Source organism: Dermacentor variabilis, chromosome 5, assembly GCF_050947875.1.
Source record: "Dermacentor variabilis isolate Ectoservices chromosome 5, ASM5094787v1, whole genome shotgun sequence".
In the NCBI taxonomy this organism is placed as follows: Eukaryota; Metazoa; Arthropoda; class Arachnida; order Ixodida; family Ixodidae; genus Dermacentor; species Dermacentor variabilis.
The window spans coordinates 153,311,485-153,383,573 of NC_134572.1; the positions used below are offsets into that span (position 1 = coordinate 153,311,485).

Sequence of the window (72,089 nt, forward strand, 5' to 3'; positions counted from 1 at the left end):
CCAGAAACCTAACTTAGGCTTAATTACGTGAAGCTTATTACTCGTTTCTGCATCCCACAAGCGTTGCAAGTGGCTTCGCAGTTTGTTTCTGAGGAAAGGCTTCATGTCTGTGGCAGGGACTGCAGCAGAACGAGTCACCTGCGATGCCATTGATTTGGCCATCTCGCCAGCAAGCACATTTCCCTCGTTTCCTCTATGGCCAGGAACCCAGCATATTACTACATGTCTATGTGATGAGTAGATGTTACATAATTGTGTGTAGAGTTCATTGAAGACAGGATTTGTATGCTTTTGTAAAGAAATGAGTGCTTTTACAAGACTTAACGAGTCTGTAAATATAATTGCTCTGTCATGTTTCAGCGTCTTTATGTTTTACTGCAGACAGTACTGCATAGGCTTCTGCAGTGAAGATACTTGTTAGGGGGTTCAACACGTAAGATTCACAAAGAGAGGGACCAACAGCAGCGTAGGATACGCCAGCATGGGATTTGGATGCGCCTGTGTAAAATTCGTAGCAGGAGTACTTCGATTGAAACTCTCGGAAATGCATAGCAATTTCAAGCTCAGGAGCGTGCTTCGAGACCTCTACAAAGGATGTGTCGCATTTTATCTCCTGCCACTCCCAGGGCGGTAATAGATTAGCAGGAGCCATTAGGCGATGTTCGAGTATCGGGATATCCATTTCTTCGCTAAGTTCTCTTACACGCAGTGACAAAGGAAGCCTCATGGATGGTCTGTTACGGAAAAGTGTTGCTCACGTCAAGTCGTTTACTGTCCTGAAACACGGATGTTCCTTGTTAGAGCGCACTTTACGAAAGTAGGTGAAGCTGATGTATGTTCTCTGAAAATGGAGTAACCACTCATCTGACTCTACGTATAGGCTTTCGACAGGGCTTGTTCTAAAGGCGCCAGTGGCCAGGCGGATACCCAGGTGGTGGACGGGGTCTAACAATTTTAGCGCGCTCGGGGCCCAGAGTGGTAAACCACGGCACCGAAGTCCAGTCGTGATCGAACTAGGCTCCTGTATAGATTCAGTAAACATTTTCTGTCGCTACCCCATGTTGTGTGGGATAGGATTTTAAGTAAGTTCGTTGTTTTAAGACATTTTGCTTTAAGATATTTTATGGGTGGGACGAATGGAAGCCTGGAGTCAAGAATAACACCTAAGAATTTGTGTTCCTTGTTTACGGGTATTCGTTGCCCATGTATTTCAACAGTGGGATCTGCAGCAAGCCCTTTCTTCCTGGTGAAAAGAACGCAAGAGCTTTTGTTGGGGTTCACTTTGAACCCGTTTTCGTCTGCCCACATGGAGACTTTGTTCAAGCACTGTTGTACCTGCTTCTCACAGACTGTTAGGTTGCAGGATTTGAAACCTACTTGTATGTCGTGTACGTAGACGGAATAAAAAATAGATGGGGGTAATGTTGTACGAAGCGACTTCATTTTAACTACAAAGAGCGTGCAGCTCAGTACGCCTCCCTGAGGTACCCCAGTTTCCTGTGTGAATACATGCGACAGCGCATTACCTATTTTCACGCGGAATGTACGGTTGTGCAGGTAGCTTTCTTTGATGTTTAACATAGTGCCGCGGATGCCCAGAGTCGATAGGTCACGCAGGATACCGTAACGTCAAGTTGTATCGTACGCCTTTTCCATGTCGAGAAACACCGATAAGAAGGACTGTTATGCATGAAGGCGTCGCGAATGTTTGCTTCCATGCGCACTAGATGGTCGGTTGTTGATCGTCCTTGTCTAAAACCACACTGATATGGATCAAGAAAATCATTTATTTCAAGGAAGTGTAAAAGTCGGCGGTTTATCATTTTTTCAAAAAGTTTGCATATACAACTCGTGAGGGCAATTGGGTGGTAACTTGTTACTAATGTGGGGTCTTTGCCCTGTTTAAGAATGGGAACGACCAGGGCTTCTTTCCATGCGGTAGGGAGGTATCCGGCAGCCCCTATTGCGTTGAAAAGTGCTAGCAGAGTAATTTGAGTATCATTTGGGAGGTGTTTAATAGTGTCGTACATGATTCTGTCTGGTCCAGGTGCGGAGCTCTGACATGCAGTTAGGGACGCTCTCAACTCGGCGATGTTAAAAGGCGCGTTGAAAGGTTCGTTCTGTCTGCATTTGCGGCCGATAGCCTTGCGTTCTGCTACTTGTTTGTGTTTTAGAAACGCCTTGGATTAATGATTAGAACTGGAAACGTGTTGGAAGTGTTCGCCAAGGGCGTCAGCTTGATCTTCCAAGCGGTTTGCTTCACTGTTTACTAGGGGTATCGGAGGAATTTCTTGCCCCTTAAGCCTTTTCAGCCCATCCCATACTTTATATTCGTGAGTATATGAATTTATACCCGAGAGAAACCTCTGTCAGCTTGACCGCTTTGCCAGTCGTCGTGTCCTTCTTCCCTGCGATTTAATTTGTTTAAATTCCAGAAGATTATCCGCTGTAGGACTTTCACGCATTTTGCTCCAGGCTTTATTTTGTGTCTTTCGCGCCTCTCTACAATCGTCATTCCACCAGGGGACCCGTCTTTTGGATGAAGTGCCTCTTGTTTGAGGAATGAACTTTTCAGCGGCGTCAATGATAAAAGCGGTGAAGTATGAAACAGCATGATCTATAGTAAAATTATCGATATAATCCCGTGATATGTGGGTGGATTCCTTAAAACGCTCCCCGTTAGCTGAGGCCAGTTTCCAGCGAGGGAAGTGTGGATGCAAGTCATGTTTGTTTACGAAGTTCAGCGTTACTGGGAAGTGATCACTTCCGAATGGGTTTTTAATTACATGCCATTCTAAATCAGGAAAGATGGAAGGGGATCCGATCGCCAGGTCTATTGATGAGTACGAGTTATGATGTGGAATATAATACGTTGCTTCTTTCTTATTAAAGAGACAGGCACCGGTGGTTAAAAGCAAATTTTCAATAAGTCGACCTCTCGCGTCGCATCGCGAGTCTCCCCACGTTGTGTTATGTGCGTTAAAATCTCCCACGAGTATGTAAGGCTCGGGGAGCTGTTCAATAAGGTTATTAAAGTCTGTTTTTTCGAGACACTTGTTTGGCGGTATACAAATGGTACACACTGTTACTAATTTATGAAATAGAATAGCCCGAACTGACACTGCCTCGAGCGGCGTCTTAAGGGCGACGGCTCGGCAAACGACAGATCTGTGGGCTACTATTGCTACACCGCCAGAGGCGGTAGCCTCGTCGCGGTCATTCCGAAAGATAGAGTAATTACGAAGGAAATTAGTGTTTGTAGGTTTCAGATGTGTGTCTTGAACACACAGCAACCTTGGATTATGTTTGTGTAACATTTCGTTAATGTCGTCGAGGTTACGTAGAAGTCCTCGTAGATTCCACTGTAGTAGTTGTGTTTCCATTATGATAAATGTGTTGGGCGCTGTGTGTTTAAAAGATAAGGATTAGCTCACGGGCCATTTTCAGGCGCCGTGACGGGAAGTTTGTCTCTTTTGGAGCGATCGAGAGTGCCTCGTCGCTCCTTAGGCGCTGGTGGCGCCATCTTGCTGGTAGTTGTGTCCATCGCCTCTTGCGAGGCTCTGGACAAGCGCCCTTCCGAGCGCTTTGTTTGGCGTGAAGGCCTGGGCACGTTGGACGAGGCCTTTGAGGTCACCTGCCCAGAGGTAGATGGCCCCTTCTGCTGGGTTGGTGTAGCAGCGCTATCTGCAGCCGCTGGTGGGGGGGGGGCGGATGGCGTTGCTGCCGCCTCACTGGGTGAGTCGGACAGCCGCCAGAGACCGTTGTGGCGCTGCCCCCTGACGCGCCACTTCGGCAAATGTGTTCCTAGGCAGGTATGCCACCCGCCTAAGTGCCTCCTTGAACGATATATTTTCTTTCACTTTGATCATGACAATTTCTTTTTCTTTTTTCCAGGATGGGCATGACCACGAGTATGCGGCGCGCTCCCCTTCACAATTTACACAATGGAGAGTGTTCTTACAAGCTTCAGAAGTATGTTCATGGGCACTGCACTTCGCCCAGGTTTGACGGCCTCGGCAGCTCTGCGAACTGTGGCCGAAACGTTGGCATTTGAAACATCTGAGCGGATTGGGCACATATAGCCTAATACGGAGGTTGATGTACCCTGCCTCGATTGGCTCGGGCAGGATACTTGATCGGAAGGTGATTATCAAGTGCTTGGTTTGGATTTCTTCGCCATCTCGCCTCATCTTAATTCTTTTGACATTGATTACATTCTGTTCACTGAAGCCCTCCAAGAGTTCAGCCTCAGTGAGCTCCAGCAAGTCATCGTCCGACACAACGCCGCGGGTGGCGTTCATAGTACGGTGCGGGGTTACTGTTAGTTGGTTATCCCCAAATGACACAAGCTTAGGCAGTTTCTCGTATTGCTTCTCATCGCGGAGCTCCAGGAGGAGATCACCGCTTGCCATCCTGGTCGCCTTATAACTGGCTCCAAAAACATCAGTCAAAGTCTTCGATACAAGGAAAGGTGAAATGGTGCGCACTGGTTTGCCTGGTTTTTCCGAGTGAACTACATGAAAACGTGGGAAGTTGTGGACTTGGCGTCCGAAAAACTGAAAAATTTCATCGGTGCGCCCTCTTTTCTGAGGGCGATCAGGGAGTTGAGGAAAGGAGGTATCCATAAAGATATGTGATATTTCGGCAGTAACGCCAGCCACCCACCGTGGAGTCCTACAAGGGGACGCTTCAGGACCTGTGAAACACGGCCTGCAAACGCCAGCTGTACATTACCACTATAACCAAATATGAAATAACCTAGGTTGGCTATTCACGCAAGGTTAACCCTTGCTGCCTGGAAAAAAATGGAAGTAAAGGGGAAGCGAGAAAAAGACAGGAAAGGTGGAAAGTAAGGGAAAGAGGAAGGTAGTAGGGAGAGAGACACAGGAAAAGGCAACTACTGATTTCCCCCGGATGGGTCAGTCCGAGGGTGCCGTCTACGTGAAGCAGAGGCCAAAGAGGTGCGTTGCCTCCACCGGGGGGCCTTAAAGATCCGAACACCCAGCTTCGGCTCAACCTCCAGGATCCCCCTTTCCCCGGGCACGGCTAAGCCGCGCACGGTTAGACGCGGTAGGGTCCAACACCCATGTGCTCGGGTACGTGGTGTCGCAACACACCAAACGCCTGCTGACGCAGACGCCCCTGCGGGGGGAAACATTTCAGTCACAGTGCTAGCTGCCTGCTTATCACGTTCTTCGTGAGAGCAGCTAAAGACTTGTGAGCGAATTTATTTTCTACACAAGAGAGTGCCCTCAACGTCGCCCATTTCAGCACCCGCCAAGTATAGCAACTCTTCTGTACGGCCTACTAGATGCACTCACCAACTAAATATTGTACGCTTTACGTCCTACCTGTAGTGTCACAACTTTTTTCATTTAGCCGTTGAATTATGGAATGAACTGGAAGGTACTTTGCGTAACCTACCACTTCATAGCCTTGCCATTCTTTTATCTAAACACCGTACAATTTAGAATATTGTACATCCGATTTGTTGTATCCTGCATTACAGTTGCATTACCTCTTTGTACCTGCATGATACATCTTGCATAAAGACAGCTGTATCTGTATATTAAAATAAAGAAATTAGATAAACACTGCTTTCCGGGTTGATGGAAGTCACACGTCGCCCTAGTTTAACTTTAAACTATATTTGCGAATATTATGTATAAAAACTACACAAGTTGGTGGCATCGTAAGTTATTAGCCCTTTGATGTTTTCTTCAATATAACAGCACTTTTACTTGCATGGCAGCACAAGTGCTGGAAATGTGCACTGAAACATAGATTCATTTGACTTACTTGACCGCGTTCACCCGCACACCATACGGAGCGTTCTCTGAAAGAAAGGGAACTCTATACATGAAGAGTATTGTGGTGTGTAGTAAATTTTCTATAGGTTAAAGTTCAGATCTTTTCAAATATAGAAATTACTGACCACATACGCATACAAGAAAAGAGAAACCCACAACATTAAAAATGGCACCAGTGTTTTTAGCCTATAAAAGCGCTGTATCATAGTTATTTCTTGGTCGTGACAATAGTATTCAAAAAGAACAACGACCCTATTTTCTGGCATCATCGAGATTAAGCAGTGTAGCGAATGAAAAGCTAAGAAATGCGATAGAAATGCATAAAGAGAAGATGAATCCCATTCTCTTTGAGAACAAGGGCTAGAATTCGGAATTAAAGCTCACGGGCAAATTTAGGCAAACAAAGAATCTGACAAAAAATTGAAACGCGTAGTCACAAACCTATTAGCGCGAGCAGTTTTACATGACTATATCATCTTGTGATGCTGGCACGTAATAGCGATAAAGTAAGCCCTGTTGGAAAAACTAACACTTGTAAATTAAAGACGGTTTTACAAGAAATCGTGTTCTGAGGTAAGTGGGATGTACGGCTCAATTACGCAGCTTTCTATGTTCTTTTTTAATAAAGAACACTCTCAGAGCAAGTCCTGAAGAAGTGCTACCGCTCCTGCTTAGAATGACTGTCCCCCGAAGCCACCCTCACAATCACACGCAGTAGTATGGGCTACTCCATGTGCTCCGTTATCCTCTCTCTTGCTTCCTTTTCGTGCGGGCTCCTCTAAGCCTGCAGCGTTGGTTGCAGCGTTAGGTTTCAACGATATACGTTGCACCGTTAGACATGCTGATGAAATAAACTGCACCTCTGGTGCACTTACCTAAAGGCTTTTCCTGCATCGTGCGTCAATATGGTCTGATTTTACGGCAAATTCAAGGGCACAGTTGAAATTCAACGGTACAGCCTGTTGCGGTACAGAAAACTAGAGGCACGCCGTGACGGTTAGCGGCATTTTCAAGGTTGTGTGACATCAGTGTACATGTGGCATTGCCTCCGGCCTCAAGTTAGGTCTTCAAAGCATCTGCCCTTAGCCTTCATGTACCACGCTTGACATTTTAACGCAATAGCGTTAAGGGCCCCATGTAGCAGAGAATTTGGCGTCGGCGTCCAGTGTCGACCGTCTTTTGGCGAAAGATCATTCCGAACCACGCGTGCCCAACCACGGAGGACCTCTGTATAGCGCAGGTACGTTAATGAACTAATTCAATTTCTCAATGTAAGTTGCGACAGAAAAATCGTAAAGTGCTACTTACACACGACATACAGACATGATAGCGTCAGACTGTAATTTGGACCTACAAGAAAACATTGTTACTTTGTGGATACATGTGTTAGTGCTGTAATAATTTTCAATTCAAGAAAACATAATTCTGTTACGCAGAAACTGAAGCAAAAACTCCTTTTCCAGCGTTTTTACCACTTATAAAGCGGCGCGCCCAGTTCGTTGCAACACTTCCAGATGGCGCTCGCCTCCACGCATCCGCGGCCCACAGCAGAGGCCGCGTTTCTACCAGAAACGTCGCCTTCGCGTATAGCAATCTCTGCAAGTGTGTCAAGGTAAACATTGCGTTTACATAAGCTGCAGTTGCCGGGAAGCGTGGCATGCAGTCAGCGATCTTTGAATGCTATCACGTTCAACACTTAATGGCGAAGCTTAAGCGTCAAGCAAATTTTTGCAGTAGTGTCCTGGCTAAAAAATTTTAGAACAAAAAAAAGAATACAGCCAGCTGCCAAAATCCAGCCTAGGTGGCTAGTAAAATTAGACTGCATTTGTTTTGAGCACAATTTGTAAGCAGCCGATATTAAAGAAATGGAATTTATTGCTCTTTTCTCTACTTTATAATAGGCGGAACCACAGTGCCGTACTTGCATAAATGCGCGAGGCTGATACAAGGAGATGACATGACGGTCACCAAAATAAATAAATAAATATAAGAACTGCAGACCAGTGGTGTCAGGTAGCTCATGCGTAGAAGGAAGGCTCTTATCTTTATTGTAAAAAAACTTCCAAGATCATTCGAGGGGATGTAAGGTCACTCTTGTTAAGAAAAACCCTAAATAAATTATCAGCCTACCTAAAAAACATTCAGTTTCCCCCGCCCCCTCATTTAAGCATCCTCCAAAGACTCATCAATGAAATTCACGCGAAATAGGAGGAATACATGAGACAATACAAAAACCTCGATGCTGCAGAAAATGCTGCTTGTCAAAAAGAGAAAAAGTGAAACTTCAATAATATTTAAACAAAGCTGAAAAGTACGGCACTTGCAGGCTTACAGAATTCAGAATGCCAGTCTGCTGTTACTTTCTATAGACTGCTTTGAGAAAACCGAAACATTTCGAGGCCGCTTAAGCTTTGCCTTTATCAGTGGTACGCGATCGTCACAACTACAGCTCGGATGATCGGATGCCGGCAAACACTGTAGAGAAACGGCAGTGAGGTGACCAGGCGTGAAGAACGGCGACAGTTTCAAACTGCGGACGAAAAAAATTCACTAACGATTACGATGCTCCCTAACTTGAATTTCGAGCGCAGTGGTTCAGGTGCTTTTAAATTCGCGATATATTGTGGCAAGGAATTTCATTCCGAAGAATAGGGTGCTCTCGGTGGTGGCGTTGATCCTCTGCTCGGGCAGCTCGTTTAGCAGCAGCGGCAAACGAAGCATTTCCGACGATTGCATCGCTCACTGTGCAGAAAGAAAGCGTGAGCTACGCGAGGCTCGCGTGCAGCGCATTCTCAAGCGAAGGCGGCACCGCAAGCGAAGTAGCGCATGCGCAGTGGTCCCGTAGCCCATGCCAGCGTTTTTTTTTTTGCGCTCGCCGCATGCCTGATGGCCGCCAGCACTCTGCTTTCCAGCACACCCTTTCGCCAAGCCCTCTTCCACTTTCCGCCTCATGGTTCGGCTGCGCCGTTCTGCCGGCTTTCCTCCACGCGCCTCTTCGCTCTGGCCGCTTTCTTCTCCCCAGGCCGCGCGCCGCGTTCGCTCTAATATTTCGGTTGCAAGTGGTGCCGACGTTCGACGGAGAAGCGGGCGCTGCGCTCTAAAACAGACCGCAATGTCGTGCCGTCAAAGGTAGGTGCATTTGGGAAGGCTCCGTGGAACTGATGTCTTGCGCGAGTCAATGCTGGCTGAGCGTTGCTGAGTTAGGAAGACGGTGCTTGAGCAGATAATTCATGCAACTCCAGGCAGGCCACGCGCGCAGCTAGGCCAGCGATGCATGCCTTCGTGGAAGACACCTGCCGAACCAATCTTGTCTTGACGGAGAGAAGTCACTGGTCAAGCTGGTCTTCAAAAGCGGCAAGGAGAGCAGACCGGTCAGCAGCCGCTCGAGCGGCTGAAGCCTTCAAGAAGCCAGCCGAGGATGATAGAAAGATTGGGCAAGGGTAATGTTCGAAGAACTCGTACCAGAATATCGGGCCTGCCAATGCAGCAATGGTTGAGTAGCGGGGTATACCGATGATGTCGCGTAGTAGTTCTGACGAAGGTGGTGGCGTAGGTTGCGGTGTGATTTTGACCACGGGTGTCGTATTGGCGGCTGTCCTGCTGCGGGTCAGTAAGAGCGCTGCGGGTCGCTGTCATCAAATATAACAAGACTGGGGCGCCCTTAACGTGTTCCGAGAGACACAAGGACACAGCAAGTCCCGGTCTGTCTCTTTGTCTACAGCCCACTGCTCGTCTAAGCATCTTCTTGCGCGCCCCCTCCTCTTTTTTAACTTTCGGCGCTCTTCGTCACTGCTACATTATGCACAGTCTCAGCTAACCTTAGATCGAGTTTAAAAATATGCGAATGCCATGTAGCTGGATAGAACCAAGGTAATGTTTGTTGCTGTCGCTTGTAGATACTCATATTACTTTTTCCTTTTAAATAACTACATAATTAGTCCAAATTAAAAAATGAACTTGAAAAATATTAAATTTACATGAGAGGTGCCAATGACGAAATTTTAGAGCAACGTGAAAAACTCCTGACATAGCTTTTTGTTGAACAAGACGTGCTATATAAAAGTGTTTTTTTCGATCGTGAAAATTGGGAGGAGGCTTAAGCTTCGTCTTTCAAAAATACCTGATTGCTTCTGACGCTTTCCGGTAGCTGCAGCCTATATGTAACCATAATGTTTACCGGGAAATGCTTGGGGCGACGGATTTGCACGCAGGCAGGCTTTCTGGTAGAAACGCGACCTCTTGCTTGGGCTGTGATGCGGCGCAGGCGAGCGCCATCTGGAAGTGTTTCATGAAACGGACGAGATGCTCCGTGGGCTCCAAGATACTCACGCGGCGGTGCGCGCAAATGGCGGACGCCGTCACCGGTCTATGAATGGTAGAAATTCTCGAAAAGAGGTTTGAGTTTTCGCGTAACAGAATTATGTTTTCTCGTATATTCAAATTACACGCCAAGAGCTACCATGCATATAGGGTGTGTGTAAGTCGTACTTTCTACGTATTTCAGCTTGATAAATACAATGAGTTCAGTAGCTTCCTTTCGCCACAAGCAGGGCCTGGATATGGGTGGTATTTTTGCCAGAACAACGTCCGACGCTGGACGCCGAAGCCGATGTCGGATTTTCTGCGACAAGGGGCCTTAGCGTTGTCGGTTTAATACACGCAAAGTACCTCGAGCGGCCAGGCTTGCCTACCGTGGTAAGTTGCCCAAGTACAGAACGTGCAACGCCGATACTCAGAGTGCGTCATGCCGCCAATTGACAAAAACACGAAGCAAAAAGAAAAATACGCCGATCGCACCGTCAGCGTGATGTGGTCCTTTGTCTCCGGTACAGGGGACGCACAGAAAGAAAAGTGGTTTGCGGAGGCTAGCAGAGGCTGGAGAGAGGGTCTACTGCTTCAATATTGGGTTTTATGGCGCAAAGGGAGAGCGTCTACTATGGAAGTTCATCTCGCGTCCTGGTATGGTGGCAAAGCGACATTTCAATGTCTATTATTTCCTCTAATTTTCAATGAGTCTACAAAATTTGTGCGGTCAGACACTCCTTAGACAGCGGCTAACAATATTTGGTGTATAATGAAGACTTGTAATTCAGTCTAGTGAGCACTGAAAAATAAATTACAACTTAAAGTGAATAAAGGTGCAAATTATTTTGCATCGAGGAGGTCTTGAGGAGTTTAAAAGAAAAACACCCAGGCGTCTCGCTTACTAACAAGAACACGCCGATTTCACATGATAATGAACATGACTCGAACAATTGTCACCTATATGTGTGCCCGTTTGATGTTCGGCTGCCTTTTCACGTTAGTGATGCCGGCGTATATCCCTACGCTCTGGGCTGCGCAACACCCGGGAAGCAACGACGATATCAGACCACGTGCGACAGCACTTGCATTGCGTCCCATCTAGACGAAGGCAGTTACGTTGTTTGCAGAAACTATGACATACTTCATCCATTGTACACTTGCCACGATAACCTTCCAATATTTTCTCAGGTAGCTTGTGTTTAAAGGCGCAACTTAAACTGACAATAACTGATGCTCACCAAACGCCGCGCATCGTGTCAGGTGATCCAGGGCTGCTTTCGTCACGCTGTACGGCGTCGCGTTGCTTACCTGTCAGAAAATAAATATCAGAAAGCTCTTAATCTTCACGAACACTGAAGATTAACGAAAACCACATGGCCGGGTTTGAAGCTCCCTGTATATTGTATTTGTAATAAATTAGAAAAAATACATATTGACACAACTATATTTGGCAGAACCATAATTCAGCGGGTATGCGCCAGTGGGGACGACGCTGAAGTAGCGCGGGTTTTTAGGTGAAGCGGGGAAAACGAAGAAGACGTTGTTGTTGTTCCCTTGGACGACTGATAAACTGCGTTTCTTGGCGGTGCTGCTACGCCTACTCGTCGGTCCCCCGTCGTTACACTGGTGGAGGTGCGGGGTATTCTTCATGCTTGGCACCCCTTCGCGGAGCCGACGTTCGAGCCCGGAATCACCATCGCGCATCGAAACACCGGTCCACCGGTTCAGTCGTCGCCTGCTAGTCTTAGCGCCCGAGTCCAGTCCCCTGCAAGAAACTTCGAGAAATCGTTTGCCTCCTACAAATAACATGGCAACCGCAGCTCCATCGCAAGTGACACTACAGAATCCTATGGTCCCGGAGAGCTTTCATGGTGATGCCTTTGAAGACGTCCAAGATTGACTAGACCAGTTCGAGCGCGTCGCCCAGTATAACCATAAGACCAGCTCGGCGGACAAGCTCTCGAGTGTCTATTTCTATTTGAAGGACAATGCTCGTACGTGGTACGTATACCGGGAGAGGAGCTTTGCCACGTGGGACGACTTCCGCGCACAGCTGCTGGATACCTTTTCAAGCACCGACAGGTGGGAAAACGCGCAGCGTCTCCTTGAAATCCGCGTTCAAAAGCCCAATGAGAGTGTTGCTATGTTCTCAGAAGACATGGCCCGTCTTTTCCGTAGGGCAGACCCAGACATGCCAGAGGAAAGAAAGCTGCGATATCTCTTGCGAGGAGTGAAGGAGCAACTGTTTGCAGGCCTTGTGAGAAATGCACCGACAATAGTGGCACAGTTCACAAAAGAGGCTACAGCCATTGAACGGGCCCTGCATCAACGATACCGCCCGCATGACATGAGCAACTCGGCGGCGAACACTTCCGTACTGGCTGCGAGTAACGACACGTCTCTGCGTGGAGTTGTCCGAGAAGTGGTGTGAGAAGAGCTTCGGCAGTTCGGCTTTGTGGTTACGCCTACGGAACCGACGCCAGCGTTATCTTTTGTTGCTGATGTATTCCGGGAGGAAGTCCGGCAAGCTTTTTCAGCGCCAGACTGCGGGAACGTACCGCGGCGCCTCACTTATGCGGAGGCTGTTCGCCGTCCACTCAACGCAACTTCAACGCCGTTGACACCCATAACTACAACACCACCTACGCCACAAAGAGAGCCGACATCGTCACCTTCGTCGATTCTACCGACCCCGCTGATCTTGCCAACACAAACAACGCCGTATTTTCGACATGTGCACGCCACTCCTTGGCTCCATGGAGAGTTACCGCCGAACTATCAACGTCGGAAAACTGATTTGTGGCGCACCGTCGACCGTCGACCAGTGGGCTATCATTGTGATGAAGCTGGACACGTCTATAGAGTTTTCCACAAATGGAACTATCGCGCCGCTCAACACCCAAGCTTTCCTGCCAACTATGCTTATTCTCCGTACGACGGTCGACGCGCTTACAACGCCGTTGACACCCATAACTACAACACCACCTACGCCACAAACAGAGCCGACATCGTCACCTTCGTCGATTCTACCGACCCCGCTGATCTTGCCAACACAAACAACGCCGTATTTTCGACATGTGCACGCCACTCCTTGGCTCCATGGAGAGTTACCGCCGAACTATCAACGTCGGAAAACTGATTTGTGGCGCACCGTCGACCGTCGACCAGTGTGCTATCATTGTGATGAAGCTGGACACGTCTATAGAGTTTTCCACAAATGGAACTATCGCGCCGCTCAACACCCAAGCTTTCCTGCCAACTATGCTTATTCTCCGTACGACGGTCGACGCGCTTACAACGACGCTTCTGTGAACAGTCACCCACCAAATACAACGACGCCCCGACCACGTTCTCCTTCTCCCTCTCCGGCGCGCTACAATTCGCCGACTCGTCGCAGTTTTGCCGACTTCACTAGAAGCAGATCGCCTAGCCCTCGACGGGGAAACTAGCCGCAGCGACCTCCGGGGGTGAGGTTGCCAATACTCTAACTTTTCCACATCCCCCGTTATCGACGAACGACGACGTGAAGACTACATTGACGAAAAAGACGCCCAGCACAACGACGAATACGACGGATAGAAGTACGAAAGACGTAACTGACATCGTCAGTGCCGAGCTCATCGTTTGTATTGACGGCCACGAAATAGCCGCTCTGGTTGACACTGGCTCCCATTTTTCAATCCTAAGTTTACAGGTCGCTGACAAACTGAGGAAGGTGAAGACACCAGGGCACGGGCCCAACATAAGAACCACCGGAGGTCAGTTGATGACACCTGTCGGGAAATGCACGGCCCGACTCTTGATCGCCGGTTCAACCTTTGTCGCCACCCTCGTCATCCTTACTGAGTGTTGCAAAAAACTTATATTGGGCATGGATTTCCTACGGGAGTACGGCGCCGTGATTAACATCCGTGACAGAAGCGTCACATTTGCCACGAGTTCAGATAATGTCACCCATGAGAAGCCACAACAACCTCGCTTACGTATTGCCGCGGACGACGTCATACTTTTGCCGCGGAGTTGCTCTCTCGTACAGGTGCGCTGTGACAACCTGAAAAAAGGGACTGGAGTAGCTGAACACATCAGTGCGCTAGCACTGAATTGTGGTGTCTGCATTGCCAGAGCACTTATGAATGTAATCGACGGTAGCGCCGAACTCTTGCTGACGAATTTTAGTAAGGAGCGCCGACACACCATTAGAGGCACTGCTGTCGCGTATTTCGACGAAGTGACAGAAATACAAGACTGCCACATAGCGCAGGAGTCGGCCTCTATAATCCACACAGCTGCGCCTATTGTAGACGTTAACTTGACGTTAACGGCCGTTGAGCGGAACCATCTTCTTGAACTCATCAATCAGTACCAGGGCTGTTTCTCCTATGCGTCAAGAGTTGGTCAAACGCCACTTACCAAACACCGCATCATTACTGATGTCGACGCCAGACCCATCCGACAAAACCCTTATCGTGTGGCTCCAAAAGAACCCGAAGCAATACAAAAACAAGCGAAGACGATGCTGGAAGATGGCGTTATTTGACCATCTAATAGTCCGTGGGCATCACCTGTAGTTTTAGTGAAGAAGAAGGATGGTAGCCTGTGCTTCTGCGTCGACTATCGGAAGCTGAATCAGGTCACCAAGAAGGACATTTATCCACTGCCACGTATTGATGATTCCTTGAATAGGTTGCGAAACTCGTGCTACTTTTCCTCAATGGACTTGAAAATCGGTTATTGGCAGATCGAAGTGGATGAGAGAGACCGTGAGAAAACAGCCTTTGTGATGCCTGACGGACTTTATGAATTTCAGGTACTTCCTTTCGGTTTGTGTTCGGCGCCAGCAACATTTCAGCGTCTAATGGACACTGTGCTCTCCGGACTCAAATGGCAAACATGCCTGGTGTACTTGGATGACGTGATTGTCTTTTCGGCAACGTTCAACGAACATTTACGAAGGCTGAAAACTGTTTTTGAAGCGATACGCTCTGCCGGTCTCACTTTGAAGCCTGAGAAGTGCCATTTTGGTTTTCATGAGCTCCAGTTCCTCGGTCACGTCGTCAGTAGCCAAGGAGTCCGACCTGATCCGGATAAAATTGCCGCCGTCACTAATTTCCCGATTCCATCAGACAAAAAAGCCGTGCGACGTTTTCTGGGACTTTGTGCATATTACCGGCAATTTATTGCGAATTTCTCGCGTATCGCATGGCCGTTAACACAGCTCACCCGAGAAGATATGCCTTTTACTTGGGGCGAAGACCAGCAGCGGGCATTCCACGAGCTCCGGCAACGCATGCAATCGCCTCCCGTACTAGCACACTTCGATGAGGAAGCCCCGACGATATTGCATACAGACGCTAGTAATGTCGGTCTAGGGGCGGTGCTAGTACAATGGCAGGGCGACAGGGAAAAAGTGATTGCTTACGCCAGTAGGACACTATCCCGAGCCGAAGCTAACTACTCCACCACTGAAAAAGATCGCCTTGCAATGGTGTGGGCAGTTCTGAAATTTCGTCCGTATTTGTATGGTCGGTCTTTCACCGTCGTTAGTGATCACCATTCCCTCTGCTGGCTCATTAATTTGAAAGATTCTTCCGGCCAGCTCGCACGCTGGACTCTTCGACTCCAAGAGTTCGACTTTGTTGTTACATACAAGTCGGGAAAACGGCACGCAGACGCCGACTGCCTTTCTCGGCCTCCTGTTGAGCCGGCAGCACAAGACGATGACGACACAGTTTTTCTGGGACTCGTGGATACTGCCGATCTTTCACACCAGCAACGGGATGACATTGAATTGCTGCCGCTTATTGATTACGTCGAAGGACGAACCAACAGCGTGCCGAGGCTCTTTGCAAGAGGGGTGGCATCATACTGCTTGCGTCGCAACTTCCTTACAAGAACTTCTCGCCTAGCGGCAGCAACTACTTACTAGTTCTTCCATCACCGCTTCGACGTGAAATCTTACACGCCTGCCACAACGAGCCGACTGCTGGGAACTTGGACTACACTCGTACATTGGCACGGATTCGGCAGAATACTACTGGCCGAGACTTACTGCGGTCGTTCAACGTTACGTTCAGACATGTCTGGATTGCCAACGTCGTAAACCGCCATCCGTCAAACCAGCCGGCTTTCTGCGCCCTGTTGATGTATCGGCCACACCATTCGCACAAGTAGGCATGGACGTTCTGGGCCTCTTCCCAACGTCTACTACTGGTAATAGGTGGATAATCGTTGCCACGGATTATCTCACTACATATGCCGAGACAAGTGCCCTGCAACGGGCGACAGCAGATGAAGCGGCACGATTTTTTCTCGAATCCATCGTTTTAAGGCATGGCGCTCCCGCAGTAGTCGTCACGGACAGGGGTAATGCGTTCATGGCCCAGTTTTTAGATATCGTTCTACGTCTAAGTGGTACCGCTCACCGGAAGACAGCAGCGTATTACCCTCAAACGAACGGACTGACAGAACGACTCAATAGGACATTGGCTGATATGATAAGCATGTATGTAGATGCAGAGCATAGGAACTGGGACGAGGTTTTACCTTATGTCACCCTCGCGTACAATATGGCTCGTCAAGAGACCACTCGCAAGACGCCCTTCAGTCTCGTATACGGCCGTGAGATTACAACAACATTAGACGCAATGCTCCCTCTTGAATTTGAAGACAACGAGACGGGTGCTGAAGAGATAACACACCGAGCAGAGGCAGCTAGGCAACTTGCGCGTCTGCGAATCCACGAACAACAGGACTGTGACGCCAGACGCTACAATCTTCGGCACAAAGCCGTAACATACAACATCGGCGACAAAGTGTGGGTCTGGACAGCTATTTGACAGCGTGGGCTCGCTGAAAAGCTCCTACGCAAATACTTCGGGCCCCACATAGTTCTCCGACGCATCAGTGACGTCAACTACGAAGTCGTTCCAGACAGCTCGCACTGTTCAAAGCGCCGACGGCATTTACCCGAGGTCGTTCACGTGCTGCGTATGAAGCCGTACTATGAGGACTGCCAAGAATGCGCAGTTCATTACCGCTGCTTTCTAAGCCTCTATCATCGGGACGATGATCTTTTCTAAAGGGGGAGCAAATGACACAACTATATTTGGCCGAACCATAATTCAGCGGGTATGCGCCAGTGGGGACGACGCTGAAGTAGCGCGGGTTTTTAGGTGAAGCGGGGAAACCGAAGAAGACGTTGTTGTTGTTCCCTTGGACGACTGATCAAGTGCGTTTCTTGGCGGTGCTGCTAGGCCTACTCGTCGATCCCCCGTCGTTACAATATAAACAATTAAATATTGGGGCTTGAGTTGCCAGAACCACGACCTGATTATGAGGCACGCCGTAGTGGGGGACTCCGGAAATTCGGATCCACCTGGAGCTCGCACCTAAATCTAAGTACAGTGGTGTTTTCGCATTTCGCCCCTATCGAAGTGCAGCCGCTGTAGCTGGGATTCAGCCCGCAACCTCGTGCTTAGCAGCCCAACACCATAGCTACTAAGCAACCACAGCGGGCACGCCTTTTTGATGCGTTCGCTTATGTCAAACTAGTTGCTAAGAAATGTCCGTCGTTCATATTCAACCGGGTTTTCAAGAACGTTACGTGGTCACTTTATCCCCTAGCATTGTAATCCTGAGGCAGTCATTTGGCATTCACTTACAATCCACATTTAATAACACTGCGTGGACAAAACATATACCCCATTTTGCGGGTGCTTAACTCGTCGTTATTGGACGTCTATAGACCACCATGCTGGCTCGACCACGTAGAACATCGGTCTTCGCACGTGCCCTAATTTGAAAACAAGAGGGTGATCCTATTCCCGGCAATGTAAGCCTCATTTTCATGCTGCAGAATGCGAGAGCGCTAAGCTCCATAATATCGAGACTAATCAACAAAAACCAACAGCGGGTCATTGTGGCATCGTTGGTAGTCCACGGTGCGTCTCCCATACATCTTCACTAATAATAACTCAGTTTGGCAATTAGGAAACAATGTCTATCTTACGTTGAGCTTGAAGGAATACACCGGAAGCTTTTCTTTTGCCACCGCGATGTATCGGTTTTAAACAACGATTGGGAATTAAATTTTCAACTCTTCAATTGGGCTTACCACAGAGTTCCTTTATTATTAGTAGTAAAACATTTTCAATAGTCATCACCGTAAGAGCAAATAAACAGTCAGAAACGACGGTGCTTGTGCTGTCATTCACGACAGCCAGTAGGCGCCACACGGGCGGACAATGCTGGACACTGCAAAGCCGCGAGAGGATCACACCGAGCAGTTACACACCGAGCCCATACCTTTAACCTACAGGCACATCCTAGAACAATATCTCTTTTACGAAGAACACTATCACCGCCTCATAATGCTCTGACTTGAGAGGAAGCCGTAATATGGCGAAAACTCCAAACAAACACATGTCCTCACTTGAGTCTCTAGCACGCCCCACACCCTGCGCTGCATTCTTACAAATGCCCGCACTGCGATCAAAGCGCAAAGCTAAAAAAAATAGCTTATAGAGTTTTACGCGCAAAAACCACTTTCTGATTATGAGACACGTCGTAGTGGGGGACTCCGGAAGTGTGGACCACCTGGGGTTCTTTAACGTGAACCTCAATCTCAATCACCTCAATCGGTACCCTCAATCAAGGGTACCGACCTTGAATATTGGATGGGAAGGTAACTGAGGAAACGAAGAAATAAGATAAAGGCCTCAGCCTTCTGAGACGTGGGAAAGGGGATAAGGTATTTCGTAGTATGTAACGAAGCATCGCAGTGTCTGTGTACGCGAGTAAGCGGTGTCTAGTATTTTGATGCCGCCACATCTGGTTTTGTTTACTGGAATAGTCGACTTTTTCACATTTGAAGCCATGGTGATGTAGATGCAGTGCACCATCACCATCAAAAATGTTACAAAATCTAGACTAAATATGTTTTTCGCGTAAAATATTATACTAGCAAGGTGACACTGGCCCAGCATTTCTATAATTTACATCAACTCGCTCCTCTTAGCAGGCAAGTCGCGGGGCGCCATGAAGCAAGATAATGTAACGCAAGAGAAAGTCCGCGACGTCAGTGGCGCAACTGGCAGGGAGAGCACGCGTAATAGCGTATCGGGTGGCGTAATAAATTGCGACGGCTACCCATTTTTTCCGGAGGATGACGTGGGAAAGGGACCGAGGAGTTTTAATCTAACAAAAAAAAACGGTTCCACAGCGACGGTGATCGGCTAGGAGGTGACCGGCAGATAGCACCTGAGGTGCTTTCCGACGCTGGCAGGGATCACAGGCAGCAACACAGCTTCGGACGGAGCGAGCCAGACCAGGCCGATTGTAGAGGCTGCGGACGCGGTCGTACGTGCGCGTTACCCCAAGATGTACTGCAGCTGGTGCGTCATGCATCTCAAAGAGCACAGTCTGTCGTAAATCTTTTGGCACGACAAGAAGATCAGAGCCATCAGGGAGGAAGTTCCTTCGGTACAGAATGCCGCTCTGAAGGACATATCGGCAAATGGACGCGTCGGTAGGTGTAGAACGCACACGCTCGATGAGTACTCGCAGCGATAGGTCTGGTACTGCTCATCGGCGATGTTAGCGAAGAGAGACACAGAGAAAATGCCGTTGGCGCACAGAGAAATACTGTCGGCGTCGTCAGGCTTGTCGACCGGTTAGCGAGAGAGGTAGTCAGCGTCCGTGTGTAGTCGGCCAGATTTGTAGATGACAGAATACGAATATTCTTGGAGGCGTAAGGGCCAGCGACCAAGTCTTCCTGTAGGATCTTTCAGTGAGCATAACCAGCAAAGCGCGTGATGGTCTGCAAAAGGGTCGCGAATATAAGTATGGGCGGAACTTCGCAACAGCCAAAACTAGGGCCAGACACTCACGCTCACTGATGGAATTGTTGCGCTCCGCGGGCGAGAGGAGCCTGCAGGTGTAAGCGATAACACGGTCGTGGCTGCGCTGGCGTTGTCCCAGTACTGCGCCAATTCCGTGACCGCTGGCCTCAGTACGGAGTTCGGTAGGCGTAAAAGGATTGATATGGGCCAGAAAGGGAGGCGTTGTGAGAAGGTCGATCAGAAGCGAGAATGCAGAGGCCTTGTTATCACTACAAAAGCTCGGTTAGTGGTCGTGCAATAGCGGCGAAATTTTTCACGGAACGGTGGAAGTACGAACAAAGGCCGATGAAGCTGCGCACATCCTTGACACACTTCGGAACAGGGAAGTGCGTAACAGCATCGATCATGCCTGGGTCCGGTTGCACTCCATTCGCGTCAACGAGATTTCCAAGGATGGTAATCTGGCGACGGGCGAATTGGCACTTTGATGCGTTGAGTTTCAGACCGGCTCGACGAAAAACGTCCAGCACTGCTGAGAGGCGCTCGTGGTGGTTAGCAAACCTTGGGGAGAATACTATAACGTTGTCCAAGTAGCACACACACCTGTACTATTTGAAACCGTGACGAATGGAGTCCATCATGCGTTCAAAAGTGGCAGGAGCGTTACATAGACCAAACGGCATCACTTTGAATTGATAAAGACCATCGGTTGTTACAAAAGCAGTCTTCTCGCGGTCGAGATCGTCCCCGGCAATCTGCCGGTAGCCGGAGCGAAGGTCATTAGAGGAGAAATAGCGAGCACCGTGGGAGGCAGTCAATGGCGTCATCAATCCGAGGTATGGGGTACACGTCCTTTTTGGTAACCTTGTTAAGGTGCCGATAATCCACGCAAAAGCGCCATGAGCCATCCTTCTTTTTTACCAGTACAACAGGTGATGCCCATGGACTACACGACGCTTCAATAATGTTCTTGGCAAGCATTTTGCGAACTTCGGCGTGAATAACTTGAAGCTCAGCCGGTGACACTCGATACGGGCGGCGATGAATAGGAGGGGCATCGCAGTTATTAATGCGATGTTTAACAGCTGTAGTTTAGGCCAAAGGTCGGCCGTTAAATAAAAAAAAATATCATGGTAGGAAAACACAACGCGGTAGAGCTCACAAGCATGCTCGAACGGCGTGTCGGGCGCATAATTTTCTGTACGTAGGTGGTGGTGTACGTAGGAGGATTGGCTGAATTGCCGTCTACTGCAATAGATGCCACTGAGTGATCCTCGAATGAGCAAAGCTGGGCCAGAGACATCCGGCGTGGCAGTACTTGTTTCGTAAAGCCAAACTTGAACACTGGCATGCAGACGCAATTCGCCGTAATAGATAAAACTGTATGAGGTACTTTGATCCCATGTGTAACCAGGACATCTTCCATACGAGCCGCGTTGTAGTGACCGTCGGGCACTGGTGGGGATGACGCTAAGTCAACGTAAGTGAGTGCCGAAGGTGGCAAGCGAACGAAGTCGACGGAACTAAGGCGACTGGGGTGTGGTTCAGCGGGATCTAAAACAGGCAGGTCAAGGCGGAGAGTACTGGTGGAACAGTCGATGAGAGCAGAATGTGCGGAGAGGAAGTAAAAGCCGAGGATGATGTCGTGGGGACAGTGGGCGATGACAGTAAATAGCACCAGAGTGGAGAGATCGGCAAAGGAGACGCGGGTGGCACACCTACCGATTGCGGGGGCTGTTCCGCCATCGGCGACATGGACAACAGGCGTCGTGGCGGGCGTGATTATCTTGTTGAGCCGGTTACGAAGTTCAGCACTCAGTACTGACATGTGCGCCCCAGTGTCTATAAGAGCAGACGCAGAAACACCGTCGACTTGCACGTCAAGAAGGTTCAGATGAGTGGGAAACGTCAGTAGAGGATTTGGCGGCGTCGGGAGGAATGCAGCGTCACCTCGAGGCGCCGCATCGTCTAGTTTTCCTGTTGGGAGCGGCATCCAAAGCGAGATTGTCGTCGTTGGGGTAAGGAAGAACGAGAATAGGGGCGGTTCGGCGCAGGAGAATCAGTGGCGGCACTATCGGAGCATGCGGCATAAGGACGAGAAGGGCCACCGGGGGGGCGAGAGTAGGCAGTATAGGTAGACCGGGTCGCAGAGCTCCAGCGACTGCGACAGTGCCGAGAAATGTGCCCGATTCAACGGCAGTTAAAACGAAGGGGTTTGTCGTCAGCAGTGCGCCGTTCATATGGGTTGCGGAAACGTGGTCGGTAATAAGATGCGGGCCGGGCGGAATCGATGAAGCCGGGTGGGTATCAGTGCGATGGGCTGAGCAGATCGTGTAAAGACCCAAGTTTTCGAACTCCTGGCGGACAACTGCCTGGATCAGGGAAACCGTGACTGCAGGTGCGTTGGTGGGGCTGGAGTCGAAGGCAGCGGGATCGGCGGCCTCGATCTGACGCCGGACGATCCTCGTAACATAGCCAGTGTTGTTGGGAGGAGGAGCGTCGGCACAGGAACATGTCGCAGGGGTATTGGGCAGACGGGCAAACTGCTGGTCAATACGTCGGATTTTAGCGAGTTCCAGGTGGCAGCAATCTTATATAACTGCATCCAATGTCGCCACGTTGTTGAAAATGAGCAAGTGGAAGGTGTCATCGGAATGCCTTTGAGGATGCGGGAAACCTTGTCAGACTCAGTCATGTGTACGTCAACTTTGCGGCACAGAGACGAGACGTCCTCAATGTATGTGACGTAGGGCACTGTTGACGTCTGCACGCGACCGGTTAACGCCTTCTGCGTGGCAAGTTGATCACCATATGGGTTGCCGAACAAGTCTCGGAGCTTTTGCTTTAGCGAATCCCAGATGGTGAGCTCGTCTTCGTGCGCCCGAAACCAAACTCGAAGTGTGCCATCGAGGTAAAAGACTACGTTGGTGAGCATGAAAGTAGGGTCCCACCGGTTATTGCAGCTGACGTGTTCATACAGGCTGATCCAGTCCTCGACGTCTTCCGCATCTTTCCCCGAGAATACGCCAGGATCATGGGGAGCGGGGACAGTGATGTAGGGCGTGGAAGTGGCAGCTGGTGTCGGAGCCGGCGGAGTCGAGTTGTCGTTGCCGGGAGCCATGAAAGAAGGCTCGACGTACTGTCCACTGCGACGCTCCGTGGCGAGGTACAGGGAACGTCCACCTCCACCAGATATGTTACGTAGGAAGACGCAGACGAAAAGCTATATACAAGCATATTTACAGGGAAATACGGCACACTTGGGCAAGAGGCAACAGCCCGCGGTAGCCTCTAATCGTCGTCGTCGTCTTCACTCTGCTCGCTTCTTCATGATCGCAAATAGTGTTCCGTAGCAATATTTTTATGACTTCATGTAGTGCCTCGGAGATGTGACAAAATTAGTATATGTGGTAAATGAATACATATATGAGTAAATCAATGTAATAAATGAATAGAAGTCTTCAAGTGGCCTGTGAATAATTCGCGCACTTTAACCCTTCAACACCCGAGATCTTTCGTAAAGAAGCGTACAATATTTCCCAAAATGTTTTCCATCAAAGTATTGACACAGTGATGTGGTGCTCCAGCACCGCGGGACGGCGCGCTCAAAGGTCGGCGCCATGAAAGACGATGAAGCGTGTAGGCTGCACGCTCTTCTTCTAGCCCGCCATTAAATAGAACCGTCGACTGTGCAAGACTCAGGCTCCAATCTACGTTACACTTTTCTGGTGGAGGTGCGCGGTACGTGCGACCACTAAGAGATCGAACGCCTTCTACAAGCCCAGCACGAAATGCGGTAGAGCTGACTCCTGTTCTCGTACGGACATGCCGTCTACTTCAAGGACTGCCACCTGAGCACCAGTCTCTTCCAAGTTGAACCAGAAGGATGAGTGCATCGATTCCGTCTTCTTCCTGAACCGCACAGACCGAGGTCCCCCTTAACCAGCCGCTAAGCCCCATGTCCTTCCGTGGGGACGCCTTCGAGGATGTTGAGGACAGGCTCGATCACTTTGAACGTTTCCTAGAATTCAACGGATGGACTCCACAGCGCAATCTATGCAACGCCTACTTTGCCCTCGACGTCTATGCATGGACATGGTTTGAGAACGGTGAGGTGGCCCTATCGATATGGGAGGAATTCCAACGGCAGCTAATCGGCACATACGCCAGCCTCGATAGAAAGGAGCCAGCTGAATCTGCAATTCAGGCGAGAGTATACAGGCCGAACGAAAGCCTCGCAATGTTTGCCGAAGATATGTGCCAACTTTTGCGGCACGGGGATCCGGCCATGCCGGAAGAAAAGAAGCCCAGGAACTTGATGCGTGGTGTCAAGCAAGAGCTATTCGGTGGCGTATTACGCAACCCACCAAAGACTGTTGCAGAGTTTCTTGTGCGAGCCATATCAAGGGAAAAGGGACTACAAGGCCATACAACCATACAACCGCGACCTGTCGCGGTTGTATGGTATGGCAAACAACAAGGCCATACAACCGCGACCTGTCGACCCTATCGCGTGACCCTCTCGCTATACCCTTGGACAATACCGATGCACTGAGGAAGCTCATTAGGCTTGTTGTTCGAGAAGAGCTCCAAAAGCTTCAGGTGCCTCCGACATTGGTACAGCGACTCGATCTGGCAGAGGTCGTCCGTGAGGAAATCAGACAGGCAGTCCAAGTCCCAGAGCGAAGCGAGACACCGCAGCACGAGTTATTACCGCCACAGCCTCGCATGTCGTATGCGGAAGCTGCGCGAAGTTCGTTGTCCCCGATTTTTCACGGTGTGAGCGACGTCCCGGACTTTCATGGCGTGCGCGCCGTTGAACAAGCAACTGCCTACTTCGGGCCTCGCCGAACGCCATTCATGGCTGAAACACGACCACTCCGCAAGGGTGACGTATGGCGCACTGCAGACAGAAGGCCCTTATGTTTTCATTGCGGTGAAGCAGATCATTTCTACTGGGCGTGTCCTTACCGTCGAGCTGGGCTCCGTGGATTTTCACTGAATGCGCCATGCCCGCGAAATGGTGAACTCCCCCTGGAGATAGAGGCCTACCTCGTAGACGCCACAACTTCGTTTGCCCCATGACTCCGTGACCCCCGGTCACCATCACCCGCCCAAAACAGGTCTTCCAGCCCCCTCTTAATGCCGAGCGTAACAAGGCGTCCCTTACCCAGTCCTGCCTCCCGGGAAAACTGAGCCCAGTGACCTGCGAAGGGGAGGTCGCTAAAGTTGCGAAGGCTGAAGATCGCCCGGTACGGCGACCGCGATATGACGTAATTGAGACACAGACAAAGCAGTGTAGTTTGGTGTCAGTATCTTGCCACGTACCAGTCACCATAGATGACCACGAAGTTACGGCGTTAATCGACACGGGTGCGGACACGTCTGTTATGAGCCAGCATCTCGCGCGTATACTGAACAAAGTTTCGACGCAATGGGCCGGAACTCAGATGCGTACTGCAGGAGGGAACCTCATAACTCGAATGGGCCGGTGCACGGCACGAGTCAACATTCGGGGCTTTACGTACATCGGCGACTTCGTCATTCTTCCTGAATGTTTAAAGGAATTTATACTAGGCGTGGATTTCCTTCAGGCGAACGGTACCATCATCGACCTGTAAGAGTCTAGAGTCAGCTTCGCAACTACGCAAGCCATAGTGAACATTAACGGTGATATCGCGCTTCCCGTAGCTGACAATCACGTGACGTTGCCACCCAAGAGCAGCGTGCTTACCCTTGTCCGATGCAACATGGAGGATGACGCCGAAGGAATTGCTTGGGCAAACATCTCCCTGCTTCTTGAGAGTCATATTTGCGTAGCCAGAGGGCTTCTTCAGGTGCGAAAACAAAGTTCGGTTGTCTTGCTAACAAACTTTAGCAAAGAGTATCGGTATGTACCGCGAGGAACGACAATCGCATTCCTTCGCGAAATCATTGATGTTACTGACATTGCTACAATGAAAATCGCATCGTCTCAGCAATAGGAATTACCCAACCAATAAAACGTATTCTCGTTAACGCTGCTCTGCCAGACCATCAGAAAGACCGTCTGTTGTGTCTCGTGAATGAATTTGCGGACTGTTTTGAATGTTCTCCAAAGTATGGCACACGTCCATCACAAAGCACCGCATTATTACGGACGAGTCCGCGCATCCTGTTCGTCAGCATCCTTACAGAATGTCTCCAGTGGAAAGGGAAGCGATCTAGCATCAGGTGAACAAGATGCTCCTAGACGACGTGGTCCAGCCGTCCACAAGCCCGTGGGCCTCCCCTGTAGTGTTAGTCATAAAGAAAGACGACACACTACGCTTCTGCGTAGGTTACAGAAAGTTGAACCGTGTCACCAAGTGCGAAGTTTATCCATTTCCACGCATCGACGACGCGTTGGATCGTGTACAACATGCAAAGTTTTTTCTTGGTTGGATCTTGCATCAGGGTACTGGAAAATCGAAGTTGATGAACAGGATCGTGAAGAAAACAGCGTTTGTGACACCTGACGGGCTTTATGACCGTTAGCAGTGTGTTCAATGGGGCTGGTTGATTCATCTTTAGGATAAAAACAGGAACAGCTTTATAAGTTCAAAGTCTTTGTTCAGTCTTTGTTTATGAGTTCAGTCTTTGCTCCGCAACTACCACCTTTCAGTGGATGACGGAAACCGTGCTTGCTGAACTCAAACGGCCAACCTGCCTCGTATACTTGGACGACGTCGTCTTGTTCTCGAGCACGTTTGACGAAGACCTCGCACGACTCGAGAGTGTCCTCGCTTCGATCCGTACTGCCGGCCTTACCATCAAGCCTGAAAAGTGCTACTTCGGGATCCAAGAGCTCAAGTTTCTCGGCCATGTCGTTGGTCCTACAGGCGTCCGACCAGACGCCTACAAGTTGGCTGCAGTCGCCGCGTTCTCACCACCCACAGACAAGAAGGCTTTCCAACACTTCCTTGGATTGTGCGCTTACTATAGGCGCTTCGTCGAGGGATTCTCCAGAATTGCTGAGCCTCTGACATGGCTTACAAGCGACGATGTGCCTTTCATTCGGGCGGACTAGCAGCAGCAGTCGTTCAATGAATTGCGCAAGCGTTTGCAAGCGGTCCCAATACTTGCTCATTTAGACGAAGACGCTACAATTCATACTGACGCCAGCAATGCGGGTCTCGGCACATTTCTTGTGCAGTGGCAAGCTGGTTGTGGCTTATTACCATTGCTTATGCAAGCCGCAGTCTTACAATGGCTGAGAAAAACTACTCAACCACCAAAAAAGAATGCTTAGCGGTTGTGTGGGCAATCGGTAAAATCCGACCCTACTTGTACGGTAGACCCTTTAAGGCTGTCAGCAATCACCACGCCCTTTGCTGGCTTGACAACATCAAAGATCCTTCAGGCATTCTAGCCCGTTAGAGCCTGCACTTAAAAGACTACGATATTACAATTGCCTACCGATATGGAAGGAGGCACAGCTACGCTGACTGTTTGTCACGGGCACCACTCCCTACGACGTCATCGGACCCTGACCATGACTTTCCATTTGTCGGCGTTATCGGCGCCATAAAGGTAGCTGAGTACCAATACGCTGACCCTGAGCTGCTGCCGCTGATCGAGCACCTTCAGGGAGTTGAAGGTTTTTTACCCCGCTCGCTCGTGCGCAGCTTATGATCGTACTATTTGCACAACGTCCTTGACAGGAAAAACTGCGGAAGCGGTCCAAATACCTCTTTGTCGTGCCATCGGCGCTGCCGCAAGGCATATTGCAAGCCTGCCATGATGAGCCATGCGTGGGACACCTGGGTTTCACTAAGACATTAGCAACGATACGACAGAAGTATTACTGACCCCGGCTTATGTGCCACGATTAAACCACCACTTAAACCGGCTGGCTTTCTCCACGCGGTGTATCGTCATCAAGCGCCGCTCCAACAAATAGGAATGGATCTATTTGGGCCATTCTCAGTGACCTCTTCGCGCAACAGATGGATAGTCGTCGCTACCGACTACTGAACCCGGTACGCCGAAACCGAAGCTATTCCGCAGGCGAACTCGTATGAAGTGGCCAAGTTCTTTGTACGCCACGTCATCCTACGGCATGGTGTAGCGTCTGTTCTCATCACCGACCGCGGTACAGCGTTTACAGCCGAACTTATGCACGACGTTCTCCAGCTGACGCAAAGCTCTCACCGCAGCAGCACTTCGCATCACCCTCAAACCAATGGATTAACGGAACGTCAGAACAGAACGCTGGCTGATATGCTCTCCATGTATGTCGACGCAGAGCACAAGACGTGAGCCGAGATTTTACCCTGTGTGACTTTTGCGTATAACACTGCTGTACAAGAGACTACACAGTTAACGCCGTTCGAACTTGTATACGGGCGTCACGTCAGGTCAACAATTGACGCCATGCTACCTCTGGCTGATAATGACCCGACCAGCGAACATGTGGAAGAGTTCTTACAAAGAGCTGAAGAAGCACGCCAGCTTGCTCGGCATCTTATGCGGAGTCAGCAGCATACCGACACCCTTCGATACAACCAGGGTCAACGCGACGTCCATTACAATACCGGCGCCTGCGTGTGGGTCTGGACGCCCATCCGTCGCCGTGGACTTTCGGAAAAGTTCTTCCGCTGGCGTTTTGGTCCCTAGAAGGTTACACGCCGCCTCAGCGACGTGACCTACGAAGCCTTCCCTTGGAGTTTGGACCCCGGTTCGCTCCGTCGTCGTCCTCGCGCTCAAGGTGTTCATGTAGTGCGCATATAACGCTACTATGCGTGAATCCTAGTACTGAACGTGAACCCTACTACCTGAACGCAGAGATGCACCTGGGGAGCTCCATCTCTTGTATTCGCTGAAAGAACTTTTCGAGGTGACCGAGATGGTCGCGTTTCGCATGGGGGACAATTCACATAGCGATGTGGGGCTCCAGCACCGCGGGACGGCGCGCGCAAAAGCCGGCGCCATGAAAGACGATGAAGCGTGTAGGCTGCACGCTCTTCTTCGGGCCCGCCATTAAAGAGAAGCAGCTACTTTGTAAGACTCCAGCTTCAATCTACGTTACAATATTTCACATTAGACCATGATGAGGAAAATATGTGTAATGCATGCAAGGCTTAATTTTATATTTTCCCGAAGCAGCGATGGGGAAGAACGCAGCGACAAATCTGTGAATAACTTGACTTTTTATAGGGCATGCCCACAAGACAGACAGACAGACAAGAAACTTTAATTGGTCCTAAGGGACTACGTTGCCGTAGTCGCGGGCCGCACCTGCGCCGGGGGCGGAAGACCGTGATCTTCAGCCCTGTTGCAGGCCCTTTGGACAGCCCGAAGCTGGACTTGAAGGTCGTTGCTCTTGACGGCTTCATCCCAGTCTTCTTGCCGGTTTAAAGGCGAGTGGCGCAACGCAGAATATTGCCACAGCATGTGGTTCAAGGTCGACCGTTCCTCGCCGCAGTCTGGGCAGCGGGGATCCACACCCGGAGTGTAGTGGCTCAGCCTCGAGCGAGACGGAAAGGAGCCCGTCTGCAGCATTCTCAGCACCGAGGCCTGGGGTCTGCCCAGCTTCGGGTGAGGAGCCGGATACTGTCTGCGTCCCAGCTGGTAATGAGTAGTGATCTCGTGGAAAGTAAGCAGCGGGTCCGTGGTTCGGTCGATCCCCTGCGAAGCCGGGCCCCTCGGACTGGCGCGGTTGATGAGACCTCGCGCCTGGTCGTGGGCCAGCTCATTAGGGTTGATCGAGCCGGTGGAGACGTTCCGGCCCATGTGAGCCGGGAACTAAGTAATGACATGACGGGCCGTGCCTGTCTTGCGGGTCCTCAGCACTGCCGCAGCCTCGGCCGAGACAGAGCCGGCGAGAAAGGCCATTGCCGCCGACCTGGAGTCCGTGAAGATATGCGTGCGCCCGGGTTCGCACAGAGCCAGCGCCACTGCGACTTGCTCTGCGACGGACGCCGTCGAGCGTTGTATAGACGCCGCATTCAGGATCTTGCACTGGGGGTCAACCACCGTGGCCACGTACGAGTTTGATCCGGGATACCGCGCCGCGTCGACAAAAGACGCGAGCTCTGGGGTTTGCAGGGCAGTCTCGATGAGTGCTCGGGCTCTGGCTGCGCGCCGGGCCTCGTTGTGTTGTGGATGAACATTCCTCGGGAAGGGGGAGACTCGAAAGGTTTCCCTTTCACTCTGGCAAAGCGGGACGGCGCACGACTCCTCGGCCATGGCTGCCAGACCCGCCATCTCGAGTATTCGGCGGCCGGCCTTGGTGGTAGAGAGGCGAACGATCTGTGCCGTTTTCTGCGCTTCGACGACTTCGCTCAGGGTGTTGTGGACCCCGAGTTGCATCAACTTCTCCGTGCTGGTCGTCATGGGGATGCCGAGGACTCGTTTAATACTCTTCCTCATGAGTGCGTCGATCTTGTTCTCCTCCGAACGTGACCAGTTTAGCGCAGAAGCCACGTAGTTGATATGGCTCATAAGGAAGGCGTGGTAGATCCTTATGAGGTTGGCTTCGATGATGCCCCCCCTCCTGCTTGTCACTCGCGAAACAAGTCTGAGCATGTTCTCCGTCTTCGCAGTCAGGCGCGCGATCGTTTGCGCGTTGCTGCCCTTTGCATTGAGGACCAGACCGAGCACTCTGAGTGAATCCACCCTCTGGATGCGCTGACCCGTCTTCGTTCTGAGTTCAATCGATACTTGGTCCAGCGTCGTGTCGAACTTGCGGCCTTTTCTGTCGGGTCGATACAGCAAGAGTTCCGACTTAGTCGGCGAAAGGACCAGTCCCGTGCCCTCGAGGAATTCTTCCGCGACTTGCAAGGCTTCTTGCAGGGCCCGCTCCACCGCTGCGTCCGACCCACCGCCGCACCAGACGGTGATGTCGTCCGCGTAGATAGCGTGATTGAGATTGACGGCCCCGAGTCGGTCGAGTCGGACTGATAGGTCGCTCATGGAGATGTTGAAGAGCAGTGGAGATAACACCGCACCCTGCGGCGTGCCGCAGGCTCCCAGCGCGTATCCGTCCGACTTGATCTGGCCCAATTTGATCGTGGCCTTGCGATCCCTTAGGAAAGAGCTCACGAACGCGTGAAAGCGTTCGCCGAGGTTCAATCTCGTCACAGAGTCGAGGACGTGCTTGTGCTTGACCGTGTCGAAGGCCTTGGCGATGTCCAGCGCCAAGATGCCTCGAACGTCTCTCGTGACCACGTCGACTATCTGCCTCTTGATCAGCAGCATGACCTCTTGAGTGGACAGCGAGGGTCTGAAGCCGACCATATTCGGCGGGAGCAGGTGTCGTTCCTCGACATGCCTCGATATTCTGTTGTGGATGACATGCTCCGCCACCTTGCCCACGCAAGACGTGAGCGAAATGGGTCGCAGGCTGTCTATGGCTGGTGTCTTGCCCGGCTTCGGAATTAGGATCACCGAGGCTTCCTTCCAGGCATCCGGTACGATGCCGGCCTCCCAGACATCGTTTATTTCTTTGGTGAGCAGTTCGATCGAGCCTTCGTCTAAATTTCGAAGGAGTCTGTTCGAGATTCCATCCGGCCCGGGCGCCGATCTTCCGTTGAGGCCTTGAAGGGTCGCTCTGACTTCCGAGACGGAGAAGGGGGCGTCGAGCTCCTTGTCCGCCTTGCCGCCATAGGCCGGGTAATCTTCTGGCCCGGTCTGCCTGATGGGGAGGTAGCGACGCGCGACTTCGTCCATCACTTCGTTCATAGATGCGCCTTCGCTATTAAGCTTGTGGACCAGCCTATTGATAGCCAGAGTGTGGTTTCTCTTAGACTGGCTGTCGTCCAATAACTGCTTGAGGAGGTTCCACTTGCCTCCCGCACGCATCTGGCCGTCGACGGACGCGCATACTTCGTTCCATTGCTGCTGGCCGAGCTCCTTGCAGTGCGGTTCGATCTCGTGGTTGAGGGCCGCAATCCTCCTCCGGAGGTGGCGATTCAGCTTCCGCGTCTTCCATCTGGCCGTGAGGGAATTCTTGGCTTCGAGCAGGTGCGCCAATCGAGCATCCATGCGATCGAGCTTGAGGTCCGTTTCGACGGTCCTGGTGACCGCAGCTACATCCTTCTTGAGCTGCGCTACGAGGTCCGCAAACGACTCGTATTTTTCGTGGTCGTCCTTCCTTCTCTTTCGGAAGGCGTCCCAGTCGACTATTTCGAAGGCCCTCTGCGGGGCCTCGCTGACCGGTAGGGAGATTTCCACGATGTAGTGGTCACTTCCCAGGTTCTCTTTCAAGTTGTGCCACTCCGCTCCCGGCGCGTTCTTGACGAAGGCCAGATCCGGGGTGGTGGCTCTCGAGACCGAGTTTCCCATGCGTGTGGGGTAATGGGGGTCGGTTATCAGTTCTAGGGAGCTGTCAGTCGCTGCCTGCAGGAGTCTGCAGCCTTTGGGAATGCTTCTCACGTAGCCCCAGGCTTCATGCGGCGCGTTGAAATCTCCAGCCATAACGAGCGGCGTCTCCCGCGCCTTGGACGATGCCTTGGTTGTTAGGCTGTAGAAGGTCTGCCGGTTGTCCCTAGGCGAGCAGTACACATTGATAACGAAGACGCTGTTCTTGAGCCAACTGTTTGGTATGATCTCGACGAGCAACGCTTCCAGCTTGGTGTTGCCAAGACGGAGATCGTGCTCCTGGAAGGCGCACTTATTTGCAATAAGTATCGCGATGCCGAGCCCGTTCTCCGCCAACGAGGAGACAGCTCGGTACCCCTGGAGAGAAATCGTTTCCATTCCCGTTTCCTGTAGCAAAATGACGTGGGGCCTCTCCTGCGGCTCCCGGGCCTTGATGAACTGCACCAATTGAGACCTGCGCCTCCGAAAGCTGGCGCAGTTCCACTGCCACACGATGAGCTTGCTATCCGGTCTGGCCATGGTTGGGCATGTTGGACCGGAGCTGGGCTGAGATGCCATCTTGCACGTCAGACCACGACTGCTGGTTGTCTTGTAGCATTTCACTGGACACCGCCTCCGGCGTGGCGGCGTCGCCGTAGTGTACGTCACATCGCTTGGCAAGCTCGTTCTCAAGCAGTTGCACTCTGAGTAGAAGAGCCTGGTTACTCTGTACCAGCTCGGCAAAGGATTTTTGCATGCGGTCCAAGGACCTCTGCATGGCAGCCTCCGCCGTGTTCACGTCCTCAACAGTACCCTGGGAGGAGGTGGCTCTGCGCTTGACCGCTCTTGCTGTGGCCCCTTCTTCCGTAGACGTTTGCCTTGGTGCGGCCGTTTGAACGGCGCTGCCGTTTCGGAAGGCCTCAAAGTCGGCCTTCATTCTCCGGATTTCCTCCTTGAGGCTGGCGTTTTCGTTCATCAACTGCGCGATCCTGGGATCATGCGCCCGCTCGCTCTCCTGTGCGGCGGCGTGTTGCGTCCGGCCCGTCTGCTTCATCTGTTTCACTTTGTCGGCCCAGGCGGGACCTCCTGCGATGCGCACGTTGGACTTGGAGCGGCCCCTAGATTGAGAGCGCCCCCGTTGCACGGAGCGCTCATGTGAGCGGGAGCGCGTTCTAGAGCGAGAAAGACTGCGCGAGCGGGAGCGTCCCCTCGAAGAGCTCCTCTTCTGTAGCGCTGACGTCAGTGCCTGGCTCATCTCGCGTGCCGCGTTGCCGCCCTTCTTGGCGTCGCCAGTTTTCTTCCGCCGGCGCTTTCGGCATCTCTGCCTGACGACATACGGCGTTTGGAAGCGTTGCTCGCACTTACGATCAGCTGTTGGGTGAGGGCCTCCGCATATGCCGCATTTCGCCTCACACTGGTGGCCTTCAGTGGGGGACACGGCTCCGCATCCCCTGCACTTCTTCACACTCGGGGTCGGACATACATCGGCCCTGTGGCCCAGTTCCCCACAACCGTAGCACACATCAACTTGCCTTCTGTATAGAGAGCAGGGAAGCATGCCTGCTCCACACATGACAAAGTTCGGCACCCTCAGTCCGTCGAACAGGACGATAACCGTAGTGGTGGTCTTGATGCGACGCACCTCGAACGCGGTGGGGTTCCGCCGGTGTACGATCATTGCGCGGAGCTTAGCGTCGTTGAACTCGACGTCGACGCCCCTCACAACACCCTTGCATGTATTGTCCGAGGCGGCCATGTACGCGGCCACTTCAAAGACACCTTCGCGCAGGTGTATCTGTTGAACCATCGCGTAAGCACGCGCGTTCCTTTCTTCTGGTGTTGAGACGACGTAGATGTTTTGCACGTTATTTGGGCAGACGATGTCTTCGCCAACCTCGTCGGGTGAAAGCGCCGCCGCCATAGCCAGCGCCTGTGCCACTCTAATAGTGCTGATCTTTTTCACGTCGAGGCCACCCCTTGGCCTAACGATGACTCGAATATGGTCCCGTGGCAGTCTCGGGAGCCTTGAGGCTGCGGCTAGCTTCTTCAGCGCGTTCCGCTGGGCTGCTGTGCGGCGGCCGCCCCTGCGGCCTCCCTGCTTTACCGGGCTCGGCGTCGACTTGGAAGTCTCTTGCCTTGCCTTCTTAGTCTTGCCCGTTGCCGTGGTCCAGCCGGGGCACCTTGCTTCTTCGGGGGTGATTTCCACCCCCTCCACCATCTCGACTTCGGGCATGATGCCCCACCGCCCCGGAGTTAGGCCAAGGCCTAGCCCGTACTCCTCACCGGCGTTGACCAGTTAGGGTTAGCTCCGCCCGGCGTGGCGAAAAGTTCAAGGTCGTATAAAGGTTCCAGAAAAGCACCTACCGATATAAATCCGGTATCGGCTTGATCCCCGCAACAAACTGCGTCGAATGATGTACAGTGTTCAAGCGTTTTCGCGGACTGTACCACCGAAAACATTTGAAGAAACGGGAGCCGATGTTTGCGCGTCCGCACTTCTCGGTGCCCCCTGGCGATAGCCCCGCATGCCCACAAAAGAAAATTACACTCAACGTAAAACGATAGCGGCGAACACAGCTGACAATCTTTGGAATCTCATCAGCGGTTCAATTGCGTCGGTTTTGATACACCACTCGTCGAAGGTCCTAGTGAAATTGGTGGTGACCGTGTGGTTTCCATAAACTAATATAAAATTTGTGTCGTGCGTGCAATGTAATAATTCATGATTCGACGAGGAAATGCGCGACAGATTGAATGAAAAATATTATTCCCGTAAACTCCATTTCATGCAGGCGCTTCTTGCGCAGAGCGATAACGTTAATATTTGCTCTTCCTTGAAAAGCGATCACATGACAAACATAAAAAAGCACACGTGTCAATAGTTATTCTAAATGATAATGAATGGCAACTACTTTAAACAACAGGCTGTCCTTAAACACACGTGTAACCTAGGCTCGAGCTGAATCATCTGAACAGGTGATAGCAGCAGGAATCGAAAGCATTCAAGAATATGTTCTAGCACTGAAACTAGAACGCCCGCTGAAGACCAAGTTGGCGAGCACGGCTCGTCTCCAGAAAGCAATACAGCAGGTGCACGTTATTGGTGAGTATTGCTCGTCTCTGATGATATTTGCACAAGCAGAAAGGGCGAGTACAGCTCGCGCATAGTAGTAAGGAGTTTAAACTCTGCCCTCATGTCACTCCAAACAAGTTCTCCACTCCTCGAACATTAAACTCAATACATCGAATGGTCAATTTTCCTGGACACCGGGAGGGCTTGCGTAAAACCCTTTCAAGCGCGGGTGCATTAAAAATTTAGCTGTTATAGCACCCTTAGCAACAGTAAGGTCCGGGTAGTTCATGATTGTTATACTTATGCACAATATGCTCATGCCAGTCGGGAATGAGGTACGTAAATTATCTACTTCTTTTTATTTCCGTTTCTCAGCTGTAGATTTTCCTCTGATACTTGGCATCTCACCATTAGCGCATCGCCTCTAGTGGTACATTTCCCCTTTTGTGGTACCAGCCTTTTGCTTACGTGTTGCATAGCTCTCAATGTAGAACGGGTTTCATGAAAGCTTCGGCTCGTTGAAAAGCTGGAATTGAGGAACAACTGTTTAGAAAACGCACGTTGACCAAGTTTTGTTGTTATACAGTCCTGTAACGAAGCCAGTTCCCTGGTTTCATATCCCAAAACAATGCCCTAGGAAAATTTAGGCAAGCCAGAAGCTTTTTGATCAGCAGTACTCACCACAATTAACGCTGCACAGCTGGATACGTTGACAATGGTGCCTGTAACATAGGAATTGTTAAGAAACTGTTTAGTACATGGGAAACATGTAATACCTATGAAATCGTGTGAAACACGTAATCTTTTGTGACATGTCTACAATATGGACTGGTGATGAGAATAAGAAGAAGAAGAATCAAAAACAAAAGGACAGGGTTGGAACGAGAATTTAGCATGTTGGTAATACGTTGGGCCACCAGGTCTGCCTGGCTTGACAAGCAAAAATACTTCGCCCTCGCGTTTATCGAATCTTGACGAGGGCCCACTGAAAACAGAGAGGGTTGTGCGCTACGTATTCTGAAACGCAATTTGATCGAGCATGGTGAGGTAGAAGTACAATCTCTTCAACACAAACCTGGTGAGAAGAAGCATGTCAATGAATGAAGTTATTCCCAAGAGGTCACTGGTGGAGGAGGAGGAACACAAGGAGGTGACGTAGGCGCGCCGAGATTACGAATCGAGGACCGAAATTGGGAGACTGGTTTAGGGGGCTTCGATATGACAAGGTAGAACTACAGATTGTGAGGTGGAAAGAGGAGGCAGAAGAATTTTGGTTTGTGCTATATCCTTAGCTAATTTTGCAGTGTCTGACTAGACGTTCCTTTTTATCTTCAGTCACACTCTCCTCAAGGATGGAAATTGCAGGCCCGAAAATTGGGATGACATATTGCCTTTTATAACACGCGCCAGAACACTAGAAAGCATGAAACTTCATACTGCAGCCCCTTCTAACTTCTTTATGTCAGACGACCCCGCAAATTTCCGGACACCATTCTGACTTTTACTCCTTATGAGGAGTCTTTTGTTAAATATTTATTTCCAGTACTCTTAAACCCAATGATAGGGGTTGTGGCAGACTGGTACGAAAAACATAAGACATACGTCAGAAATATATAATTCCGACTTGTCATGCAAGCTAAGTATTGCCACGGCCTCGACACAGCTGACAGCCACTCGGTGCGATTCGGTGTCACATGCTAGGCATGTTGGGTGGCTCCCAGAAGAAGAGAACGACGAAGGTGCCAGGACAGCAATATAAAAGAGATCGATAGCGTCGACCGAAGTCTCTTGTGGCTTTGTCTGTGACATACTGGTGGAGGTGCTGGGTACGCGTTTATGTACTCTGACCCCCAGGAACTGGAAGCGGACAACCTACGCAAAAGCCGACGGCTTCAAAGACTGCCTCCGGAATACGGCCCGCAAGATCTGCCGATGCTGTCCGCCACAACCGCAAGCCAGACACAGGAGACATACGGTACGGAACAGCCTCCTGCGTCGCTGGTTCTCCACACCCCACGCTGGCCGCGGCCGTTCCATGGTGAGCCTTTTGAGGACGTGGAAGACTGGCTGGACGACTTCGATCGTGTGGCAGACGTCAATTATTGGGACGAGCAGAAAAAGTTAAGGAGCGTGTACTTCGCCCTAGAGGACTCTGCCCGAACATGGTTCGCTAACCACGAGCCATCCATCACCACCTGGCAAGAATTTCAAGGGCAGATACGCGATACGTACAGCAGCTCCGCAAGAAAAGAGCCAGCAGAGCAAGCCCTTCAGAATAGGGTTCAAAGGCCGAACGAAAGCCTAGCCATGTTTGTAGAGGACATGTCGCGGCTTTTCCAGCGTGCTGACCCTGGTATGAGACAAGCGAAGAAAGTACGCCTGCTGATGCGTGCAGTGAAAGAGCAGCTGTTTGCTGGACTGATGCGAAGGCCTCCAGCTGCAGTAGCTGAGTTCGTAAGTGAGGCGACAACAATAGAGCGAGCCCTTTAGCAACGCTCCTCGGTCTACGATCGCCAAATCAGCCTGGGATCAACATCTCTCTGGTTGCCCTGTGACACCGATGCGCTTCGAGAGCTTGTACGTAGTGTCGGGCATGAGGAGCTCGATCGACTACAGTGAATGAGATTTCAACCGACCGTAAAATCCATCATAGTTATGTTCCGCGAAGAAGTCTGCCAGGCGCAACAGGTGTTCGTGCAAACCAGACCTGAAGCCACCCCCGTACTGAATTATGCGCAAGCAGTGAGGCTACCTGCGCAACCCGGGAACCATCGTAACCCGCCTTCCTCTGAAGAACCGCTGTGCCACCTCCAGGGCCAAGCTTCACGTACAAATATGTACGGGTCCACGAGCCCCCGAATTAATACGCGAAAGCCAGACGTGTGGCGTACACCTCACGATCAGCCACTCTGCTTCTACTGTGGCGAAGCGGGCCACTTGTACCGTGCCTGCTAGTACCGAAGAATAGGACTCCAGGGCTGTCACCCTGGCGCTCATCACCCACGCGAGGGAGAGCGCCCGCGAGAAATCCAGCAATATCTGGCCAGTCAACTTTCGTCGCCGTACGCGCAGTTCCCACCGGTTGAACAGTCCCTGTCAGCGACCCGATCTCCGTCTCCACGGAGGCGCCAGTCACGATCACCACCTCCTCGACGATCGGCGTCACCTAGCCGCTACACTACGTTCTCCGCTTCCGTGGGCAACCGGCCGACGAGCCCAAGTCGGGGAAACTAAGAACAGTGGCCTCCGGGGGTGGGGCCGCTGTCCAACGGACTTTGAGAGATCCTCCGCTGCGACACCCCGACGACGGCGTCGACGACGACGGTGGCGATAACGACGACGACAACGACGACTGCGTACCTTCGACACCTTCCTTCGAAAACCATGAACCTATTTCAGCCGACATACTCGTTTCTGTAGATAACCACCCGGTAACCGCTCTTGTCGATACTGGTTCCGATTATTCTGTCATGAGCGGACAGCGGGTTACTGCACTTCGCAAGGTGACGACACCGTGGCCAGGACCTAAGCTCCGTACAGCCAGCGTCGGCAAATGCACTGCGAGGGTACAAATTTGTGAGGTCACACTTGTCGGTTCATTTATTATACTGGCAGAGTGCTCTAGGCAGGTCACACTCGGCATGGACTTTCTTCGGGAGTACGGCGCAATCATAAACCTTCGCAAGTTGCTTCTCACTTTTTCCAGCGAACACGCAACTCATTCAAACGACTCCCACCCACAGTCCACGGTGTTACGCGTTTCGGGTGACTGTGCTACTTTACCGCCCTGGAGTACTGCGTTGATTACTGTAGAAACTGACGATGATCCTCCCCATCTCGGAATCGCTGAAGGCAATCTATCAGTCTTGTTGACTCGACAGGTTTGCGTAGCCCGCGTACAGTGGCAAGATGGAGCCGAACGCGTCATTGCGTACGCAAGCCGCACTTTGTCTCCAGCTGAAAGTAACTATTCCACTACGGAGAAAGAATGCTTGGCCGTTGTGTGCGCAATTGCTAAGTTCCGACCATATTTGTACGGCCGATCGTTTCGAGTTGTGACAGATCACCATTCATTGTGCTGGTTCGCCAATCTGAAAGATCCATCTGGCCATCTTGCATGCTGGAGTCTTCGCTTGCAAGAATACGATATGACGATAGTGTTCAAGTCCGGGCGTAAACACACCGACGCCGACTGCCTGCCACGTGCTCCACTTTAACCGTCACCATGCGAGTTTGATGAAGAGGGCGCATTTCTGTCCATTATCTCAGTTCGCACATCGCCAAGCAACAGCGCGTTGATTCAGAACTCCGGCCTCTCATCGACTACCATGAGAACCGTCTACCAGAGCCGCCTCGTATGTTCATCCGCAAGTTATCCTCGCTTTTTCTCCGCAATGGCGTTCTCTACCAATTGCGTTTTCACTCGGCCGCAACCGCCTGCCTCCTTGTAGTGCCTTCTTCACTACGCGACGACATCCTGCGGGCCTCTCACGACGAGCCATCTTCGGGTCACTTGGGATTCGCATGGGCATTTTCACGCATACGCCAAAAGTACTTCTGGCCTAGCCTTCGCCGTGACGTAAAGCAATACGTGAAGACATGCCGCGACTGCCAGAGACGCAAGACACCACCCGTGCGTCCCGCTGGATTTCTCCATCCCGTGGATCCTCCGCGGATCCCTTTTCAGCAGGTTGGCATAGATTTGCTTGGACCATTCCCCACGTCGAGGGCTGGTGACCGTTGGATTGCTGTTGCCACAGACTACCTTACACCTTACATTGAAACCCGAACTCTCCCACGAGGCACTGCTAATGATATTGCGACCTTCTTTGTACACGGTATCGTACTCCGCCACGGTGCTCCAAGAGCGGTTATAACCGACCGGGCACAGCATTTACAGCGCAGCTCATAGAAGATATCATGCTTCTCAGTGGTACCGTTCACCGCACAGCCACTGCTTACCATCCCCAGAGGAATGGACTCACAGAAAGGCTAAACGAAACGATCGCTGATATGATTTCCATGTATGTTGACGTCGACCACAAAAACTGGGATGACGTTCTCCCATATGTTACGTTTGCATATATTACTGGCGTTCAAGAAACTACCGGCTTCACCTCTTTTCGCTTGGTGCACGGCCGGGAAGCTGTCACAACGTTGGACGCAATGCTATTACCCACTTACTGTTCTAATGTTGTCAATGATGCTGCCGAATTCGCTCGATGCGCGGAAGAGGCACGCCAGATCCCACGAATGCGTATCCGCTACCAACAACACAAGGACGCCGACCGATATGATCTTCATCACCGCGACGTCACTTATCAACCAGGTGACAAAGTATGGGTGTGGACACCGATCTGCCAGCGTGGTTGGTTGGAGAAACTTTTGCGCCGCTACTTTGGACCTTATAGGATCGTTCCACGACTCGGCGACGTAACATACGAAGTGATTCTTGAAGGAGAAGGCACCGCTCGCCATCCCCCACGCCCACGCCTGTCCGATGTCGTTCACGTCTCTAGGTTGAAGTTATACCACTCCCGCTGAACGCAAAGTACCACACCTTTCTCACCATCTACGTCTCTCTTAACAGTATCCCCGTGGCAATCTTCAGGGCCGCAATGTTCCGAATCGAGACGATGCTTCTAGGGAGGGGGATAATGCCACGGCCTAGACACAGCTGACAGCCATTCAGTGCGATTCGGTGCCACATGCTAGGCATGTTGGGTGGCTCCAAGAAGAAGAGAACGGCGAAGGTGCCAGGACAGCGATATATAAAGAGATCTATAGCGTCGACCGAAGTCTCTTCTGGCTTTGTCTCTGACAATATATATATATATATATATATATATATATATATATATATATATATATATATATATATATATATATATATATATATATATTTATATATATTAGGAAGACACCGATCTCGGCCAAAAAAAGAAGACAATCGGCCAGAGACTGCCAGGCTGTGGAAGCACGACAGCTCATCTCCGTACGTTGGCATCCCAGGACCGCTGCAAGCTGAAATATAAGCTATAATTCATGGTACACCTGCTGTACGAACAAGGGGACATAGTATGGCTTTGAACACCACTTTGTAAGCGGTGCCTGTGCCAGAAATTTCTGGCTCGTTACACCAAAGCTTTCGCCATTACCGATCGCCTAAGTGATGGAACCTATTCGGTTTCTCCTCTCGTGTCTAACGGCTACCGCTCTAAGAGGACGCAGCTTGTTCACTTCGCCCGCCTGAAGCACTGTCAGCCCCTTGACTCTGTGCGCAATTAAAGCTTACTCACCCAACGGGCTTCGTTTGTGAAGGGAGGAGTGTTACGCTAAAGCGACAGGAAGGACGGCTGAAGATGACGAACGGCGCTTGTGCTTAGAGCGGCTCGGTGTCGGCGCGGCAATCCTCCCCTATTCATCGAATAATTTTCAAATATAGGCCCCTCGAGGTAACAATACGCTCTTAAGAATGAATGTGGGCATTATACAGCTCGATGTTTCTGACAAAGACGATGGTGGAATCCAAGTAGACGAGACACGTGTGCCACTTTAGGCCTGCCAGGACTTTGTCCGTCCCATGGTGGAATGTTGCAGGGGCCGAGTAAAGGCCAGTTTTCATTACCTTAAATTCGAAGAGGCTGTCCGGCGTATCAAAACATCCTTTTCTCTGTAACTCTCGTGAACTTCGATTTGCCAGTAGCCCATCTTGAGAGGTCGCCCATCGACGAAACATATTTTGCGTTGCAAAGTCGGTCCAGTGCGCCATCTATCAGAGGGAGGGGGGTAAACGCCCTTGTTCGTGCCCATCCTTCTTTATTACTAAGACCACAGGCGACGCCCAGTAGTTTTCAAGGGCTACATAGTTAACTCGCACCCGCCGTGGTTGCTGAGTGGCTATGATGTTGGGCTGCTGACCACGAGGTCGCGGGATGGAATCCTGGCCACGGTGGCCGCATTTCGATGGGGGCGAAATGCGAAAACACACGTGTACTTAGATTTAGGTGCACGTTAAAGAGCCCCAGGCCGTCAAAATTTCCAGAGTCCCCCATTGCGGCATGCCTCATAACCAGAAAGTGGTTTTGGCACGTAAAACCTCATAACTGAAAAGAAAATTAAGATGGTTTATTTGCGCAGCAATTCATAAACGTGTTTTTATTTCTCGTTCTCATGAGGAAACATGGTACGGGCTCTGCCGGGGTGGTCGAGAGCAATCTTCAATTATTATGCCATGCTTTGCGAATGGTGTTTCTGCAATATTTGATGACACCCAAAAGCAGTCTTTGTACCAGGGTAGAATACTTGGAAGGTTTTCTTGTTGATTCAGAGGACAATTTGAAGTATGTCTAAATATGGCTCGAGAAACAGGGTCGTGCAGTAGATTCGACGCAATCGAAGTGGGCCAACGAATTACTGGGTTCCACAATTTGTTATTGTGGAAGATGGTACCCTTGTTTATGTGTTTGAGCTCCTTCCTGAAGTTTGGCAGCATCACTATCACTTTTCCTCCGTGAAGGTCTCCAGCGGTATCCGTTGGCCTTCGTATAGCGTTATCCGAGCTCCAGGTAGACGACTGCGCCGTCTTGGTTGAAAAAGCCCATACTGAGAAGTACGTCTCGTGAGCAATGTTGAAGAATAAACAATGTTGCACGGTAGCTCTGGTCATGAACGGAAATTCTTGCAGTGCAGATTCCGGTCCGTGTTTTTACGGATCCTTCAGGGGTGCGGATATGAGGACCGTCACATGCAGTCTTAACTTTTTTCAACTGGCTGGTGAAGAGTTAACTCACCACAGCTTAGTCGGCTCTTGTATTCACTAAAGCAGCTATAGCATGGCCATCGAAAATCACGTCGGGGTTGGTGGTTCTTCGTCTTTCCTTGCACTTAAGGTGCTACGTCGGGTCTCAGTTGCGTGGCGCTGTCGTAGTGATGTCATGTCGGGTCGTCATGTCTTCTTTGGGCAGCGTTCTTTTTCATCGTTCTTCGTTTGGGTGACGACGCGTCGTTGCCACGTCGTCTAGGCCTTTTTGGCATCTTGAGCCTGACGGAAGATCTTGGGCATTTTGACGAACAGCAAGCGCACCTCCACAGGTTGCTGCGTTCAGTTTTCCAGAGAAGGGCTAATGGACCAGCCATAGGTTGGCGCATTGTGACCTACGTGCTGCGGTGACGGGTAGCAGCCTTGTAATGGCGAACTAAAAGGTCGTCGAGGTCTCCACTGAATGGCGGCGACGTAGCCGGCGATCTGATGAGGTCGTTCACCAAGCTGTCGACGCAGTGCGTTGATGCGAACCATCGTAGTCTCGTTTCACGGAATGGGCACCGGCGGTAGACGTGACCAGTTTATCCGCAGATGTAGCAGAGAGGACGGTGGTGGGGGCACCTGAAATGTCCGTCTTCCTTGAGGCATAGCACGGAATCACAGCTCACAAGCTGGCGTGCTTGCGGCGGCGGTGGCTGGCGACGGAATCGTTGCCTTATTAGCCCCTGGCGCGGACGGTAACTTGATGGCGGGTGACGGCGGCATAGGATATCGCCGTCAGCTGAAGGTGCGGTGATGGTGAGACATCTAGTATTTCTAGCGACCACTAAAGCTCTTCCTTGACGATCTCAGCCATCGAGGGTACCTGGGGCTACGGTATTGGGCACATCTTATGCAGGTCTTCCCAAACGACCGCTCTGATTGTCTCGCGCTAGTGACCGGTGCCTTTCTTGGCTGGTCAGACAAGGTCCTGCCGGACTGAGGCCGGCACCGTAATTCCTCATGGCAATCACCTATACTTTATTAAATAAAGTAAGATTACCACAGAGCACAGAGGCACTTCTGAACAAGTAAAAGACTGACCCCTGTGATTAAGGGAAAGGGACCCTTCCCGGACAACCCACTGAGGTTGGCTGGATGGTTCTGCACATGTGGAACGAGTGGAAAAGTCTGCCCGATCCAAAGTAATTGTCTTTGCCTGCATCCACTTCGTGCGCTGGTGCAGCCTGAAGGTGCGTAGTCCTTGAAGATATCGTACGCTTAGTAACTCGAAGTCGTTCCTTCCTACCCTCAGGTCAACAACGGTATCGACTGATTGCATCGCCCACACTCCGCTGTAGGAGAGGGGGACCACAGACACTATTGCTCTTTAGTAGGAATCGAGTTGCTGCAAGAGGTCGGGGAGGAGATATGTTCTCCATTTGACGTCATAGGCATGATAGAGGTCAACCTGATTGCCAAGCACCTGCGGATCAACAATGAAAGCCTTGCCGTCCCTTTTGACTACCAGGTCGTGAATGTGAGTGCCAAGGGAAGTAGCGAATCAGGGCCCTTGCAGCGCCGTACAGCCTGTATCTTGGAGCTGCTTCACGATGTACAGCAACAGGCAGTCATACCGCTGAATTCACGGATGGCGAGTCCGGTGGCAAACCTGGAGCGCATGGCCAGGAGAGTCATCCGCGTTATATGCCGCATGACATCGCACACAGACGTGTCGGGGATTCTTTTCGACCTTGTAAGGTTGTTGAATGCCGCATTGTGGGACTTGACAAGGTTGGGCGCTTGAGCTTCGTAGTAGTTTGCTGCCAGCGCACCGCAGCTGTATTGCCCGGTGCACATTTCAAGCGTCTTCTCAATCCTTGTGGCCTTTGAAAGAAATTCAGAGTTAGTCCTAGGTGGGTGGCGTATGAGCCGGCGAATAGCTGCTCTTTCATACCCCTCACCAGGAAACGAACTTTGTTGTCTGCAAACATGTACGGGTGGGCTTGGCGGAATAGGCGAGTCATCTCCTCCATGAACATCACGATGTTATCGTTCTGTATTTGTACTCCAATATCCTAAAGAAATTCGGCCCTTTCCTTCTGTACTACACTCGCGAAGGTTTTCGTGAAGTTCTTGCGAAATCTGCGCACGTCGCTTGGGTGGTCTATCTGTACTCGGACTAGGTCTGAGCGGCGTCATCCAAACAAATGTGAACCTGGCCAAACTTGTCCTTGCAGCTTCAGTTGTTGATGATCCCGGTACTGTCGTATATCTTCAGCCACATTGCAGGGTACCCAAACGATGATCCACGGAAAGACGGTAGCTCCCTGGCTCTCGAAGTACAATTGGATGCTGATCATGGTCCGTCATTGGAGCTCTCAGCTTGGTCTTGAGCTTCCTGGTCTTTACGGGTAGAAGTCAGAACTCCGTAGGCAGGTTTTGTAGCCTGAGGCTAGGTCATTGATCTGGGCCTATGGTGCTGTTTTCTTCGGCGTTCGGTCTTGGCCCCCGCAAGGCCGTTACGGCTTTGCGGGGGCGTCCAAAACCTGAATCGAAAACAACTCCTCCAGATGTCACAATGTAGTGACGGTGAAGAAGAGTAGGAGTAGCTGTGAATCACAAAAAACTCTTTACTGGCAGAACTTCTGCCACTTGTGCAAAGAGAAACAGGTTATACTCAAAGCCCATTGGTAGCCGCGAGCACAGTCAGTAATCGCCAAATATCTTATCTGCAGATCAAACGTATCGGCTTTTTATATATGACTCAATGAACATTCTAGCGTAATAGTTGTTGCTCGCATAAGTTCTAAGATGTGCACCAGTGTTCCCATTACGTAAAGAATTTGCTCACATGAAACTAGGGAGATGGCATACACTACAGGTAATACCATCGACAATATTCTAGAAGCTTCCGATACAGAAAGGTATCTCTTGCACCCTGTAATAATCTTTAACATTTCTTATCTGGTGCAATGTGGCCAGCAGATAAAAATAAAGAAGTATGCATAATAAATATACCTATAACTCTCACCCCTATAGTCTTTTTGTGGTGAAAGAGGCTGAGTTGAAGACCTGTTGATACCCTTTTTCGACTTTCAGATGTAAATCAATTCCCATCGTTGTCGACAAAGAATAGCGTAAGCGGGTTTATTCTCTCTAGCAGAGCATGTTTCATAATGTCTGCGCCATTGGCGTTTTTGTTTTGCCCCATGTGAAAAGCAGTTCTAGCGATAAACTACATGCCATTGATCCGAGCAAGGCTGGCGCTGCGGAGCGCCGTGTTACCTGAAGGTTAATTTGAAGATGTCAGTACTAGAGAGAAGCGCGAGGGCAGCGAAACTTCTTAAAAGCTCACGCGATTAAAACACCGCGGTTAATTTGCTGCGGACCCATCTCCACGACGCGCATACAGATAATCTTTGTTCCGCGAACTTGGGTCACTGAGTTGTCCGTGGTCTAATGGGCAGAACTTCAGGCTGCTGTGCCGACGGAACTGGGTTTGAAACCAACAGCCTGGCCAACTCGGGTCACTGGGTACATGCCACTCTTCAATGATTGAATTATTGATTGATTGAAAACCTTATTATTCCGCCGAGTTCGGGTGCCCGCCTCTTAACCTTCGCGCAGATAGGGGAGAGGACGAAGCAGTCCCCGTGCGTTGAGGACGATGAGTCTTCACGGCCTCAACGGCCAGGCGGATTGCTCGACGCTGGTCGTCTTCAGCCTCACTCTGGGCCAACGCCTCCCAGGTTTCTCTACTGTCAATGTTTTCCTTGGACCCTGGGGAGCCAGCACACTCCCATATTACATGGTCTAGCGCACCTTACAAATTTTGCAGAAGCCGTCGTTATAGTCCCTCGTCTGAGTTAAGTAGATTTAATATGGTGATGTACAATTGTTTCCCTGGAGGCGCCGCCAAATGCGAGCGTCCTCCAGACAGAGAGACCGATGCGGAGGAGGAAAGATTCTTCTTTCGGCTTTGTAATAATCTACAATTTACCTATACGTGTTGATGTTATTTTTGATCTCTAGAACTAACTGCTCGAGAGTTGCCCGGTGGTAGAGTGCTAGGACGAGCTCGTGAGCGGCTTCGCTCCCTGGGACTTCTTCATGAGCCGGAACCCAAATAAAGGTTATCTCCCTCCTAGGAGGGTCTTTGTGTAGAATTTGGAGGGCATCTACCGCGATTCTCCATTTGCTAAAATTCCGGATAGCTGATTTGCTATCGCACAATATGGCTCCCGCTTTTGTACCCGCACAAGCGATGTGTATTGCAACCTCCTCGGCTGTACTACTGTGCGAAAGAAGTGGAAACAACAAAGGAGTCGCCATAATATGAGTACTTTTTTATGTAAGGCAAAATATTCAAATTACGATGGAGAACACAAGCATTTACATGTTTCACTTAATATCCACAATGCGTACATTAATTCCGTGTACGTTTCAGAATGATCAGCTGAATGTTTATTAAATAATGGCCTAAAATCTGCGGCGCGTGAAAGTATGTGCTTGCAGGTGCCTGAATTAGATGGCGCTACCATAGTGAGGGAGGGTCGCAATCATGTTGATTGCGCGTCTCATCTGAATCTTGTCGTCTGCGTCTAGGCAACTGCACACAGTACCAACATGGCGGCGCCCTTGTGGTTACCGATTTCAATGCATGGGCGCTATGGGGGCCTTTCTCTCTAAACTTGGTCGTATTAACGTTATGAGCTTAGCGTAAAGCATTAAAAGTAATAGACAGCTTTAGAATTGGGGCCCCAGATGTTTGGAGCTCCGAAGAGCTTAGCGGGTGTTAGCATTGGGGCACGCAGGAGTGAAGAACTTTAGAATAGGACTTTGCCTTTGCGCATAGCTTCTTGCGCTTGCAGCGCCACTACGGAGTTAAAAAAAGGCAGCATAGAAAATTAAATAACATATACCATTTTATGATACCAACAGTAATTTTGGCTTTCGTGTTTCATTACAATTGAGAGGTTATTCTTTTAGCAGCAAGCAATTTGTTGCGTTTACTTTTGAGCAACCAATTTTACGTGCCTTCACAAGCCAAATTAAGCAGTGTTAGTCCCACGAGCCATGGAATAGGCAACTGAATTCAGAATCAGCAGCGTCTAATGAATCCATCTTCATTTTACGCGTTAGTTGAGAGAAAGCAATAATCGCAGTCACTGCTTCTAGCTTACAAACTTCACGCGTTACTACGAATGGAGCCCAGTTTGTTGCTCGGTTAGAGCCGTCGCTACGATGAGTGCCGCCGTGTTTGTTTACGCAATGCTTTTGGAGCTCCCAGTAAATCAGTGAAATAGCGTGCCCGACACAGAACCCAAACGCAGTTTGCGTCTTCCGCATGCGCGGTGGTTTAAACGCTGTATTTTGGGTCCACATTCCTTTGGGGCCGCTAATTCTTAAGCACTCTAATGGAGGCAGATGGACTCCTTGTTCTAATCCTCTGAACTTCCACAACTTCATTGTGCAACCTTCCCATAGAGTTTTCTATGGGTTCGCTATACAGGGTGCTCCTACGAAGACTTGTCGCGGAACTGTGGCACAAAAAATTTGGCTATCAGAACGCGTGCAACCGAAACTGGGAGGCTGCAGCGAGCGCAAAGACACACCCGTCCATGCGACCTTCTCCTTACGTCACCCAGCAGTGGGCAGTCGGCGCGGTGCGGTTGCGTACTTCTTTCTCCCTGTCGCAGCGCGCTGGCTGCCCGCTGCTGGGTGACGTAACAGAAGGTCACCTCCAGGAGCCACACTTTTTGCTCGCTGCAGCCTCATAGTGTCGCTTTCACGAGCTCTGATAACCGAAAGGCCTCGTGCGACAGTCTCGCGGGTAATCGCATTTGTCTAGATCTAAAAGTAGGCATGGCTTGTACGAGGGAGAGCTCGCTTCAATTTCCTACTTATAACGAGCCTGCTGAAACAAAAAGTATAAATATACTTATTTACTTCTTGTTAATTAGCGACTAATCACCACAAATCACCCATAACGCCTTGTCGCCAACGATGACGGCATGTTTCCGACGGAGCCCTGCTTTTATTTCAGAACTGCTATTTTTGAATATTACTTAAAGTCTTAGAAAACCCCGATATAACTCCATGAGTCGCTTCACAAAATTATCATGTGTGGCCTCGCACTTGAGAATATCCCATTCCAATTTTCTGTCCACATTGTCGTGGACTCTTCTCTATGGGCACGTTGCGACATCTAGCAGCTAGCGCACGAAGTCCGCGTGAAACCCCCTCATTGGACGTGATAATTATTACATCGCTCCTCATTGGCATTCGAGGTGCAGCACTAGAACGCCGATCTGCCGGTTTCTAGGAGCCTCTATGACAGTGGCTAGATTCCACCTAATGGTGGACTGTAGCGCGGGGGGGGGGGGGGGGGGGGCGAAGAAGGCTGGAAACAATGTGCACGCAGTACAAAAGAAATATTATTTGTATAAAAAAAAAACTCATACCGCATCTAACAGCGAAGCATATATGGCTACCTGGGCAATATTCTGTGCCCGTGCGTGTACACCGTCGCGTCGAGAGAGAAAAATGTTCCTCTCTAGAGCTAGTGTAAAAGAGAGTCTAGTGTTGTAGGTCCATTAGCAAGTCTCAAAACCTCCTATGGATGGCACATTGTTAATATGAGTGCACTTGTCGCAGGCATCACGTCGAGTGATTTATGATCCAGTGCTCTCGGCGCGGCGCTCGTTCACCACCGCTAGGGACCACGCCGCTATAGCAACTGTGTCCGTGTAGAGGCCGTAATAAATGTACACTTATGTGTCGTCCAATGTGTGTTCGTCTCTACAGTGGCGTCAATGTCGCCTAGAGACGCGGATCGTGCGCACGGAAGAAGAGCAATTTGTCCTTCTAGAACGACGACGGGAGCCACAGCGAGAATGGACGCGCCAGCGGCGGGAAGCCGCTGAGGCCGATCATGAGTCCGTCTATGAGCCTGGCCCGTCGTTTGTACGGACCAACGAAGACCGCAGCGTGGCCATCAAGAACGGCCAGCTTCACTGGTCGTCGTTTTTCACAGCGAGAAAGAGCCAATGAATTTGTCTGTCATCTATAATTCGCTTACTCCGCCGGCGACCCTGTGGGCGCCGCCATGTTTAATCATGTAGTGACACGTCCATTGTTTGTCTCAGCTGCCTGCCTTGGCTCCGTGTTCACAAATGATGTGCATGATGCCCGGTGTAGCTCACCAACACTCTGTTCGGTGTATATCGTAGACGGTGACTGGGTGGGCGACACGAAGTTTTGGTTAAAGCTTCAGAAGACATGTAAGCCCTCTCGGAGCTGTTTACACTTGCTCAAACGGCGCGAGCAGCTTATACGCTGAATGAACTGACAGCGGAGCCAGAAATGTGTTCCAAACTGTCCAAACTTTCCGCTTATGAATTAAATTAGTATCAGTGTGTTTTGCCCTTCATTTCTTATTTAGCAAACGCTTCGAAGCAGTAGCTTGTCATGTTGCTGACTGAGTAGTTTTACTCGGTGGCGTGCACTCTCCGATTGTTTGTTTTCTGCCTAATCGATCGCTGGGGTGCACAGATGCGATAGATTTGTTCACGTTTGGCACAAGGGGAGCTTCGAACGGAGATGTTCTGCACTCTGTTATAGTTTTTAATGAAGACCTACAATCGCTGTTCCCTCGCTTACTCTGTCGATCGTAACGAAAGGCTCAGCTTCGAAAATTTGTACGCTGTTGGTTTAGTCTCTCGTCCCCCATGCTTCGGTACATTGATTTAGGTGAGCGCCCATTCACTTGTTTGTTACACGTTGGCCGGAGAGTGCCCATCAGCTCGCAAGAAAGTTGGGGTGGATATCTGTAAATAAAGTGCGAGAAACATACTATACCACGAAGCGGTCGCTTAGTCATTGTGCAAAGTGTGCAAAGACGTCTCGATGGTGGTCCTTCTTTCCAGGTTAGGGATACAGCCCTGGCCGATCAGTGATTTCTTTTTTTATCCTCGAAAAAAAGCTATCCATCGCGAAGGGCCGGCGACACAGGCTGTCATCGTGTAGCAGCGTTACGTGAATTTTGCCACACAGATTCATTCTATTCCTTAATACGCCAAACACTATAATTGCAGCTAACCGCAGCACACGTCTTCCTTCTACTGCTCCACATTTTGCAGCATGAATGGAACAGAGTGCGTTAGTGAACACTCAGTTGCAGTTCCGACAACTGATCGCACAGAAGTAGGGCAGAAGTGGTATTGGTTTCGTATACATAGTATGCACGTGACGTCACATCCACTGCTGTCGTCTTCTTCCGCTACCTTCCGCCGTCTTGTGGTACCTTATCAACAGGCGCGCGCGTAGGCCTATAGGTTCCCCAACATGACGCCGCTGTAAACCGGAAGTCGCGGAGCATCCTTGAATGACGTACGTGCATAATATGTATTCGCGTGCTCTCGCTGAGGTAACGTGCGGCTCGTCGCTGAAAGCGCCATCTCGTTCTTCTAGAGGCTTTCACGTAAACAATATTGTCGTCAGCCTTGTTGTTAAAAAATATTTATTTTTATGGCGTTTAATGGAAACGATGCGGGCAGTCAAAATGAGAAGTGAATATCGGCTCTCACTGGAATTATTTACCCACCTGTAAACTAACAGCGTTACCTCATCAGATATTGTGGCTTGCGTTTCTTCTGAATAAGAATTTCGCCTTATGGTAATATAAATGTCGCCCTCACAAACGTAAAAGAACGAATTCTTTCGGAATATCTCTTCAAAGTCGCAATATTTTGCCACTTTTTATTATACTACTTGTGCACACAATCCTGCAACCACGATGTACTGTGTGTAGAAGTTTTGAAAGAGAAATTTCACTTGAATTGATGGAGCAGGTGCATTTCTCACCATTTGTTTATCTAATATTCAACAAAATACAAAAAGCGGGATCCCGGGCAAGCTAGAACTTTCTTTTGACGCTAAAGAAAAGCTCATTGTACAGTCCTTTTAAACCTCGCCGCCACCTGCATTCGTTGGTGATTGCAGCCTGGAATGCGGCATTCGGCAGTGACGCACAAATGAAAAACACGGCAGCTACTAGGTGACGTTGAATAAAAAAATACCACGCACCTTTCGTTTGACGCAAGTGGGGCAGGGCGTGTCGCATCACACAGAGCGGACCGCGAAGGTTGACATTGCAGACCCTGTCAAACTGTTCCATCGTTACAGTTTCCGTGTATCCATCCATCCATATTCCCGCGTTGTTTACCTGAAGACGAAAATTGAGCGTGCTCATAGAAATTCACCAACGAGCGTTAGCGCTATGCTGGTTTGAATGCCCACAACATTTAAAATTTTTTACGAGTAATCAGTTCTTCGTTCTCTGAAAATGAAATCATCTCTGACAAAGGAATGATGATGTTCAAGTGTCTCAGACAGGTGGGAATCACTTTTTTATGGAAAGAGAACGATATAACGGAGCAAACTGGATCGAAAAAAAAAACACCTCTAGGGCTTTCCTGCGCAGTACATCATGCGCGGAGCACAGGGCAGTTTGTTTCAGTGTCTTCCAGAACACTGACTGCTTGCGCTGAAGCGCGAGGCAACTCAAAGGCTAATTCACTCATCGCTACTGAAGATGTTCATAATGTTAGCGTCTTGACAGCAAGTGTACGTCGCCATCGAGGGAGATGAGTTAATGTTTGCCTGTGCGCGCGTGGGATCATGCTAATTAATTATGTTAGTAAGCGACTACCTACAAATATACATGGCTGATAACACTATATATAGTATCCTTACTTTGCAAGCTGTATAATATTTTGATATTTCCATCGATGCTTTACAGTCTTTTGGTCAAAACTGCAACATTTTTTTTTAATTCGTCATGATCGCAACTACATCGGAACAGTTCGTCAATTCTTCATATTTGATAATTTTCGTCCCTTCCGACGAACGTCGTAGACGAAGTACAGAGCTAATTCTACTGGTCGGTACGGCTCCAGCACCCGGGGCACGCACAGAGGTTACAAAGTCCACGTATGGACTAAAATAAAAGGTAATACTAAAAATTTTCGTGTACAGGTCAGAAGTTAAATTTCGGTTACATAGAAGTGAATAAATGCTTAGCAGGTCGGCACAAACGCCGCATTCACTGAGTGAGGCATTTGATATGCATGTTCATGTCATCATCATCATCAGCCTATTTTATTACCACTGCAGGACAAAAGGCCTCTCCCTGCGATCTCCAATTACCCCTGTCCTGCGCCAAGCAATTCCAACTAGCACTGGCGAATTCCCTCATTTCATCGCTCCACCTAGTATTCTGCTGTCCTCAACTGCGTTTACCGTCTCTTGGTACCCATTCTGCAACACTAGTGGCCCAACGTTTATCTAACCTCCGCATTACATGACCTGCCCAGCTTCATTTTTTCTCTAACGTCAATTAGAATATCGGCTATACCTGTTTTCTCTCTGATCCAAACCGCTCTCTTTCTGTCTCTTAACGTTATGCCTAGCGTTCTTCGTTCCATCGCTCTTTGCGCTATCCTTAACTTGGTCTCAAACTCCTTTGTCAGTCTCCAAGTCTCAGCCCCTTTCAGCTACGGTAAAATGCACTGATTGTGCACCTTCCTTTTCAATGATAATGATAAGCTTCCACTCAGGAGCTGACAGTGTCTGCCGTATGGGATCCAACCAATTTTTATTCTTCAATGAACTTCCTTCTCATGACCAGGGTTCCCTCTGATTAGTTGATCTAGGTAAACATGCTCCTTCAAAGACTCTAGAGGTTGACTGGCGATCCTGAACTCCTGCTACCTTGCCAATCTGTTCGTCATTATCTTAGTCTTCTGCATATTAATCTTGAGCCCCACACTTACACTCTCTCTGTTAGGATCATCAATCATTTGTTGCAACTCGTCTGCAGTGTTGCAGAATAGAATAATGTCATCAACAAACCGAAGGTTGCTGAGATCTTCGCCGTTGATCCTTGCCGCTAAGCCTTCCCAGTTTAATAGCTTGAATATTTCTTCTCAGCACGCTGTGAACAGCATTGGAGAGATTGCGTCTCAGTGTCTGACGCCTTTCTTTATAGGTATCTTCCTACTTTTCTTGTGTAGAATTAAGGTAGCTGTGAAATCACTGTAGATACATTCCAAGCTATTTACGTGAGCGGTCCGCACTCCTTGATTGCGTAATGGCTCTGTGATTGCTGCTATCTCTATTGAATGAAATGCGTGTTCGGAATTTATGAAAGCCGTATAGAGAGGCTTATGGTACTCTGCGGAATTCTCGGATGTGATCCATTGTAGAGTATCCCTTCTTGAAGCCAGCTTGTTACCTTCATCGACTAAAGCCCAGTGTTGCCCTTAGTCTATTAGATATTATTTTGGTGAATATTTCATTTAATACTGGGAGCAAGCTAATGGGCCTATCATTTTTCAATTCTTTAACATCTACCTTTTTCTGGATTAGTTCAATGTTTGCATTCTTCCAGTATTCTGGGACCTTTGCACTCGATAGACGCTTCGTATAGAGAGCCGCCAGTTTTTCAAGCATTATGTCTTCTCCATCTTTAGTCGACTGTTATTCCATCTTCTCCTGCCGCTTTTCCCCGTTCTATGTTTGGCAAGGCCCTTCTGACTTCATTTCTAGTTATATCAGGAGTTTTTGTATCAAGTTCATTATTGTTTCGAATGGAGTTCTGGGTCCTCTGGGTACTGTACAGGTCAGTATAGAATTCTTCCGCTGCTTTTACAATATCTTCGAGATTGTTTGGGATGTTACCCTGCTTATCTTTCAGTGCAAACATCTTGGCTTATTCTATGCCAAGTTTCCTTGTCACGGACTTCAGCCTGCATCCATTTTTCACGGCTTCTTCAGTGTTTCTCACGTTGTAGTTTCGAATATCACTTATTTTCGCCTTGTTGATCAGTTTTGACAGTTCTACGAATTCTATTTCATCTCCTCAGTTGGACACTTTCATTCTTTGCCGTTTCTTTATTAGGTATTTTGTTGCTTGGGAGAGCTTGCCTACTGGTTGCCTTGGTGCCTTGCCTCCCAATTCAATTGCAGCCTCTGAAGCCAGCCTAGTTACAGTTTCATTCATGACCTCTATGTCATCTCTTCGTTCTAAGACTGTATATGTGTTTGCAAGTACCAGATTGAAATCGTCTGCTTTTACCCTTACTGCCTCTACCTGTTTTCTTCTTGACCAATTTTACTCTTTCTCTCTGTAAGTCCTGGTGAATCCTACCCCTCACTGGCCTATGATCACTGAATTTTATCCTACCTATCACTTTTACATCCTGCACTATGTTGGGTTCGGCAGAAAGTAGGAAATGAATTTAATTTCTTGTTTCATTTCACCATTAGGGCTTTCCCAGTTCCGCTTTTTGTTGCTACGCTTCCTGAAAAAGGTGTTCATTATTCGCAGCTTATTCCTTTCTGCTAATTTTACCAGGATCTCTCCTCTAGCATTCATATAATCGACGCTGTAGTTGCTAATTGCTTGTGCAGCAGCCTGCTTTTTCCCTACTTTTGCATTGAAGTCGCCCATTATTACAACATACTGAGTTTGCACTTTTCTCATCGCTAATTCAACGTCTTCAAGAAACTGATGTATTTCTTTAACATCTTGAGTGGATGGTGGAACGTAGGCTTGTACTATCTTTAATCTACACCTCTTATTAGGTTGATTACGATTACTACTAACCTGTCATTATAGCGTAAACTCTTGTTTCCCGCTATGTCCTTAAGGATTAGGGATCCAACCCCGTATTGCTTTTCATCTGGGAGACCTCTATAGCAGAGGACATGGCCGTTATTCACCAATGTAAAAGCCTCAAGAGTTCTAATATCACTAAGGCCGATATATCCCAAACAATGTCTGATAGTTTCTCAAAGAGTACTGCTAAGCTAGCGTCACTCGACAGAGTTCGCCTGTTAAAGGCTGAGAGGGTCACTTTCCAATGGCGGCCTATCCGGACCTAGCGATTCTTAGCAACCTCTGCTGCGTTACAGGTCTGACCGCCACCTTGGTCAGGTGCTCCGTAGCTGCTGGGGACTGAGGGTCATGAGGTAACTGTAGGAATCACCAGGAAGGTAGTGGCCGAATACTGCACCAAGGAGGCCAATTCCTATTTTGGTTCATGTCGGTTCAAGCTTTATGTAGCACATTGCAAGCAAAGTTCCTTTGGTTTGCTTGTCACCAGATCTAAGAAACTGAGATCTGCCTTCCCACACGACAAAAAGAGAAGACGGAGAATATCAAGCATATAGTTGTTACACGAAATAAAAGTGAGCGTGGTTCTCTCATACAAGATCTTGCGGCGGTGTGTGTAAGACTTGAAATGTTGTGGTGAAACGTTCTAATCCTGCACGTAAGCATGTCTTGTATTTCGGTGTTCTTGTTGCTCGTTCTTTTTTTGGCGCAGTGTTCGAGCTTTAGTTATAGTTTCAATCTACATATTATCAGGATTGTCTAGGATTATATAAAAGCCAATTTTTGACCAGTAACCAGTGCCCGGATATTTAGCCGCCCAGCATCTAGTGTCATAGTGCCCAGTACCACACAACGCCAATATTAATGTGTGACACTGGGCCATCGCCACTGGGTTTTCAGACAGGCAAGACACAGAGGTTGACGAGATAGGCGTGCGGTCTGCTACCATTTTCAAAAGTCCGGGTTGTAGAGATGGCAAGAGAAAAGAGAGTTATGTAAGAGAGGTCTTGCGTACATTTCTAAGGGACTCATTTCTAGCCAGACAATGTGAGCATTTTTGACATTGTTCAAAAATAAGACCGAAATTTTAAACCTGTTGTCGTTCCTGCATTCTCTGAAGGGTAGTAATAGTAATTGTGTACACAATAATACAGCCACCATTACGCCAGCTTAGAAAAATAACAAAACGATTCTTTGTATCGAAATGTCTCTGTAGAGACGCGTCAGAATGTTAGTGAGAGCAATGGGTCGACCAACGCATTGATAAAGTAAAGGCATCAAAGTGTAAAAGTAGAAGTGTAAAAGTCGCAGAGAAGCCCACCTACATTAACAAAATTTATAGCCTTCACGATGCTTCTTTTTTGTCTGACAGTTGGAGACTAGTCAAGACCCCAATGATGGGCCTTGTGATCAACACAAGTAAGCAAGGATGTTTGGTCGAAACGGTAGCGGAATGAAAAAAAATACAATAACTTCGCTGTCTTAATCACATTTTACATTTCCGGCATTTTACTTGCCATTAGTATGCATACCCAATGAGCAAATATTTCGGCAGAACTGGAATTGTAAATATTCAGAAAAAACCATTGCAGCTAAAGTACACGGTATTTTGCCATAAACGTTTCGTTGCTTAGTTTTTTGCCACCCGTTCAAATGCTGCAACAATCATAGCAATAGAGTGAACGCTATGACAGAGATGGTAATTGCGATTTCACCAATAAAGATGATCGAGCGCATCTCATCTATCCCTTTTATATTTATGATTTCATTTCTGAATGGTCATATCCTATAACACATATTGATAAAACACTTTAGTCTATGGTTTCTGTTGCTATGCTTGAAAGACAATGAAATGTGAAAAGAAGGAAAAACGTAATGTTTTTCCCTATTCCCAGCCGATGTTTTCTTTTTGGGATTCACAAAACAGTTTCGGTAAATGTAGTTCAATGAAGCTGACATTCTTCAGACGCAAAAATAAAGACAAAACAATATCACAGTATTATCCTTGCGGAAATATTCCTTTTCGAAGTTCTCGTTGTTGAAATACACCACTCAGGAGGCGTCAAGCACTGTGCTTCTCACTCACTAGAATATCGATTTTTCCGAAGTGCTTCACGGTCTTTTCCACTACAGCGGCGACATCCTCGTCGATCGTTATGTCTCCTGGTGAAACGAGTACTTTGAAAGGAAAGAGAAGACAAAGAAGCGGAGTAATTGAGCAATTGTTGCATCTGCGTTAAATAACGGTGAATGTAGCCGCACCAGTTGTTAATGCAGCTTCTTTGCAACGGTGCGCACAATATATTATTGCACTACGATTCTCCATGTTCGATTTGTTCTCCGGTTCATAGCACTTAGGGTAATTTAGACAAGGTCCTGGATATAGGATATTGTTTACACGTGGTTTTGAATAAACGAAACTTCGGGCGTGTAAATCAACCATTTTTCGCAGTAACCGAATTAATATAAACGAAATTCACCCGTGCTTTATTCTTTTTCGAAAGGTGCAACTGCTTCGCAAAGTCTCAGAATAATCGTGTGCCATGTTTTCTATTTAGTAGAGGCATATTTTAAAGAGAAATAGTTTTCTTTGGCTCTTTAGGCCGTTAGGTCGGTGCTACGACGGTAGGTCTCACTTGTGGGAGGGAAGGCCAGGAAGCGCGCCTAAAGTAAGGGCAAGTGCTCTTGGGTGAGGAGGGCAAGTGAGGGGAGTGGTGCGTCCTGCGCGAGCTCTTTTGGCGGGGAGGGTTGAGAAAGAGGGAGGGGAGGAGCACTGTCATTCATTAGCTCGCTCACTATTCCGGGAAGGCGAGGAAAAGGGCGTGTCCTCCCTAGGCAGCGCCTCAGGCAAAAGTACAAGCGGAGTATATTAGTTTAAGGGCTAGTAAAGAATAGGGCACCAACTTAGAATAAAGTGTTAGTTTTATTTTCTCATGGAAATAGAGTGAAAAAAACTTTGGAGGCTTGTTTGAAAATAATGAGTTTTGTCTACAAAAAAATTGTAATATGGTTGACCAAGATGCACGTTGCCTATACGAAGATATTATTTAGTATGGGTGGACGTGCTGCCCTGTACATTTACTGATAGTTACGACTTTTGTTTGAATCGACCCCTTATGGTGCATGGAGGCTAAGATTTTAATAACGTTTGAGCACCTGGAAAAGTTTTTCGCCGATGAAAAAAAGATCCTGCAAAGTATTTTAGCGGATACTTAAATAGGTATGCGAGTTTCATCGCGTTGATAGTGCGGAGCTTGTTTGAGTTGTTATTCCGCGTTGTCAAGTGAACTCCGCAAAAAGCGCTTTTGTGTACATAAATCATGCTTATTTCATATACGTGATGCCGTTCATATTAGAAAAAATGTGACACATAGCAGCAGAAATATTCTGACCGCGAAACACGAAGCATAAAAAGTGCGTCACTTGCTGTGTATAATATTGCCCCGACTATCTTGTGTCTGCTTCGCATTATCGGCAAAGCTCAAATAATTTGGTCTATGCACTGTCACATAAAACACCAAACTTCTTGCGGAGTGACCATCCCATCATCTAAACTCTGTGTAATTTCGGTGAGCTAACGGATGAACTAACGCTTGCTTACATGTTCTAAATAGTTCTTTCTCTTGTATTTTCATTGCCTTAGGTGCTTGGGGTTACGAGCCTGGCGGACGCGCTCTAAACGCGACATATCTGGTTACTTTCATAAATCGTGCTGATTTTGGCAGGTAACCCTTATGCTCAGTTAAGTGTTGATGGACACAAGAATTTAAGCAATATTAAGTGTTGCTGTCTAGAAGTAGGATTTGAACTAATCACGGAGATTCATGAGTTCTTCGTCATACCTGAGGTTGGTAATCACAGACCCTCGAGTAATATGTGCTTTTTGTTTGCTTGCTTCGGTGTTTGCATCTGCGAAGGCATTCACTACCCTAGTGCGGCCATGGCTTAGCGCGTACGTGGCACTTGCGCCCTGTTTTTGAGATCATCCCCGGCGAGTTCAAAGTACGAATAAGTCGAGATGGCTGGTCGCTTCAAGTGCGCTTCAAGTACGCCTTGTTTTGGAGGTCGCGCAATGTCAAGTTTCACAAACGCGTTCAAGCGAGAGGCAGCACGAATCACACCGTACTTCTGTTTGTGCGTTCCACATGTCAGCGTTGCAGCGACAAAAATTCGAGGTCATCGAATGAGATTTGCTCGTGTTTGCCTGTGCGCGTAGGACACCGTGAGTTGTAATTTAACTGCAAAACAAACGTTTACTACAGTTCTCACACTTCGATGTTGCTATGACTACTGTGCCTTTCGGGCGAAACGGTGCCTTGTTTTCTTCATACGATGAGGAACAACAGGAACAAGGAACAACAGGATTAACAGGATTACACAGATCTTCCTGTAGACTCATAAAATAAAGTAATCGGCACGTAATGGCCAGCGAAATGAAAAAGGCAAAAAAAAAGAAAAGTTTGTCTAGACGAAATTGCCGATTGGTTTTAGAAAATGTGTAATCTACACGAAACCGGCGATGAAAGCGCACCGCCCAATGTTTATAGAGCTGGGCGATAAATCTACCGAATATCCTTAGAAAATAAAAAAAATCTGCTACATTTCTAAGAAAAAATAGGAGGGACAAAAGCATCCAGAACACTAATTTTATTTTCATATAGAGAGCACATATGATAGCATTTGAGCCTTTATTTATATATGTTAAATAAAATGCTCGTAATAAAATGTATTGCAGCAGTCACTCATTTTTGCCCGATCTGTGCATGTGATTCCGGCCCCACATGGTACGATCTTTAGGAACGCTGAGCGCGAGGTACAGTAACAAAGGAATAAACCTTCTGCTCTCATGCTTTCTGGTAGAATGTCTATTTCCCTTCTCGTTCACCAAAATTTACGTTGACCGACTACGTAAAAGGGCAATATTGGGAAACATAAGCTACATATTTTATGTATTTCTGTACAATTATTTGCTGATCTGTGGCTGACGAGCCTCAGAGTGCCTCCCAGATAAAATAATGGAGCCGCCGCGATGCCAAGGAGCCGGAATAAAGTTGTCAGAAAGCTTTCGTGCGATGGCCACGTTTTTCTTTTTTCTCTGGGTTGCGGTAGATTGAGTTAGAAGAAGAAAAAAAGCAATGATCCGCGATTTTCCTGGTATTTATTGCAATTTATCGAACCTTACATGAGATGAATTGCGCCACTTGTGCCCTGCATTTAGCAACACCTTTTTCTCTGACTCTTACTTGAGTTTGAAGTAAAGCATAATATAGTCTGCTTTTCAAGGCTCATATCTTGCATATCCCAAATATTTGATACCGACTTGTGCACGAGTAATAACCTCATGATCACCAAGTTCCCTGAACACATTGCCCGCGTGGAAATAGCTCATTGACGCTCAGTAGCTTCCGAAGCACTGCCACGACGAAAAATTCATTCACAGCCATACAGCTTTATGCATAGCCTGCCCTTCCGCAAACTTGCTCCAATCAGGCAGAAGCAACGAACTCTGCCTGAGGCATAGATACACGGCTTGCAATCATTGTGCGCCCTTTTTAATTGAACCAAATGAATTCTTAGACACTGCGGCTCCATACCTTGTCGATTGAGAGCCCGTTTGCAAAGCAGGCTCTAGCAACGTTGTCAAGTGCTCCTTTTTTCCGGGCCATGAGGGAAAGGGAGTAGCCAAGGGAAGCGAAATGTAAGGCAGTGCTCTGGCCAATTCCCGTCGATGCACCTGCAGGGAATAAACCAGCACTTCAACAGAATGCTAAGAAAAGCGCGATGACTGCTGCGCACCTTTGTCTGTCTGTAAAAATTTTTACGAGCTCTGTTTAGGCAAAGTGTAAAATAGTAGTGTTGCGCTATTCCGCAGTCAACGTTCTACACAGTCTGTGGAGCAACTGGCGCTGTTTTTGATTATAGTCCATTGCATATGTAGCCGGTCATAAATACTCTGTGTGCATGCCTTCAACAAGGGGCAAAATTTCCTCTGAGGCATTTCTGAGGCTCCATGAAACCTACAGGGTGCAATGTTTATTTCGTGCGCAGCATAAAATAAACTTTTGCACGTCTCAAATGTGGTCATTGGTTATGACATTTACCGCTACGTATTGTTGGGATCGGCCGTTTCCTCCGCCACACCCCGTAGTCATGGCTCGCACGATTATGGGGAACGGGCCGACGGCCTCGTCAGAATGGTTCTCGAAACAGATGAATTATGACCAGCGCGGGAATACCTCGTTTATGAAAGGTTTCAGCAATGAGCCATGATACGACTGTCACCGGTCAGCAGCACAAACTGGAGTGTCCAAGCCAGAGACGCGCTCAGTGTGATGTCCCGGCCACCCTCTCTCAGAGTACGATCGGCGTCGGCGAAAAGGGCGACCTACCTCCGGATTGGTGGGACCTGAAGTCAGCGGCCTCCTGACACCGGATTGGTGGGACGTGATGTCATCGGCCCCCTGGCACGGGATTGGCGGAAGTGACCAAGAAAAGATCACGCAAGGCATAAAAGGAGCTACGTAAGGCGGGAGTGATCAGAGACTGCATCAACTGTTCAGTGTTTCTTTGCAGTTTCTTGCACTTATGTAAATGTGTACGTGTTTTTCCAACGTCCTGAATATCGGACCCAGCCTCACGTTCTCTCACTTTACGAGGAAAGAAGATTCCACGTCTTGGGACCCCGAGTCGCAGCAGTATGCAACAATATCAGGAACTATCGGCCAATATGGAGTAGCAGTAGCGAAGGCATTCATTTTAGATGCATACTTGGAGTAGTTTGGTCTTATGGTGTTCAGTGAACTGGCACTGCGCCAGCAAAACTGAGACACGAATCCCTTTGCAGCTTTTAAGACCTGTGCACGCATATTTTCACGCTCGTCTTTGTTTTGTCTTTGCTTTATAGTAATATCTCTTAACAGACCATTGTACAATTGTATTTTAATATAACAAACAGTTATAATATATTTCCCCGTTGTAGACACGGTGAAATTCCATGCAGTGTCAAAATTAGGAGTTACAAATTTCGCTTTTTATTGGGCGAACTTGTGCCCAGCAAAACAAGTAACACTCAAGCACAACGATAGCGGCGAGCATTGTCGGCGATAGTCGAAGATCTGATCTGCAGGTCAAGCACGTGGGCTTTTTATGCGTGACTCGACGAAACTTCTAGCGTAATCGCAGGTGCCCGCGTGCCTTCCAGAAGGAAGTACAAAATTCCAGTCATGCATACAACCAGAGTACACGAGGTTCGGTGACAAAAGACAACGAATGGAATTGTCGATAGCATTCGAGAAACTTCCAACACATGCAGGCGCGTCCAGAGGCAAGCGCCAAGGTTTAACAAGTATTAGCCGGTTAAAAGCGGTCACCGTAGGAAGTTAAATAAGTACTGGTGTCAGTATCATTGTTCCTAACAATCACATTGATGTGAAAAACAATGCTTCATAAACTGAAGCTGTCTTGGAGGCCCAAGGATAGATTTTTTAGAATGACCGTTTGCTCTGGCACAGTTCTACTAAAGAATGCTACTTAATCATCCCGCTTCTCAATTTATACCAAGGACAAAAACAAGTAAGAAGTGAATTTGTAACACAGACGCGAATAGTTTAAAAAAAATAAACAACGAAGGCACCCTGAAAAGAAGCTCAGAGATTAGACGCAAGTTCGGCAAAGCCCACCTCACGGTTACTGTCGACAGTACCAAGCTCGAAATCAGACGCGAACTTAGGCTGCATCGCACAAATCAGTCCGTGTATTAATTCATCCGTGCCTTGCACCCTGTATTAGTATTTTCTCACGCTATTTCCTCTTTATTACTGCCATGCAGTTAGAGATTGACAAAAAAACTAAGAAAACAACAGCCGCTGGTATAGTGGAAATCAATCCTGCTATCTTCGAAGATCTAGCCGTTTATAGAACTCTGGAATCATTGAAACAGAAAAACAGGACATAAAAAATGGAGCAGTACTGCTGGGATGCGGAGGCACGGGCTTTCGGGCTCCTGGGCTGGGGCTCATAGAGAGCTCCACCGGGGCGAATTGTGGTTTCCGGACGACCTGTGGCGTCCCTCCCAGTGTTTCGGAGAAGGGCGGTGTTTAGACGAACAGACAGGTCCAGGACTCGGCCGTTTGGGAGCGTCTGCGAGTGTCTGTGATTGCCGTCTGGGATTCTCATCAGGACAAACAACCGGTGAACTGTTATTGCGATAACAGTTACACGGACACTCCAGGCGCATTTCTCCGTCGGCGTTACCGTCGTGGAGAGGTTCCGTGTGCGAGAAAGTGTGCGAGGGTGAGTGGGCGAACGCGGCCCAATCTCGCATGCGCGAGCGAGGAACGCGGCCCGGATGCGTGTCCTCTCCTCTGGCGCGCGATGCAATGGGGGTCAGGCGAGGGAGGAGCGGCGTTGTTGATGGTAGTGGTCTAAAGAAAGGAAGGACGCTTGATTCTGCAACCCGTGAAGGAGCACGGCGAAGTGTCGTCAGGGAAGAGGGAGTGGGAAGTGAAAGGTGGTAGCGAAAGAGGGAGGATGTGGCCTAATAGACTCCACTATGCGCGATAGGTGGCAGTCCTCAGTAAAGTTGCCAGCGTTGTAGCGGGCGCTTATAAGGTGTCTATTCCCGGGGAACTTATAAACTCCAGCAGGCTTCGCAACTCAGGGAGCTGGGACCGACCGAGAACAGCAGGTCAGTCTCTGCGGCCACTGGAAGGCCGTGGCGTCTGTAGGTGTTTATCACTGTAGAGGGTTCCTGCGACAAGGATGGGCAGGCACAGAGGAGATGCTCTAGAGTCTCGGGGTCCCCGCACCTCTTGCAGGCTGGTGACGTGGCGCGGCCCTTGGCCTACAGCTGGTCCACAGTCTAGGTGCAGCCAGTAGTGTCCAAAAGTGTGCAACGGTCTCTTCTGGAGAGGCCGTTCTCTGGAAGCGGCTTGGGGGCCCTGCCAATAGCCACTTGGGAGTCCGGGTGAATGGAGATGAGCAGGCACCGTAGCCGATGTCTCGTGTAGTCCGAAGCCGTTACCGCTCTGGTAATCGGGACTACATCATGATGGGCAGCTTTGGCGTAGGTTTCCACCTCCTCGTTACCGGCTACCCCGACATGTGAGGGCAGCCATGCGAATGATATTGGGATTCCGGCGGTGGCTGGAGCCGTTAACTTGGCAAGCAGCAGCACCACTGTAAGTCCTGCCCGCCGTGGCTTGACGAGGGCCTGGAGCGCTGGCTTGGAGTCGCACTCCACCGCTACCGGCTGCTGGGGAGGATGCTCAGCAAGGAGGTCGGCAGCCAGGTGCAGCCCCGCGAGCTCAGCGGCAGTAGAGCTTGCTGTAAATGGGAGCCTACACTGCCTGTGACAGACGAGAGTTGGAACTGTGCATGCCGCTGCTGCCTACACGCTGGGGAGGACTGAACCATCCGTGAACACCAGCAGGTGTCCTTTTCAACTCCTGGAGCTTGAAGGCTGCCACCTGCTGCAGGGCTGCGGCTGGTGCTCTCCGCTTGGCTATCCCCTTGAGGGAGAGGTGCACGTCCGGATGTCCGTGATGGGGAGGAGGAAGAGCCACTGCCACAGGTAGTTGCGGAACTGTCTCCTCATAGAGGTGACACAGAATTCCCCCACGTGAAGCCGGCATGCTCCGGAGCCGGTCTAGGAGAGCCTGGCCGTTGGGTGCACGATGTGCGTTCTTCTCCAGCGGCTGCCAGGGTGTCTCGATGTCCTCCTCACCTGCCAATTCATACAGAGTGCAGACATTGGGGCGTCTACTACGGTGTTGGCCATGCCAATCGCGGAAGCCGTAATATACGCCTTTGGTGGACGCTCAAGGGACGCGTTGCCGAAGCCTGTGTGCCTTGAAAGCAATGTGTGACGTGGCCGGAGTGTGCGCCCTCGCGGGCCTCGTCTACAAACCGAACTTCGAAGTTTCTAGAGTGCGCGTAGCGCCGGTAGCTTCGTATGCGATGCGCTTTCGATGTTTTACCATTGAAGCGACAGATTCACGGAGGTAAGCTGGCTCGCGGCTGGTGCCGGGATTCCTAACTCCGCTATTTACTAATATGCCATCGCAATCGGTGCTTCCCCTTTCGAGCGGAACTGCGAATTTTTGTTGCGATAACAATTACATGGACACTCCACGCACATTTCTGCCTTCGGCGTTGCCGTGAGGTTCCGTATGAGTGAAAGCGGGTGGTGTGAGCCGGCGAACGCGAGCGAGGAACGCGGCCCGGATGAGTGCCTTCTCCTGTCACGCGCGAGGCAGTGGCTAGGTAGCTTTGGACAGTATGGACAGCTGGGCTAGTTCGAATGAACGCTTGCTAGAGCATCGCAGGAATGCTACTTCACTAAGTGGCGCTGGTCATTTAGCCGACCACATTCGCCGTTGCTCGCACAAGCCAGCATGCTAGGCGTTTTTCGAACGAACACGTGTGTTGCGCAAATATAGCAATCAGAAAAACCGGGAAATTTTTGAAGCGTTTTGTATCTCCAATGAAAACGATTACTGTGTCAGTGCTCCTTCTGTTGTACTCGGGAAAAAAGAACTTATCTCAGGGCAAACGGGTGTGTCGAATCAGCTAGGTAGGGCGGGAGATGAGCAAGATTGCGCTGAGAGATGTAAAAAAGAGAGGGAAAAGTTTTTTCTTTATTCTTATTTTGGTTTGACACATCTGATGACCGTTGCCTAGACCAAGGAAATATTTTTGAGTGGTCCTGCGCACTAGCAGCCCCCCACTCCCTCCCCCTGTGTACCGGCGTTCGTGTTGTCTTTCTCTTCTCGTCCTTGTTCAATTGTGGGCTGGAACGATGTTTCAAAAAGTTTTGGGCAGGGCGGCATGGTGGTCAGGCGAAGGAGGAGGGGCGTTCTTCTCCGGCGGCTGCTATGATGTCTCGATGTCCTCCTCGCCCGCCGCGCCGTACAGTCTGGAGACAACCGCGGCGTCTACAGTGGCGTTGGCCACGCGAATCGCGGACGCCATAGTAGATGCAGTAGGGACGCGTCGCCGGCGCTGGTGTGCCTTGAAAGCGATCTGCGATTTGGCCAAGGTGCGCGCCCGCGCTGGCCTCATATTCAAAGCGATTTGCGATGTTTTCAGAGTGCGCGTAGTGCCGGTAGCTTCGTATGCGCTGTGCTTTCGACGTTGCGCTACCGTTGAAGCGAGAGATGCATGAACGTCAATTCGCTTGCCGCTCGGGCGTTTTTCATGTCGGTCACACTTTTCTCATTGACACTTTTCCTCTAATTAGAATATTTGAGAAGTTGAGTAGATACTTAGGACTAATTATGCAGTTAGGTAGAATAAAATAAATGCGAGTATCTCCAAGCGATAGTAAACAACATTACCTTAGTCCTGTCCAGCTACGTGGCATTCGCATATTTTTAACCTCTAGACGAGGGTATCTAAGACACCCTGTATAAACTCATTTCGAACTGTGCGCTCCCTCGAATGTGCACAGTGCCCTCTGTAGCCCCCTGGCCGTCACCACATTACCCTCTGGACATGTGTAATACTCCATGACACCCCCCTCCCCATCCCGCACAAGCATTGTAGAAACTGCAGCTCTTACGTTTCTGCTGTCGTGCAAACACAGATGGAAACTAGATAGAATGGTACAAGGAATGCGAAAAGGAGGCAGAGAATGGGTAAAACCGACGCAGTGGCGAAATCATGAATTGCAACCTTGCCACTCTTCACTCGCATTTCCCTCCCATACATGACGGCGGGGTGTGGGAGTGGGTATAGCGAAAAAATAGCACGAGGAGGCAAAGAAACGCTGATACTAAGACAGCACGGCGGTTGCAGAGAAACAGGATAAATTTAAGTTCAAGGCACGGCACAGTACACATTTGGTCTATTTAAAAATTAAACTCCATACAATTAAATATGTCAAACGGACAAGTTACGGAGAGCGTGCAGAACAGAAACCACATTAATTATAACGCACCGCTGGGTCTAGGCGACATTACGAAAGCGGTCGCACATGAAATCACCACTTCTGTTCTTGCCGTGGTAGCTTTTCGTCTATGGCATTGCTCGAGGTTGCGGATTTGTTCCCGACCGCGGCTGCCGCATTTGGGAGGGGCGAAATAAAAAGCCTTCATGCACTTACATTTAGGGACACGTTAAAGAACACGGTGTCAAAATTAATCCAGCGTCAGCCGCTACAGCGTGCCTCATATTACGATTGTGGTTTCGGCACGTACAGTCCCATAATTCAACTAAACTTTAATAGTTCTGCCAGGATGGGACCCGTTATGTGAGGCTATGACAATGCTCAACCCTGTCGCTCGTTATGAAATATGGCGCACAACGCCTCAAGCAAACACGTCTCCCTTTGTGATCTGTGTACTACGCAGACAAACCGCAGTGGTGCACGAAAGGTAAAGTTTAACATCACTCACCGCTCTCGCGTTGGACTGACGTTGAAGAAAAATGAACATTCGCCGTCACCACCACCGCTGATTATCGTCAATCAGAGCGAACAGCAAAAAAAGCTTCGCTTACGTCGATCCCCACAGTGCGTGCAATCTAAATACCTTTTAATTGGCGTTTCTCCCCTTCAAATAAGAATCCTCTCGAAAAACCTGGTGGATGCTTGGCCTATACCCCCGTGTGGCTACGCGCCAGAAAAGAGCATCATTATCATGACTACAGGATTGACATTTTATTGGTTTTTCGTTTATTGAATTGATTTCTTTTATTTTATTTTATGGGCATTTTATTCTGACCAGGGCTCGCGTTCGATGAGGCTCGTCTCTAGAGTGGTAACCTAGAATTGCCAAAGACAACGCTTGCAACCAAGAAATCACGTCGGCAGCGTCACCTCCACCGGCCGTTCAAGCAAGCATTGTTTGCCATCGTCTTTTCTTGGGGCAACATCCTGAAGTGGGGTTCTTATGCAAGCTGAAGAACTGTTCCGCCTATCACGTATTAGCTTTCAACATGCTCGTTTTGTGCACATTCAGTTTGCCTTTCCTATCGCCATAGCGCTGGAATTCTACGATTTCCTCCCCAAACTACAAGTGACAAATGAGTATGATGGTCTCAAGGCAATTGTGTCGAGCATACCGTGCTGTTACGTTATATCGAAGCAGGTTTCATTTGCCGCATCGTTTTGGTTGACATGACCCCTAAAAAAGTCCTCCAGTCCAGTGTACGTTGCTCAGTGACGTGTCACCACTTCTCGCCTCTACCCATTTGCTTTCAGTCTTCGTATGCCAGTCCTAGCACCATACGACGATTTGATCCATGAGTTTCCCGCTATGATCGCTGCGCCAAACTGCACTAAGCCTGTGAAGCACGACGTCATCAAATGTATCGGCACGAACACCCAGCCGACCTACGCGATGCCATGTCTCACTCCTGAAAAGCTCGGCATTGCACTTCAAAAGATAAGATCGGGATTTCTGGCCCGTAATCAAACAGATGGTCGGCGTCTTTGCAGATAGTTAGAAAAAAGTGGGGACTGGCGGCTCTGTGGAAATTACATTGCCCTAAATTTAAGGCACTACTACTACTAACCGCTACTTCACGATGGTCTTACGCGGGTGCACAATATTTGCTAAGCTCAACTTCGACGAGACATACCACCAAATCTCTCTTCCTCCAGGAGGCGTTTCCAAGACCGTCACTGTTACCCTCTTTGGTCTCTTCAGATTCCCCCGCATTCTCTCCGGCTTCAGAAAGACCGCACAAAGTATTCAACGCATCGTTGATGTCACGTTGTAAGGCCTGCCGTTCATGCTCACCTTAGTGAACGACATCCTCTTCTCCAGTGCTTCGACACCCAAACACTTTTGTTGACACCTGCACCTCCTCTTCGAGCATTTCACCGAGCATGGCATGATCATCAACGAGATCAATTGATAACTGCCAATTTCCATACGAATCCGTTGTCACTTCCTATTATTTTCTCCCACCAAAGGTCATGGGTTTGAGGGCTTTATTTACCTCTACCTTAACTAACTGCACCTAATTAGCACAAATGTCGTGGCTCCGACTCCCCCCAAAAGTCGTGGGTTTGAGTGCCTTAATTAACTATATCTCTGTCGACTGTGTTTTAAATAACTTCAATTTAATTACCACAGCAGTAGTGGGTTCGAGTGCGTTTTTTAAGTATATCGTAATGAACTTTGTCTTAACCAGCACGAAAGCTCGCAGGTTTTGCTGTCACGAAATGTCTAGGGTTCGACTCCCACCAGAGGTAGGGGATTGGAGTGCCTGAATTAACGCTACCTTAGGTAAATGTGCCGTAATTAACTTCACCCTAATTAACACCGATCTTCGCAAGTTGAGTGTTTCATTGAACTATATCTTAATTACCTGTGTCGTAATTATTTTCGCCTTAAGGTCCTGGTTTGGTTTCCTACCAAAACTTGTGGGTTCAATTCGCATTAAATTTTAGTGTTTGAGTGGCTTAATCAAGTCTGCCTAAATTAACTGCGCCTTAACACCGAAGGTCGTGGGTTCCGATCCCACCAACAGTCATGGATATTGCTGCCACACAATTTTGGTACCATAACACCGGATATCGAATGTTTTGATCGAAGAGCTATCGAAAGCTTTCGCCTTAATAAAGCATCCTGAGACGATGTAAACGATGTTTATTGAAGAGCAGTACACAAGCACTGGCACATACTCAGTAGCACAATTCATCGCCGCGTGAAACGGGTTACCTGAGGCCACTGAAGTGCGCCACATACGTAGTGGCACGTACTCAATTGCCCGAGTAGGCCTCAAAGAGATTCATTGAGGAACGACCCCTGCACAGTGGCAGATTCCCAGTAGCCGAAGTTGGAGTCGGGCTCAGTGAAGAGCGGCACAGGCCAACTGGCAAATACTTAGTGCTGCAAGTCGCAATCACAAAGGTTAATTGAACAAGGGCACGTATATGGTGCCACATATCTAGTTACCCAAGTGGCCGGAAAACTACTTTATACATAGATCCTCAGACAGCCCTAGAAGAGTGGATGAAGTAGCTTAAGACTGACATTCAAAAGATAAGATATAATAGTGATATCATAAAGAAACTGCAGTTTGGATAGTCATCGCCCACGTTTTCTGTACGAATTGTCGTCGAAATACATTGTCCCTGGCAATAGCGCAGAACCACATAACTGACCATGATATGAATGCGCCTCTGGAGAACGGGCTTTGAATCAAAGCGCGGGCACCCTTATTCTAGATGTTGGGTCAGAATTGGTGTTTGGCTTTGTCGCCAAGCGTGTTCAGTGGCAGCTAATCACGCATGTGCGAGATGTTCCCCAAGAATTTCTAATGTTATTTTTGATGAGGTTATCATCCTTTGGGAACCTCACGCTGTTTGCGATAAGTCTATCTGCATGTGTCACCGTCTTCCATCGGCAAATCTCTTTCCCGCCAACTTGACTGACTGGGCACTCCACGAAACAACAGATAGAGCAGGGGTTGTTGTATTGAGGTGACTGTTGTGTCGGCGATAGAGCGCCTGATAAGCAGATTGCTGTTAGTGCGCATGTGCGCACAAGTGCTCATAATGTCGTGCTATGTGCGCTAACCGCTGATTCTTGATGTAACCATGAGCCCGTAAGCTTCGGGCAATAAACACTGTTTTCCCGTTGGAACCATTTCCTGATCACCCCACTGGCCAATACATAACAGTCACCGCGTTCGATATCAACCGTTGGATTAACAGGGGTCAAGAAGTATATATCACTAGGCATGCGCGGCTCTTTATTGAACCTCTCTGCCGAAAAGTTGGGTCACTAGGTATGGGTAGCATTGCAATGAAGCTAAGCTTTCACGCCACCTTGAGCCAGTGTGTATGGGCCACTCTTCAATGACAATCTCTGATGCAAACCTGAGTCACTGGGTATGTATCACTCTTCAACGAGGAGGAATAACGTTTTAACGTTTTCCCCAGCGGTGGACGAAATCGAAGCCATGTCATATATATTCAGACGATCTTGTCCCAATATATCTTCACACACGCGCCAAGCCTGTACTTCGACGTGGCGTTGCTAGATGACCGAGCGATTCCAGCGAGATGCGCGAGAGAGGAACCCACATGCCTACATGCCTCGTACATGTCGCGTAGGAAACATGTTGTGTAGCTACAGTTCTTCAATTCTAATCGCATTTTCGTGGGCATCGATTGGGAGATAGGTTCAGCAATGATTTTCTAATGCAACTACTATTCTTAGGAAACTTTACACACTTTCTAGTGTCTATCTCTAGGTCTATTTCTGTAACATTTTTTTCCCGCCATCTTCGTATGATATTTCATGGTCCTAAGGGTAGAACTTTGGACTGTTGTGCTGAGAAAACCTGGTTAAAAGCCGAT

General features: G+C 49.2%; 1 protein-coding gene and 1 long non-coding RNA gene across 2 annotated transcripts; both read right to left on the bottom strand.

Annotated features, from left to right (window-relative positions):
* Positions 1 to 23,727: 23,727 nt before the first annotated feature.
* LOC142583674 (uncharacterized) lies at positions 23,728 to 32,674 on the bottom strand. The gene is made up of 3 exons (XM_075694165.1): positions 31,364 to 32,674; positions 30,687 to 30,970; positions 23,728 to 23,866 (listed from the first exon to the last, which is right to left on the bottom strand). Exons 1-3 carry the CDS (start codon positions 32,672 to 32,674, stop codon positions 23,728 to 23,730), a joined length of 1,734 nt encoding a protein of 577 aa, XP_075550280.1.
* A 3,350-nt stretch (positions 32,675 to 36,024) lies between these two features.
* Positions 36,025 to 57,947, bottom strand: LOC142583258 (uncharacterized). Its single transcript, XR_012828582.1, has 3 exons — positions 57,861 to 57,947; positions 52,183 to 52,321; positions 36,025 to 36,070 (listed from the first exon to the last, which is right to left on the bottom strand). It is a non-coding gene; the product is annotated as an uncharacterized LOC142583258 (long non-coding RNA).
* Between the last annotated feature and the right edge of the window lie 14,142 nt (positions 57,948 to 72,089).

Bases quoted from the DNA above. Each gene is read 5' to 3' on its own strand.
- LOC142583674 (XM_075694165.1), bottom strand. From the start codon at position 32,674: ATGGAAACGATTTCTCTCCAGGGGTACCGAGCTGTCTCCTCGTTGGCG. The intron at 30,971-31,363 runs GTGATCCTAATT...AAATTGGGCCAG, and splicing joins ATGCCTGGAAGGAAGCCTCG to ATCAAGTCGGACGGATACGC. The intron at 23,867-30,686 runs GTATCGACCCGA...TGTGCGGTTCAG, and splicing joins ACTAAGTCGGAACTCTTGCT to GAAGAAGACGGAATCGATGC.